Source organism: Prionailurus bengalensis, chromosome C1 (genome assembly GCF_016509475.1).
Source record: "Prionailurus bengalensis isolate Pbe53 chromosome C1, Fcat_Pben_1.1_paternal_pri, whole genome shotgun sequence".
NCBI classification, from domain to species: Eukaryota; Metazoa; Chordata; class Mammalia; order Carnivora; family Felidae; genus Prionailurus; species Prionailurus bengalensis.
The window spans coordinates 193535103-193607191 of NC_057345.1; the positions used below are offsets into that span (position 1 = coordinate 193535103).

The 72089-nt window shown below is 41.4% G+C and overlaps 1 protein-coding gene across 1 annotated transcript; it reads left to right on the forward strand.

The window, feature by feature from the left end:
* Window positions 1-7080: 7080 nt before the first annotated feature.
* On the forward strand, window positions 7081-48295 carry CPO (carboxypeptidase O). Its single transcript, XM_043573371.1, has 10 exons — window positions 7081-7366; window positions 7486-7591; window positions 34080-34179; window positions 36232-36333; window positions 37843-37947; window positions 38990-39100; window positions 40228-40318; window positions 41984-42186; window positions 47044-47128; window positions 47992-48295. The coding sequence occupies exons 1-10, from the start codon at window positions 7081-7083 to the stop codon at window positions 48255-48257; spliced, it is 1455 nt and encodes a 484-aa protein (XP_043429306.1). The 3' UTR covers window positions 48258-48295.
* Window positions 48296-72089: the final 23794 nt, after the last annotated feature.

Below are 72089 nucleotides of genomic sequence, written 5' to 3' on the forward strand. Positions count from 1 at the left end.
ATTTCAAAGAGTGTTGTAAATTCAATTCATGCCTGCAAAGAGTGACAGTTTTACTTTTTCCTCTGTAATCTTTATGCTTTTTTATTTCTTTTGTTTTCTTATTGCCCTGGACTAGACTTCAATACAATGTTTAATAGAAGTGATAACAGTATACATCCTTGCCTTGTTCTGGATCATAGAAAAAAGGTGTTTGTGGCTTCATGATATACAATATTACCTATAGGTTTTCCATATAAAAAGTTATCGCATTGAAAAAATTCACTTCTATCCCTCATTTGTTGAGAATTTCTATTATGAATAGGCAATGAATTTTGTCAAATACTTTTTTGCATTTATTCAAATAATTATGTTTTTGATCTTTTTTTTCTGTTAGTGTCAATCATTGATTTTTCAAATAATGAACTAACTTTATATTCCTGGAATAAAATCCACTTTGGCATGCTTTTTATGCATTGCTGGATTGAATCTGCTAATATTTTCTTAAGTTTATTCAAATCTATGTTCGTGTGGGATATTGGCCTGTAACTTTAAAAGATATTTTTGTCAAATATTGTTGGGGTTACATTAGCATCATAAAAATAATAAGTGTTCACTTCTATTTTCTGAAAGAATTTCCTTCTTAAAATCTTTGATAGAATAAACTGATAAAAACTGGAATTTCTTTGTGGGAATGTTTTGATTATAACTTCTATTTAGTAGATACAGAGTTATTTAATATTGTATGTCTTTTTGCAAGTTTTTGTAAGTTGTATTTTTCAAGGAATTTGTCCAAAGTTGATCTAGTTGGTGTTGGGAGATAATTATCCATGGATTTGCCAAATTTTGCATGTTTTGTGAGCGGAAACACTGACAGCTTTTGTCTCAGACTGTCTTTTGAAGATATTTACATGGCAAATAGCTTGGAAGATAGAAGTCATTTCTCTGTCTGGAGTAGAGGGCAGGTTTTTCTGTTCTCCAGTATAATAAAGATAAGGTCTTCCTCTGGGGCAAATGTCAGACCGGTTTGCTTGCTGTTCCTTTTCAAAGACTGGAGTTTCTCAACCTTGGGATTCTTCAGTTGTGACACAAACCAACTGATGTGCAGCATCCAGCTGAACTACCGTGTCACCTGATGGAACTGAGGGATCAAGGGAGAACCTGCTCAAACATGAAGCTCATAACTTGCTGTGAGGAATATCATTTGTCTCTGACCTAGGAGTCTTGTGTCTTCTGCCAGCATACACAAAATTGGCAGGCTAACTTATTAGCTTACAAATATAGTGATATCTTCATAGTTCTTGAAGTCAGGACCCTTGCATTTCTTGACTATTGGCATAAATTGCTTATAATATCCCTTATTATCATTTGAATGCAGTTTAGTAAAAACAAAAACAAAAACAAAAAAACTTTGCCTCTTTCATTCATTTTATTGTTCTCTCTCTCTCTCTCTCCCCCACCCCCATCCCCGCGCCCACCCCCCTGCTTGTGTGTGTGTGTGTGTGTGTGTGTGTGTGTGTGTGTGTGTGTGGTTTCATTGATCTTGCTAGGGGTTTATCAATGTTATTAATTTTATCAATGTTACTGACTTCATTGATTTTTCTCAATTTTGTCTTTTCGTATCATTAATTTCTGGTCTCATATATATTATTTCCTTAATTGTGCTTATTTTGGGTTTAATTTTCTCTCCTTTTGCTAGTTCCTTAAGAGGAAACTTAGATGATCGATTTTTATACTATTTTATTTTCTAATACAAGTATTTAATATAATAAATTGCCTTCTACGATTACTTTAATGTACCTCACAAATTTTAATGTGTGGTATTTTTGTTACCATTCATTTTAAAATATTTTCTAATTTCCTTTGTGATTTCTTCTTTGACCCATGGGTTATTTAGATGTGCATAGCTAATAAATTTCCAAATATTTGAAGACTTCCTAGATGTCTTATTATTATCAATTTCCAATTTAATATTCTAGTGGTCAGAGAGCATACTCCGTATGTCTACCTTGGTGAACGCTCCATGTGCATTTGGAAAGAATATATCTTTTCAGTATTGCAGCTGTTGGGTATTGTTCTAAAATATCAGTTAGTCTGGGGACTGATAGCAGTTTTCACGCTTTCTATATCATTACTGATTTTGTCTATTTGTTTTATCAATTACGACAGAGGGATATAAAAATTTCCTATTTCCACTTTTTTTTAAAAAAGGTAGTACACATTTTCCCTTTTCATTCTCTCGGATTTTTATCCATGTATCTTGAAATATTTAGAGGATTGTTATGTTTTCTTGATGACTCAACCTTTTTAACTCATCAAGGAATGTCCCTCTTAAACCCTGGTAATACCTTTGATCTTGAAATTGACATTGTCTGATATTATAGTCACACAACCCATCTTATACTTGGTGCTTGCATGTTTTATCTTATAGCACACTTTTACTTTTCACCTACCTGTGTGTTAATATTTAAAGTGGATTTCTTGCGTGGCGGCTGGCTGGTTCAGCTGGCAGAGCATGCAGCTGTTGATCTCTGGGTTGTGAGTTTGAGCCCCATGTTGGGTGTAGAGATTACTTAAGGAAATTTTTTTCAAAGTTATTAAAGTGAGTTTCTTGCAAACAGCATAGAGTTGTATCTTGAATTTTTTAATCTGGTCTGACAATCTTTGTTTTTTAGTGGGAATGTTTAGTTAATTTATAATTAATGTAATTACTGGTATGGTTGGGTCTGAGTCTACCATATTGCTATTTGCTTCTGATAGTTCCATTTCCTCTTTGTTTCTCTGTGCATTTTTTGATGACTTCTATCTGGTGAATTGAACGTGATTTTTTAATTATCTGTATCTCCTCCATCGACTTTTTAGCCGTACTTTTTTTTTTTATGTGTTTGCTCTAGATAGTACAACAAGCATCTTTAACTTAACATAGTCTATCTTCAAACAATACTTTTTTATTAAAATTTATTTATTTTTGAGAGAGAGAAAGAGAGACAGAGTGTGAACAGGGGAGGGACAGAGAGAGAGACACACACATAGAATGCGAAGGAGGCTCCAGGCTCTGAGCTGTCAGCACAAAGCCTGACATGGGGCTGGAACTCACAAACTGCGAGTTCATGACCTGAACCAAAGTCTGACAATGACTGAGCCACCCAGTGGAAGGAACACCCCGAGGCAGAGTCCCAAGTCCTTGAAGGGGAACAATAAAGACCGGTGCTGGAGGCAAGGGTAAATAGGTTACACATTAAAAGCTTGGGGTCACAGGCTTCCAAAACCTTGGGGCTGAGATCAAGAGGCACAGGTGTGGAGGAAGCACTCTCCTCTTCCACCTGTGCCCAAGGACAACTTCGAGACTCATGATAGTACATTTGCATTGCGGGTATTGCCACCACCACCATGGAGAAAGGCTGCCAGGGCCCTTCAGGTACAACTTTGTAGGGTCAAAAACTACCCCCCCCAAACTGTGGGAGGAGTTCTCCAAAGGATTAGAAGCAGAATCTGCTGGTCTCCCACCTTGGAAGTGTACTTTTGCTTTAGTAAACCGCTTTGGCCCTGTTAACTTTCCTTCTGGCTGTCTTTATTCTGAGCACGGACCCTCACATGAATCTTCTCATGGGAATCCAAGGACAGAGACCTCCATTCACACAGCTCAGACTGTCCCACCGGTAACAAGGTCTCTAATCTATAGCCTGTGGGTCAGAAGCACAGGTGGTCACCTGGGCCTGTGACTGGTACCTGCAGTGGCAGGGAAGGCAGTCCTGTAGGACTGAGCCTTTAATCTGTGGAATCTGATTCTATCTCCAGGTGGAGAGTATCGGAACTGAGCTGAATTGTAGGACACCCAGACGGTGTGTCGAAAATCACTGGAGATATGGGGAAGAACACCACCCACGTTGGAAATTGGTCTCAGAACACCCATTGCAGGCCATTAAAAGTTCATTTAGATTTTGCCTGTTTTTTCCTTACCCCTTTCAGTATCCGATTTTCTACTCTGCCAGGGATGACTGTGGCCACGGGTCTCTTTTCCCCTAAGAAGGGCCGGTCACTTTCTGGAATGCAGTTCATTTAGATTTCTTTGTGTCCTTATCTCTCTGACAGATGAAGAAAAAAACGCCCACAGCTATGATTTAGTAACTTCTCTGGAGTGTTCTTGTTGCTAGGATAGAAGCAACAGTTTCTCATGACTTTTTACATCCTCACAGGAAATGGCAGTCACCCGATGTCACTTTAGATTTATTTGTGGAACCCCGTCCCTCAGTGAAAATTGGTATAAGCCTTATGACTTCTGTGATCACTTTCAGTTAATAAAAAGGTCTTATAGTCAGCAAGTCAAATGTTTAGTCCACTATAATAATAAATACTTAGAATTTCATTTAAGTCCCATTTTTCTCGTGTTCAGCTTACTGCAGGCTGGACTCCAGCCATGGGAGAGGGGGCATCATTACCTTTTTTCTTCCCCACCCCATGCTTTTGTGCTTCCTCTTGTCTTTCTAATCTCCCTTCAGACCCCCCAAGAGGTGGAAACAGCAGGGAGAGCTAAGAGTGAGGAAGCAGAAATGCTTCATTTGACCAACACCAATTTCTGGCTGTGCTGGCTTTTTTTTTTTTTTTTTTTTTTTTTAACCCAGCTCTTCCTTGAGATCTTTCACGGATTTTTGGAGTGCTGGGTCTGTCTCCCTTATTTCCAGGGAATCTCTCATCTTGCTTACCTTTCATGAAGATAGATCCACCTTTATTGCAACAGGGTTTTTGTTTGTTTGTTTGTTTACATTTATTTATTTTTGAGAGACAGAGAGAGACGGAGCATGAGTGGGGAGGGGCAGAGAGAGAATGAGACAGAATCCGAAGCAGGCTCCAAGCTCCGAGCTGTCAGTACAGAGCCCAATGCGGGACTCGAACTCAACAAACCATGAGATCATGACCTGAGCCGAAGTCGGCCGCCCAACCGACTGAGCCACCCAGGTGTCCCTGCAACACGTCTTTTATGTTTTCCTCAGCTCTTAACACTCTGGCTTCAGTTCAACTGTGAATTTTTCTTCCAGGTATTCCTGTTTAACAGAACCTAAGACATCCCACACAGCCCTTGCTTGGGGTCCTCATCCGGTCCTGAGGAAACACACATTCCTTGCCCAACTTAAGGAGTGCAGGTTCCCTGTGCCATGTCTTTGTTCATCTTCTAAGCAGCTAGCCTCACAACCCTTACCTTTAGGTTTTCTAGATGTATGGCCATGTATCACACTCTCTGGGCAACCATCTGGAAGCATCTTTCTTTGTCATGAAATGGAGAGCGAGGATCCCCAGTGCTCCCCCCAAGGGGGACTAGGATTCACAACCCAAGACTACGGTCTCCAAAATACTTGCTCATCTCCAAATCTCCGCCTCTTTATATCCTTTCTGTGGGTCAGAAGCTTAAGAGTCACAAAACTGGTTTTTCACCTCTTTTAGAAATCATATGATCTTTACCTCGCTTTGGGATTGTTAAACACTAGACAACGGGTCCGAAATTGAGTGGCTTCCGCTAAGCCCCATGTCACCAAAGCAAAACTTTACTTAATTACGGTTTTGGCTCTGCCACAAATGGAATCTTAAACCAGGCAGTCGGGAATTGCGAGGTCAGCAGTCGTCAGGTAATCTGCCCAGTAGACCCTTTCTATCCCCTAAAGGAAAGCAACCTTGTGATAACCAATCTATTTTTGTCTAGTATAACTTCCTTGTTCCTGTTCCCTTCTGCCTCTAAAAGTCATTCATTTTGTACAGCTTTTTGGAGCTTCTCTCTATCTGCTAGATTAGAGGCTGCATGATTCATGAATCATTAACTAAAGCCAATAAGATCTTTAAAATTTATTCCATTGGATTTTGTTTTTTAACAAAATGTGACATCTTGGTGCCTCAGTGGAAACTTGCATTTTTAAAAAAAATTCTGTTCTACAGGAAGGCATGAAAAATTGAAAACGACCCACAATGTGGGACTAATTAAGTAAAATTGGGGTACAGCTATTCAAGATCATATTCTGTAGCACCCCACCCCCCCAAAAATGACGAGGACACTCTTTATTTGTTGATTTGAAATGATCCCTAAAATACAATGTTAAGCAAAGGAAAAAAAAAAAAAAGGAACAGTGTGTAGATACAGGATGCAATTGCTATTTTTAAAAAAGTGGAAATAGATCTGTTTTTGCTTGTGTTTAATAAAATATCTCTGATAGGATACACAGGAAACTGATTGCCTCTAGGGAGGGATGTTTGGTAGCCAGGGGTGGCTTTTTGTACTTTTTGAGATTTAAACCAAGTGAATATATGATTATGTTTAAAAAGAAGGTAGTATTAAATTGAAAGAACGCATGCACAGTGCAAAAGTAGAGATTACAACTGATTCTTTCCAGAGCTTGGCTGTGAAGAAAAGAAGAGAGTAGGAGCCAGGACTGGGTGCAGGGTTGAGGAGTGAGGTTTTCTTTTTTGTAGCAGAGTCATGGCTATTCCATGATTTGTATAAAATGATGATGGGGTTTGGGAAATGCTACTCTAAATCATGGCTCCTTGGCATATTATTTTAAACTAAAGGGGTTTGAGAAAATGGCCGAAGCAGGAAGGTCACTCTGACTCCCCCCCCCCCCCCCCCCCCCCCCAGTCTGCCCTGCAAGAGATCACAAGACCTTCATGAGAGAGGTGCCCTCTCTATACCTGGAGGGAAGAAACATCCTTATCTGCAAAGACAAAGAGATACTGAGAAGAATCCTAACAAACAAGTCTTGCTAATTTTCCCCAGTTCATTACACTTCCTTCAAACCCTCTGACCTATCACATTTCTACCTGACTGCCTGCCCTTCAACTTGAGCATAAAAATACTCAGGACCAAGTGAAGGCCCTCAGGTCACGTAAAACCTGTATTTAAAAAAAAAATGTTTATGCTCTTCTTTTGTTAACTCGTCTTCGTGTCCGTTTAATATTCAGATCCAGCCAGGGACCCTAAGGGGGTCAAGGAAATATTGTTCATTCCCTACAGCTATTATATTGAGTTGTGACCTCCTTCTCCCACCCAAGTATTTTCTGACACCCGCTGAGTGGCAGGAAGCTTGAGATCCTCCTGGGAGATCCCGAGTCACAGCCACAATGGGGATTCGGAAGATATCAACACGCCTCCCAAATGGAGGTGGGGGGAGCAGAGACTGGAATATTCGACAGGACTGCCGCCGAGAGGACTCTAAGGAGTTATGTTCTGAGTTTGCCATTCACATAGCAAATAGTGTGCAAGGAACCCTCTTGGAGCTGCACGGGGCATTAGGTCTGTCAGGGACACGCTTGCCATCAGGCTTCTTTAAAGAAATTAGGGCAGACACGTGCGATCCTTTCTCTTCTCTTCTGTCTGCACCCTGCAGTTGTCCAGGCCCCATGCAAGGTACCGAGGTCAGTGTCCACACTGAGAACACTGGGGGGGCAGAACCATCAGCAGGACTCTGTACCCCGGCATGGAGTCCTAGCTCAGCAGAGTGAGGCCAGCATTTCGGCGCATTGCAGATTCAGCTGGAATCTTCGGAGGCTGCAGACCTTTTGACAACAGTGCAGTAGCTCTCCAGCAGGGGATGACAGAACCCCGACATGGGCTGGGAGCGGGCTGGGAGAGGTAGGTCTCTAGCAAGGCAGCAGCAACAAACACAGTATTTTCATGACTACATGTAAGATCCTCCTTCCTTCTGGGGCTCTCACATAGGCTGGAGGCAGAGGTAGGTGGAGGTTGGGGTTAGAATACTTGGCAAGGTGCAGGAAAGCATTTGTAAACTTTTTTTTTTTTAACCCGGTACAGTTTGGGTTTAATCTGGAAACTGGTGAAACCCGGGAGCATTTGGGTTGCGTTATATTTTTCTTTATTTATGATTTACTTTTTGTGTAGTAGAGACTTGTATTTATTGGCTGTGTTTGAGTAATTAAGAGGAAGAGCTCGAACATGGAAGAGTATATGGAGTCTCTCTGAAGGAGTCCAATCAACCAACTTGCCAAGGCCCTGGTCCCAGAATTGGGGATAATGGTGGAGAGATAGGATTTTTAAAAAAAGGGCACCTTTTCTCCGAAGTCAGGAGGGGAAGAGTTGCAGTGCAAATGGTTTCATAAACATGGACTGGACTTCTTCAGTGTAGTCAGGGGTTATCTCACCTGCTGAGAGATGAGGACGACAAGAGTCGATTGGGGCCCTTTAGGAGAGCCATGAAGGCTTAGCTACTCCTTTTGGGAATTTGTAGTTGACCAGCCAATTATAAAATAATTGCTGAGTGGTGCCAAGGGCCCCCCTGGAGTTGAAGGCCATGAATTTGAAGTGACATAGCCTTCCTCGGCCCCTTAAGTCTCTAGGTTAGGTGTCTTCCTGTGCGTTTCCATGGTACTCTGTTTTCCCATATGATAACACTATGGTGTAGTTGTAGAACTTCCCTGCTCTGAGAAGAAGAACCTCTCTCTCATTCACTGTTGTATTCTTTTCTGAGTCTAGGATAGTTTCTTCTACTGTTTCTAGTGCCTAGCAGCCACTCAACAAAACTGGTTGAATAAGCCTCAGCGATATGGCAGCTGTGAGATTTCTCCATTCCCTCAAAAATGCTGGGGTAGAGACGCAAAAGAGGCAGATGGAGTGAATGGTCCAGAGTGATTAGAAGATTTTCAGGTGGGTGTAGCTGGGGGTGAAGACGTTAAGGGTGCCGGCAAAAGCCTTATGGACACATGATGCTCCGTGAGGATTGGGTTGGACAGGATTTGAGAGGTGGTGCATGCCAAGGTGAAGAAAAGGTCTGGGGAGAGGCCTTGGGAGTGGAGTGTTTATGGGAACCACTGGAGACGGAGCAGGGCTGGGCTATGACCTTGGCAGGTCCAACTGTGCTCCTGGCCTTGACCTTCTACTTCTCAGTGCATTCCTCACAACCTAGTGGGAACCTCCCACCGTCAAGGATAAGGAGGAGGAAAAAGCTTAAACAGCAAATAGATTCTCCTTGAAAAACAGATTTGTGAGTGGGAGAAGAAAGCAGACATTAGAACTAGGTTTTTCAATGACAGTCTTGACATTCAGTTCTTACAGAGAATCTTTCTTTCAAGTAGTTGAAATGAGATTTGCAAAAGCACGTCATGAAACTTTGCCGCTCTCATAGTGGTCAGTATTTTTATGCCGGTTTTGAAAGCACGGACCATACCGAGTCACCCTTGTAGGCCCTGGGCCCAGCATGTGGGGGTATTGCCCGATAGGCTGGCATTGACCTAAAACCTGTCCCCAGGTCTTGCATTCACTTACTGTACCAATAATTAGAATCTATTTCCACGGACACCCCGATCGGTTAAATTTACATGCCTGTTTTTTGAGCTACCCAAGAAGTTTCCCTTTCTAGCTTGCAGATATCCTGTTTACACAATACCAGGCAGGACAACAAGACACGCTTTGTACAGGTTTCAGAACTTCATGAGTGAGGAGCGCTCACAGGCTCAGGAAGACTGCATTAAGAACGAATGTCTGCCGGGGTATGAAATTTCACATCACTCTAGCAAACAAGTACTGGGCATCTTCTCTGTGGAAAACACTGAACAAAGGGAAGAGACGCACTCTTCCTGCTCTCAAGAATTTTACAGTCAGGTGGAGAATGCCGGGAATGGCAGAAATAACTGCAAGAGAAGCAGAATTGTGGAGGAGCCAGAGGGAAGATAAAAGGCCATGGAAATTAGCAGAGAGAAAGAAACTGCTTTCTGCGGTGCATAAAGGGCCTTCATTAATTACACTATTAGAAACAAACAACTTTATGAGTTGCATATTACTAATATGTTTTATATTGATGAATAGTAAATTTGTAATAAAATTATGGTATTAAATTATAAAAAGAAAAGTTACTTGGTAGACCGCCACAGCAATCCCAGAGAATATAACTACTACATTATATGAAATTAATGCTTGAGGATCAAGAAGCAATATAGCGGTTGAGAAAGGAGTTATTAAATGGTAAGGGATGTCACAATTGAATATTAATGTGGAGGAAAAAAATTTAAATCCATGCCTCATCCCTAAAATTTCATTAAGTTCCAAATGAATTAGTGGGTTAAATTGTATTACAATCAGAAGAAAATAAAAAAGCCTATTTCTCCCACCGATGAAGAAGAGATATATGCCTATTATGTTATACATTTTATATCATTTAATAGAATAAATCTAGGAAATATGAGCCATTTCTCCTGGAATGGGAAAATTATAAGATCAACGTATAACACAAACTTACTGTTAAAAACAAAATTTTCTATATACACAGTCAGAACCCATAATGTAGTGGCTTAAAATGATAACCATTTATTTAGCGCCCGAGTCCATGGGTTGGTAGTTTGGACTGACTGCTCCTTTGCTGGTCTACACTGGCTTACTCAGGCATCTGGGGTCAGTTAGGTGGTCTGGCCCCTAAGGCCAGCTGTTGGCTGATGCAATGGGGCACCTGATCCCATCTTGTCTTGTCGAGGTTTGCTCATGTGCAGCAGATGGGTTCCAAGTGCAGCCAGGGGGCAAACCCCAGTGCACAAGTGCTCTACATGTCGCCGCTTGCATCACGTTGGCTACTGTTCAATGAGCCAAAAGAATCACATGATCAGTCCCAGAGTCCATGTGGGAGGGCATTGCCAAAGTATGTAGAGTCAGGGAAGAGGCAGATCGGTGACCATTTTTGTAACCTACCCCATGTCAGTAATTGGCAAAGGAGACAGGCGGCTCTCACACAGAATAGCAGATCATTGCACGGAAACTTGATTTTAGTACTAGTGAATAAAGAAATGCATATTAACATTGGCTTCCAGCCTTTATTTTGTAGAGGAAGAAACTGAGGCCCAAAGCTTTGCTATGATGGTACAGAAGATAACCTCCCAGCCTGCTGACCAAGCAAGGTCTTTGATGCCAAGTCTAGCAGTAAAGGGCAAATCTGGGTTCAAACTCAGCTCTACCATTTCCTGGTGGTATAACTTGCATAATATCTCTAAGCCTCAGTGTCATCTTTGTAAAACTGGAAAAATAATACATGCCATATAGATTATGAGGATCAAATGAAATCATGTGAAAATATGCCGTGAGGGGCCTGGTACCTGCTTAGTTCATGTCTCCTCCTCCCCCCCCCCTTTTTAAAAATAATTTTCTTTAATGTTTATTTTTGAGAGAGAGAGAGAGAGACAGACAGGGTGTGAGTCAGGGAGGGGCAGAGAGAGAGGGAGACACAGAATTTGAAAAGGCTTCAGGCTCTGAGCTATCAGCACAGAACCCGATGCAGGGCTCGAACTTATGAACCACGAGATCATGAGCTAGGCCAAAGTCAGATGCTTAACCGACTGAGCCACCCAGGCACCCCTCCTCCTTCCCTTTAGAATGATGCAATCTTATAAAACCAGCAACAAAGGAAAGCAAAACAAGAAAAGCTCAGGCAAAACACACCAGCAAATAAATTGATAAAGCTCTGGGGACCAAGAAGAAACTGCTACATTTGTATGTAACTGGTGACTGTTTATACAGTTATTAAGTTCATAATTATTGGATACATTTCTGGGCCTGGCCCCATGCTAGGCAATGGAAATACATCCATGCCCTCATGGATAGTCTAATGGCAAAGACAGACAATAACCAAATCATCACATCAGTAAGTATGAAATTGTGGCCTTAATTAGTGCTATAAAGGACTTTTGATTAGTGCTAATAAAAGAGCGTATAAGAGGAAGAGGTACCCCAATTAGGAGTGGGAGGGGGCCAAGGAAGACCTCCTTGAGAAATGGATAGGTTGAGGTATGATGGGGCAGTGATGGTTGTTACCTAAACTAGGGTAGGGTTATCAGAAAGGGTCAAACCACAGGGTCCTAGGAAATGACAAGTAGATGGTCTTAACCCTCAAAGCAATGTGAAGTCAGGGAAAGATATAAACAAATTTGGGATTTGAAAAGCTTTTTTTTTTTGGAATCAGAGTAGAGAACAGATCGGAGGAGAGAAAGAATGGCTTCAGGCAGATGAATTAGGAAACTGTTGCAGGAGTCCTGTAATTTATAATTTAGTTCAATTTTCCACAGAGTAATTGTAGACCTATTCATTCTACTTTGGTAAGTCCTAAGGAAATACACCCCAGATACTTGTATGTTCATCAGAAGTTATCAGTGACTAACATTAGACTAATAATATACATTTCAGAATGAATAAAGTTGAATAAATGGGCTTTGGCCAGCCAAGTCAGTGTGAAAATCCATATGTATTTTTAACAGTCATAATTGTTTTGTCATTATCAATTTTATTTATTTATTTACTTTTACTTTTTTTTAAACATTTATTTATTATTGAGAGACAGAGAGACACAGAGCATGAGCAGGGGAGGGGCTGAGAGATGGAGAGACACAGAATCTGAAGCAGGCTCCAGGCTCTGAGCTGTCAGCACAGAGCCCGACATGGGGCTCGGGCCCACAAACCGCGAGATCATGACCTGAGCCAAAGTCGGGTGCTTAACCGACTGAGCCACCCAGGCGCCCCTGTCATTATCAATTTTAAAAGTTGCCTTTCTTTCCCAGCTGGACCAGCTTGATAATAACAACGTTCCAAGCAACCTTGGAAGTTTGATCTCCTTATTAGTAAAATTTGCACAGACATCTCAAAAGTCTGGGTTACTCCAGATAAAGTTTGGATTTGGGCTTTACCTTGGTTGCAGTTATTTGAAGATACCAATAGCTGAATTAATCTCACACAAATTCCTACCTAAGTGAAGCTTTTCACCTGATTTTCAACTACCCTTTCTAATTGCCCCCGAAATGAATAGACCATAATAATGCAGAGTGTTGTCAGGAAAAATTGTGAAAAGCTACGTAATGGACCACGAGGATTATGGGGCATCTACAATGGTAAAGGTAGAACACTATCTACAGCACTGTTTGTGGCTACCTGGTTTTCATTGTTTTTGATATATTTTACAATTCTGTACATTGTGAAAAATTAATAATAATCCAAATGATTCTTGTCCATAGAAATACCATTGAGGGGCGTCTGGGTGACTCAGTCAGTTAAGCGTCTGACTTCCGCTCAGGTGATGATCTCACGGTTTGTGGGTTCGAGCCCCACGTTGGGCTCTGTGCTCACAGCTCAGAGCCTGGAGCCTGCTTCAGATTCTGTGTCTCCCTGTCTCTCTGCCCCTCCCCCACTCACGCTCTGTCTCCAGCTTTCAAAAATGAATAAGCATTAAAAAAATTAAAAAAAAACCAAATACCATTGAAAAGTGTTCAGTGGAAGGAAATGACTAATTTTGCATATTTTTGTAAATTCAATATAGCATTCTTTGTTGCCTATATATCTGTGTTTCTTTGACTTCTCCCTTGAACCGGTTCTAACTTCCTATTTGCTCTCTTGTTAATTAATGCAGTAAATAGAATCAATTGTTTTAAGGTTTATTTATTTATTTGGGGGGCGGGGGAGGGGCAGAGTGAGGGAGATGGAGAATCCTAAGCAGGCCCGGTGCTGCCGGCACAGGTTTTCCCTATGTGGGCCTGGAACTCACGAAGCCTGGGAAACAGGTAATTTGACACATGGGAAACAGTTACAAACTACACCTAAGAGAGGTGGGCAAATGAGTAGAGTTTACAGTAGGGACTTCAGGTTGCCATTGGATTTGAGGAAAGAAGGAGATTAGGGCGGAATAACCAGAAAAGACTTCAGAGAAAAGGTATGATTTCAGAGTCAGGACTTCAGAAAGCCCAGGAGAGATGGGAAGGTAGAGCCTGCTGTAATAAGACGCAAAGGAAATCAGCATGGCCTGTTCACAGAGCTTTGCTCTTTGACAAGGACTGGATAGAAGAAATAATAATCAAGGCTAAATTTTATTCAGCATCTACGATGTACATGGCAAAGGGTGCCAGAGATTCTCAAACCTGCCTCCCCATTCAAATCACCTTTGGGAATGTAAAAATGCTGCGGCCAGGGAGCCCTTACCAGAAATTCTGAGGTAATTGCCCCGAAAAGGGAGGTGCCCCCCACAACTCTCCAGATGGTTCTGAAAGGAAACAACGTTAGCAAACTACAGTGCTAGGCAATTTACAAGTGGTCTTTGATCTTCCATTTCATTTTAACCCTCCTGGTAACCCCCTAAGGGGGGTATTTTCATCCTTGTTTATATTATAAAGGAGGAAACAAAGGCTCCGAGAGACTTGGTGACTTGCCTCAGCGGGGGAGAGGGGGGAGGAGGATGGAGGTGAGGGAAGGGTGGGGTGCTGCTAAGGGAATGAGGGAAATCTTGGTTAGCGTTGGGTGGAGAGAAAAGCGAGCGCAGTGGTGCGTGACATAACATTCCTCTAGAGTCTTAAGGAAATGCTGATAGAAGAAAATAGGGCCCACAATAAACAAACGAATACAAAAGTAACAAAGTAGGACTCATTTGGGGGCATCTTATTAGTGTTTTTTCTTAAATGTTTATTTATTTTTGAGAGAGAGAGAGAGAGAGAGAGAGAGACAGAGTGGGAGCGGGGGAAGGGCAGAGAGAGAGGTAGACACAGAATCCAAAGCAGGCTCCAGGGTCTGAGCTGTCAGCACAGAGCCTGTTATGGGGCTCGAACTCATGAACCGTGACATTATGACCTGAACCCAAGTGTGAAGCCTAGACTGAGTCACCCAGGCGCCCCCCGGGGGAGTCTTATTAAAATGGAGAGTCTGGGATGGAGACTTGGCCTTTCTGACCTTGCTTCAGTAATGCTTATGATGCTGGTTCCCAGTCCATATTCTGACTTGTAATTTTTGGTTTTAGATAGCATGATCAATGCAGACCTCTGGGTCTCAGTTTCCTTTTCTGTAATTGGGGTCAAAAACTGATCCTACTGCGTGAAGGTTGTTTGTGCATTAAAGCATAGCGTCTGGGAATATAGTAATCTCTTAAAAATTTTCCTTATAATTTTATAATTTGCTTTAGCTTTTAAAAGACTTCCCATCAGAGTAAAATGGCATCCTCCTGGGGGGTTAAGGAAATGCTAATAGAAGTGATGAGGACATAGGACAGTTAGGGTAAGGGATGTGAATGCTTTGCTGACGTTATTTCCATACAAGAGAATAACAGGTATGAATCTTGTGAAATGTGGTAGTCTCAGAGTACAAGTGTGGAACTGGAACTGAAATTTTTTAGTATACCTGGGTTTATTAAACCCCATAATAATTTTAGTAACTACTTTTCTGTATAAAATGAATCTCCATATGTGAAATAGAGTAGGAGTCTTACGCCTACGTTTTTATTTTCGATATATAGGAAACTCACGAGAATAGGAATATACATTAAATTGGGGATATTCTCATATTAATACGTTCTTAGGTCATAAACAGAAAGCTAGGATTATATAGATTCTATCCAGCTGATTTTAGTAGCTAATATACAGCTCATTTTCAGCGGATGCTCATTTTCAAAAATCCGGTTTGCTAATGGATATAAAGCTGAGAAACCCCTCCACCCTCTGCCTCACCTCTAGAAAATTGCTGTAGAGGGGTGCCTGGGTGGCTCAGTTGGTTGAGCGTCTGACTTCGGCTCAGGGTTGGTGAGTTCCAGCCCCGTGTCAGGCTCTGTGCTGACAGCTCAGAGCCTGGAGCCTGCTTTGGATTCTGTGTCTCCTTCTCTCTCTGCCCCTCTCCCGCTTATGCTCTGTCTCTCTCTGTCTCTCAAAAATAAATAAATGTAAAAGAAAAAAATATTTTTTTAAAAAAAATCAAAATTTCTCTAGAGAACTTTATATTATTAGGAAATTTGATGATAAAAGAGAAAACAGTTCTACATTTTGCTATTTGGAAGTTTGATTTTTCTTTTCTATAGAATGTGGTTATCATACGGGAATAATCTTGTGCAGAAATATAAACTGGTTACAGATCCTTGTTATTAGTGTCAATGGTAATTACACCATACATTTTTGATAGTTTTTACAATCTTCACAGGGCTCTTACGTAGATTATTTCATTTAATATGCTCCACAAGTCTGAGTGGGAGGGCAGACTGTTACAATTGTTTATGAAGGAAGACAGGTGAGGTTTGCCCCAAGTCATATGGCTAATAAATGGGGGAACAAAAATTAGAGCCCAAGGCTTCTGACTTTTAACCCAGTGCTCTGTACATGGTCTATCTAGTAATGCACTGAGATTCTGACAATGAATGTAATAATCTCTAGTAATCTGTAATGATTTTGCTAAATATAGTCAACAGGAATGAAAGGTTAGGGCAATGAAGCTGGGGGAAAATCCAGAGAAGAGAAGAAAGCCTGTTCTAATTGTGTTGCCTTTCTTTTATACATACATGTACACACATACATATATATGTGTACATATGTGTATATATATATCTTTTTTTTTTTAATTTTTTTTTTCAACGTTTATTTATTTTTGGGACAGAGAGAGACAGAGCATGAACGGGGGAGGGGCAGAGAGAGAGGGAGACACAGAATCGGAAACAGGCTCCAGGCTCTGAGCCATCAGCCCAGAGCCCGACGCGGGGCTCGAACTCACGGACCGCGAGATCGTGACCTGGCTGAAGTCGGACGCTTAACCGACTGCGCCACCCAGGCGCCCCTGTATATATATATCTTTGCATATATATATTTATAGCTTTACTGAGATATAATTGACATATAACATTGTGTAAATTTAAGATGTATGACATATTGACTTGATACGCTTATATATTGTAAACTGATTACCACCATAGAATTAGCTAACACCTTTATCATGCCGCATAATTACCTTTTCTTTTTTTATGGCGAGAACATTTAAGATTTATTCTCTTAACAACTTTCAATGATATAATATAGTATTCTTAACTGTAATGACCATGCTGTGTATGAGAATCCCAGAATTTAGTCATCTTCTGACCGGAAGTTTGTACCCTTTGCCCTATATCTCCCCATTCCTCCCACCTCCCGTCCTTTGGTAACTGCCCTACTATCTGTTCTGTGAGTTTGGCTTTTTCAAGATTTCATATGTAAGTGATATCATACAGTATTTCTCTTTCTCTGACTTATTTCCCTTAGCTCTCATGGTCCATCCATGCTATCACGAGTAGCAGGATTTCCTTCTTTCTCATAGATGAATGATATTGTATCGTATTAGTGTGTGTATATATATATATATATATAGTGTGTATATATACGTATTGTATGACCCAGGGTGATGAATCAAAAGTGTCTTGTTGTTTTGAAAATTAGTTGGTGGTTAATGCTGAGTGAAATACCATCCAACTGGGAAAGAGACGGAAAAGTATCCAAAGGGCTAATTCCCAAGATAATTGCCCTTACCACACCTTGGTTCTATGCCCACCCCTCATCCAGACAGGTGGCAAAGATTTCTGGAGGAAATCCAAACTCCTCCCATCTCCTTGCCCTCCCGCCTCTCCTGTTGACACTTGAGAGCATGTATTTCTTCCCTCTGCTCCTCTTCCTTTCCATGATGATCTACATGAAAGATACTTTAGCACGAGGGAAGGAGCAAAGTTTATCATCTCCCTCCTTGAGGACCCTGTCACACAGTACTGTGAACACATTTGGCAAGGCAAGCGAACAATGAGACAGACGACGCTTGTTTTCTAAGCCAACTAGTATGGCGTGCAATCTAGCCAGCATGTGATTTTCTGTAGTTCACTGGCTGTTCTGGAAGCCTGGTAAGGACTGGCCGTGTGGGATGGTCCCTGCTCTTCTGAACTTCCGTTTTGTCTGTTTCTGTATCTAACTATCCGCAAAGTCCAGAAAGACCCCTGTGACTCAAGAACAGTTGTATTCATTTATTTTCATTTGTCCTGGGGTCTGGTTGATGTGTTGGCTGGGCCATCTGAGAAGCAGGTGTCACGATGAACTTAGAAGTGGAAGAGATTTACAGGGGGTAATCCTTGGGAAAGACAGAAGGGAGAGGAGACAGGAAAAGGCAAGGAGAGCCTTCAGAGCATGACCCAGATCTGACAACTGTGAAAAGTGAAGGGCAGGACAGAGGGACTGAGTAACAAAGGCCTCAGACTGTAGTGCAACTCCAAAAAGATTGCTAATAGAGGAATCCTGCACAGGTACAGTGGTAAGCCCTTGTGCCACTTCTGTGTTCAGTCATTGGTTAGGGAATGCCTCTTAGGTAGCACTGAGTCTCAGCTTGAATGCTGAGTCAGACTCTGAAAGTACTCACAGCCAGAGACTGGCAGCAGCTTTTCTCTTGAAAGCAGATCTCAATCTGCTGGCATAGTCACAGCTACCGCATCCGGCAGAAGGGAAGGGGATGGTCACAGAAAATTAAGTGCCGAGCCATAAAGGTGAGAGGCTGGATCTAGCCAATGGATTTATGCCGTCTGTCGATAACAGGCATATAGATTCATGCATCCCTCCATCTACTCCTGCATGCATGCATCCACACGTCCACCTACCCACCCATCCACTCATCTATTGTCTTAGATGACAGCAGCATTCTCCGAAGCTTCTGTCAGGACACGAATGTATGCTAGGTGCTGCCGCACAAACCAAATCTAGAGTTTGCCTCTTCTGCCACTAAGGCCATCATCTCTGAGTGACAACTAGCTTGTGTCTCCCTGCAATCTGCCTGCGTCCCTACTTGTGACCATAAGTCAACCTATTATCCATCTGAGACCAAGCCCTTAAACACAGCCCACTTTTTGCCTGTCTGACACACCTCCTTCTTGCTTCCTGCTGGTATTTTATTCCACTGGGTGGATGATGGTTCACGTTCCAGCCCTTTGACCCAGTTGTGAAAGTCACATCACCAGCCATAAAACGTGCATGGCGAGCGATGAGTTTTACTGCAATGTCCATGGGTTCAAGGTCAGTGGAAAAAACTAAGGAGCAGCAGAGGTGGTGAACTGGCTTGGCTGTATAACTTTCAATTGTTAAGCCACTCAAGTTGTTTACCTTCAAAATGACCCTGGTCTTTGTTATTAATATTTCATAGAGCTTCTTTGCAACAAATATGGCAATCAGCCATGGGAAATCATGGACCTCCTTCTGAGGCCACGTTATTTTGGAGGACGAAGACGGTGGAAATGTCTAGGGTTTGGCATGTAATAAAAAGAGGTTGATCTTTTAAACAAATATTTCTGCCAAATACAATGTAATCATCCTCCAAATCAGTAGTCGCTAAGATTCTTTCATTTCTTTAATCCTATTACTTATTCTCTCAAAGAACATGGGTCTCACCATAATAGCAACAAATTCCCATTTTTTTTTTCCCCATAAAACAGTGTTTATGGTTTGGCAGGTCTTCTCTCATGTGGGTTTAAAGAACCACAGGTGTTTGTGAGCATGCTATCGCGTAGTTTAAAGAACATAAAACTTGCGGTAACAGTTTTGGGAGTAAATTTTATTGTTATGGCTTTAAAACACAATCAAATAGAAACAAAAATTCCATTAGTAGTTGAATATCATAATAATAGAGTTGAGGATAAATTTTACTGTTATAGGAACTATAAAACAGCAATAATAAAAAACACTACTATTGTGAATAAATTGTTTGAGATGACTAACTAGAAAGCCATAAAACACAACAGTGAGGAATAATCTAATCACCGGGAAAGATGTGATAATAATTCACCCTTGTTAGTGAGGAGTCCAGTGGTCCCAGTTCATTGGCTCTGGGTGCTCTAGGTTACTGGTTTCATTCCATAAGGTTGCAGAAAGATAATCTTTGGCCAGTGAATTGGCAGGAAACCACATACTGCAGTGCATTTGGACACGAGGATTGAGGAAAATCCAATTACCAGTGACTGTTAGGAAAACCCTGTGTAGCAATGCCAAATGTGCTTACAACATATTTCTAAAATTTAGTTTATTTATTTATTTTGAGAGAGAGAGAGAGAGCAAGTGCATAAGAGAGAGAGTTAGGGAGGGGCAGAGAGAGGGAGAGAGAATCCCCAGCAGGCTCCACACTGTCAGCTCAGAGCCCGACATGGGGGTCTATCTCATGAACCATAAGATCATGACCTGAGCTGAAATACGAGAATTGGACACTTCACTGACTGAGCCACCCGAGCACCCAAGTCTCATAACATAGTTTTAAAAATTATTTGTAGGGGCGCCTGGGTGGCGCAGTCGGTTAAGCGTCCGACTTCAGCCAGGTCACGATCTCGCGGTCTGTGAGTTCGAGCCCTGCGCCGGGCTCTGGGCTGATGGCTCAGAGCCTGGAGCTTGTTTCCGATTCTGTGTCTCCCTCTCTCTCTGCCCCTCCCCTGTTCATGCTCTGTCTCTCTCTGTCCCAAAAATAAATAAACGTTGAAAAAAAAAAATAAAAAAAAATTATTTGTAGGCTTCTAATAGCGATTTGTATATATTGTTTGTGCATTTTCATGTATTTCTTATTTTTATTTGTGTTCTTTAGCTTCGGAATAACTGCATAGAGTCACATATCTGATGGAGGGGGAAGCCTATTCTAATCTCACCTTTTATTTGGACTACCCCCATACTCCTCTGCCGTGAGGCAGAGAGGAGACTGGAAAGAAAACACCCTCAACTCCTCTCTTCCACTCTCCCTCTGTGGAACTCACAGCTCCATTAAAACCTTTGCTTCAGAATGAAGACTCTGAGGTGGCTGCTCTGTCCCCGCACTTGGGTGAGGGGAAAAGTGTCGGGTGTTGCATCTTACCTCTCATTCTGGACATCATCAAAATTTGAATTCAATGGTTTGCCTCCCTCTCCGTTTTTATCTGATTTTACCAGAAGAGACTCTGACATATAGAGAACAAACTGAGGGTTGATGGAGGGGAGTTGGGGGGGGGATGGGCTAAATGGGTGTCGGGCATCAAAGAGGGCACTTTTCAGGATGAGCACTGGGTGTCATGTGCAAGATGGTTCTACTCCTGAAGCCAGGATTACACTGTATGTTAACAAACTCAAATTTAAATTAAAAAAAAAAAATGAATTCAAGATATCTGACTTGACAATATCCCAAAGGGATGGCGGAAGATCATAACAATGAAGTTTCCATTAGGCAAGCTATGCTGGTGCAGTTTTCTATACTCGCTGCCTCCACTTTCTCACTTTGCTTTCCTTCTTTAACCAACTCCAGTCAGGCTTTTGTCCCTACCACATGTTGACTGAAATTGCTCTTTTCTAGGTCTCCAGGAGCCTCTATCCTGCTGGATGAGACTGCTAGTTCTCAGTCCTCATCTGACTCCACTTCTGAACAACATTTGGCCCAGCTGGTAACTCCCACTTTCTTAAAATGCTTTTCTCACTTGGCTTCTGGGATACAACAGTCTCTCAGTTTTCCACCTACTTCACTGGCTGTTCTTTCTCAATTTCCATTGCTGAATTCCCCTCTTCTACCCAGACCTCTAAATGTTAGACCAGCCCAAGGCTCCGTCTTCGTTCTTGCCTTCCTGATCTATGTTCACACCCTAGATGAGCTCCTCATGTGGCTTCAGGCATCATCTTTTGCAAGCTGAAGAGTCACAAATTTATGCACCCCACTCCAACTTTCCTCAGCTCCAGCCTGCCATTGTTGCTGCCCACATGACAATCCCCTGGATGCATAATAATAAGCACCTTCAACTTATCAGAGCCAAACATAATTCTTGAGTTTCCCCTTCTTCAAATCTCATCTCCCTCAGTTTCCGCCATCTCATGAGAAGTCACCACTAGTCATTCCATTTTGTAGTCCCAAAGTCTACGAGTTGTTCTTGAGTTTCCTAATTCCCTCACACTTCATTAGTATTCCATAAGCAAGTTTGTTGAGTCTGCTTTTAAAATAAATTCCCAGTGTGGCCATGTCACGTGATATCACTGTGACTGACTAACCCGAGGCCCCATCATCTCTCCCTTGGACTGCTATGGTGTCCTCCCAGCTGGCCTCTGTGTTTCCATTCTTGCCTACTCTCTACACTGCAGCCAGGCAAATTATTTAAAATATAAAAGCAAAACCTTTGCAGTGATTTCTTGGAATAATATTCAAAGTCCGTACTATGGCTCATGGTCTCTACAAGACCAGCGCCCTTGCCTATCTCCTTGACCCCATCTTCCATCACTCTCTAAGTCCCACTTCACTCAAATACTGGCTTTTTTTCCGGTTCCTCACTGGCACCAAACTTACTTCTTCCCGGGGACCCCTACACATGCTGCCCCATCACCTACCATACTTTTTCTACAACCCTTTGCATGAACCATATCGTTTAGAACTTAACTCAAAAATCATCTTAAATAAGGGGCTCAGTAGGTTAAGTATCCAACTCTAGATTTCAGCTCAGGTCATGGCTTTGTGGTTCATGGGTTCAAACCCCACATTGGGCTCTGCTGACAGATCAGAGATTGCTTGGAATTCTCTCTCTCTCCTTCTCTCTCTGCTCCTCCCCTGTTCACGCTTACTCTCTTTCTGTCTGTCTCTCAAAATACATAAATAAACATTTAAAAAATATTGTCTTAAATCAGGACAGACCTCTCCATCCCAGTATAGTCTTGGCCCATGATCACTCTCTAGCTCCTTAATTTGATTCCCTTTACTTGAAATTGTACTTGAAATTGTTTGCACACGTGTTTATTGTTCTCTCCACTCTATTGTGAATTCCATAAAGCAGAGTCATGGTCTGCCCCATTCATCTTTGTATGTTTTCATCTTTGTACTAATGCCCGGTGTGTAGTTGGTATTTGTTACATTGTTGTAGAATGAATGAACGAATAAATGAATGAATACGGAGCACAGGATTTAGACTAAGTCCCCAAATGCCAAAGACTCTGTTTAAATCCTCCACTTCTCTGCACGAAAGCTTACCTCGCTCAATTAGACTTTTAACAACAATCTTAACTTGAACTTTTACTTGTTAGTGATCACTGAGATTCAGGCATATCCTGGGTTTGTCTGGAAACATGGTGGGGTGTGTGACAGAGTCCTTTATGTGAGAGGGGTGTGTGGGAAAATCCACTTGGAAGGGATTTAAAATGTGTTCACTGCTCAGATTTAGAGAGACCTGGATTTGTTTAAGAAACTGGTGGGGTGATTTCTCAGAACAAGAGAAGGAATTTGACCCAACTTAAAGCTTTAAGAGGGAATTGGAAATCCTGATAATAACCACACCCACCATACCCAGAGCAGAAGACACACAACCCATTATGCTCAGAGACCTGTGTGGAGAGAACAGCAGGAATAATCAGCTTCTAAGTAAATACAGGTGATGGGGATGCCTGGCAATGAGGACTTCACGTAGGGAAGAACTTCTTTCCGGATCTAGTGGAGCCAAGAGCTTGTGTGAATTTGGTTTTCAAGGAGAAATGAAAAATAAAATGGTAGTGTTTTCCACTACTTAAGAAAAAAAAAAGCTATTTGAGGACACGATAGAGTTAATAAAGCAACTGCTCACATAAAATTCTGCTGAGACATCCATTAACTGACTTATCTTGATTGTGAGAGCCTCTGCCTTTATGCATTCTCAGAGGTGCTTGGTCCATTAACCTGCAAGAGAAGCCCAGGATTATCTAGTTCTTTCTGCAGGAGAATGAAGCTGCTGCTTGGGACCCTTTACCTCTTGGGGATCCTGGTTCCTGAGGAGCTGGGATATGATGGGTGAGAGTGACGTGGGAAGAGGGGCTGATTTATCTTGATTTAGACCATCTAAATGGAAAGCTTTTTTCAAGATCAGTATAGCTGGATTCTCCCCTCTTCCAACCCATATGCACCTACCATGAAATAAGAATAATAAAGATTGTGGAAGTTTTGTCATTCAATGTTACTCTAATAATCTTTGAATAAATAGATAAATATCTGACAAATATTTTCCAACATGACATATGATAAATACCAAAGATATGTCATGTGTGATTGAAAAAAGGAAATATTAATGAAAATTCTGTATCCTTTATTTACAGGTTCATAATTGGTAAATAAGATTATGCTAATTATTTGAGAAAATGTTTAAAAATGTTTAAAATTTCACCAAGATATAGTTATTATTGTTTTTGGATAGATGGATAGATTCAGTACTATTGTCAGAATTTTTCCATTAAATTGTATTATTGAAAATTTCCTTTGACATTCATAATTCATTTAAAACATATTGCAATCATTAATAATATCCCATCATTTGTACCCTACGGGGCATATGCTTGATTTCTACTTTGTCATTTTTACAAATAATGCCATGGTGAGCATCCAGCCACATAAAAATTTTTTGCAAGTCTGATTATTTTCTTAATATAAGTTAGAAGGAGAATTCCTCATTCAGAAGCTGAGGAAAATGTAAGAATCATATTGCTTATTGCCAAATTGCCCTCTAGAAAACTTGTATCGGTTTGTGTGTGAAAATATCCACTTGCCTTACTTTGCATTTTGTTGATTTCTAATAAAATTTTGTGGGTTTTGTCTTGATTATTACTCATTTTATTAGTTTATAAATTGCCTGTTCGTATCATTTGCTTATGTTTGTGTTCTTTCTCTCTTCATAATGAATCATAACTTTTTAAAACATATAATGTATATCAAATCTGTGTGTGTCGCGGGGTATAGTTTTCACATAAAGTGTGTATTTTCCTTTGTTCATGCATGGTTTATCCTGCTCATTTGGCATATCTCATCAAGCATGCATGGTTGTAGATAGTATTTTTTCCTTTTGCTTCATGGTTAAAAGAATCTTGCAATAAACCCACTCTCACAGAACAGGGAAGTTCACTCTGATTTTTGCCCCAGATGAACAGTGCAATCTCAGCTTATCTCTTAGCTTGATAGGAAGTCTTATTTCAGAGATATAGAGAGAGTCTAGGATCTTTCCAATGCCAAAACCTCTTTGAACAGTCCATCTCATGTTTTCCATCAGTTTACTTGGTTTCATATATATATATATATATATATATATACTGCATTTATCAGTATATATATAATATATATTATATATATATTATCATATATATAAAATATATATTATATATTATCATATATATTATATATATATATATATACTGCATTTATCTTTCCACCTGAGGTTCTTCCTTCACAAATTAGAGACAAAGACTTGCATATGTCATGGGGCTTTGATTGGGAAAAAAATCAACTTGCTTAAAAATATCAAAAGCCTTAAAACTTACACGTTGTTTCAAGTAGTAGCTCTGTCTCTGAAAACTTATATTGAGAAAATAAGCTAAGCACAGAAAGAGTTTTATGCACGGAGATGTAGCTTTATTAATAATATAAATATTGCATAAAATATTATAATATTTGGAAACAACCTAAATGTCCCATATTAGGTTATATACATGTTGATATACGATCTATGATAATGGAGTATTATTTATCCATTAGAATAATGATTATGAAAAAATTTTAATAGAATTAGAAAAAGCACGTTTTATGCAAAAGCAAGGTGCGGAATGGAAAAATGTAATAAAATAGCTAGAAAAAGAAAAGAAAAAGTATGTGCCAAAATGGTCATTGTTATCTTTGGATGGTGATTTTCCCCCCTTTACTTTCAACTATTCATTTTGTGAATATCAATTATTCATTTTGTGAATTTTCTTCAATAAAGATGCATAAAACTTTTATTGAAAAAAATATTTTTCAAGCCCAGGTTAAATTAGGGGAATGATTTGGCTCAGGCAATGGGACTCTGACGAGATGACTTCCATCGGATAACTCAAGTGCAGCTATGACTGCTCTTAAGGAGAACATTTTAAATCTGCTAGTCTTGGTCCTTGGTGACTGTTTGCATCTTCATTATTATTTACTAATATAAAATAATGTCCACTTTTTTTATGGCTCTTACCAACTCAAAACATCGGTTACCTGCCATTTTTGATACTCTATTCATTACATGTGATGCAATACAGGTCCAGAAAACCTATGATTAACAAAGATTACAAGCTTTGCAATCTTTCTTTTGAGCATTTAGGGAAGTGAGCTCCTATATACTGCATACTCCCAAGACAGTGTCAGTCTGTAAAATCACTTGGGATTTAGCAATGTGACCTAAATGCTTGAAAATATTCATCCTCTTTGACCTATTAATTTTTCTCCCTGGGATGTAGCCCAAGGAAATAGTCAGAAATGAGCACGAAGATTTATGCAAAAAGTCATTAACTCCAGAATTATTTACAATAGCAAAAAAACAAAAGGAGAAATAGATTTAATATGTAGCATAGATGACAATGTTTAAATAAGTGATGCTTAGTAATATATACCTACTGTGAAATATTATGCAGTCATTAAAACCAATGTTTATAAAAAGTTTTCATTGGTTTGAGGAAATGCTTCTGGTAGATAGGCAATACAAAGGAGTAAAGACAAAATTTGATGTAGATATAATCTGCATTGTGTTTAAGAAAAAAATGTGCACGGATAAAATACAGATAAGAAATATGCCAAAATATCAACAGTGGACTCAGGGAGATGGGATTATTAAGGATTATTCCTTCTTTCTATTTTCTATTTTTCTCCTCTCCATACTTTCTAAATTTTCCATGGTTAAGTGTATGCTAATCTTATAAGAAGGGAAAAAAAGTTTGAAAATACATTACTGTCATGAAATATTCATGTAACTGTATCCTTACTAAGTATTGAAAATACAAAATTTGCCTCAGTGTTCATTAGATTTTTGCCTCTTTATGCATTCCAGTCAAAATTCCACTAGACAATCTTTGATCCACAGTATTTATTAATAATGTACCCCAAAGGATCATTTGCTCTGTTAAACATTTCATGAATTCCTATTCAAAAAGAATACACAAAGTACAATAATCTTTTCATTTGATCGGTGAGATGAGACTGGTGATAATTTGGGGGATTAGCCAGCTTTTCTTCCCTCTCTGCATGCATTATGCATCATCCAAGAAATCGCCTAGAAACAAGGAATTGCCTTTTCTAAGTATATGGTTTAAACATTGCTTGAACTAAGTATTTGGGTTTCTAAGATTTAGGTATTGTGTTTAATCTCATGTAAAAATGATAAACACTCTTAATATCAGATGTTTTCACTCAGATCCCATACGGTTCTTTTTTTTCTTCCTCTTTTCTTTTTTTCTTTTTTCTTTTTTTTTTTTGCATATTAAGTGAACTCAGTCATTCAATGTTGGGCTTAATAGGCAAGGTACTCATATATTTAGCAGACATTAGCTAGGGGAGAGCCAAATGTTGGTTCTTGATGGTGTCCAGTTACCTTTAATTTCTTCCCTTCTCTATTGTGGAATTGCCAGGGAATATCAACCCAACTGAAACAGGAACTCACCAGGGACCAGCCCTGTTTTTTGTGTACTCACTTTCCTACCCTGCTGAGTAGATAACTATGATAAATACTCAACCATAAATGCTGAACTATATGAAGGATGGAACAGGGTCGCTCTTGAAAAGTGACCATCTCTGTCCCAACAGTGTTGTGAAAGCCTCTCTGATGATCTCATTTCTGGGCCAGACTGGACAGGCAGGACAGCCAATGTGAGGAAAGATGAAGGGAAGGCTGAAAAGATATCCTTCTAATTTGCTTCATTTCCTCTCTCCCTCTTTCCAGGAAAAGCACTAAAATTGTTTTCTAGTGACTTTATAATGCTCGTACTTATTTTGCTCTCTTCATAGTCCAAATTAGAGCTAGATAAAGTTTTAAATGGGCTAATAAATATTGTATGCTGATTCCCTAGGGTACAATAAATGCATAATTTACCTATGTAACAACATCTTCAGAATAAAACAACAACCTGGGATAATAGTATTTACCTTAAGGATTTTTGTCAGGATTAAATAAGTGTATATATATATGTATCAAGTTCTTTGAACAGTGCTGGCACGTATAATTGCTCGCACAAAGTTGGTTGTTATTACTGGCTATTCTCAGGTTAAGAATTCTCCCTCCTTTGTCTCCAATACACTTAGTGTACCATTTAACTGGTAGTCAATCGGGCACTTTCCTTTTCACACTTTATGGCTTATTATTTAATGGCTGAGTATTTATGTTTATTCCCTTAAGTAGATTTTAAGGTCTGTAAAAACAAAATCGACTTTTCTTTTATTATTATCTATTACTAATTTTGCATACAGTACCAAGAGCACCCACCTCTTGGGTTGTTGAATGAATTAAGTAAATGCTTTTATCAGTGCCTAGCATATAGTGCTCAATAAAGATTAGCTGGTATCATAATATATATATATGTATATATATATATATCTTCTGATTATTTGATAAAGACATGAAATGTGCCCTTGAACATTTATGTGTAGATTGAATTTTTATTAATTTAAACACACCAGGGGTTGTACATATTTTCTTTACAAGATGATAATATGTTTTGTTGATCAGCCTCAACATATTGCTTGCATCAGTATATATGGTTTATATTAGAATTGCTCACCCTGAATGAAGCACTCTTGCTTACTAAAAAAAAAAAAATCAAATGAATGATAAATATTAGAAACCAATCCCTGAATAACATGTTGTTTCTTAACCATTACAATTTTAATAAGTTATTTCTTTTAATCCCCTAAAATTCATTTTCATTATTTTAACTGATTATTTAGACAATCCTATCTCATGAGATTTTCATTTGCACAGAGTGAATAAGGTAAAATTCATACTGTTATTAAATTTAGAATAACAATTCTTATTAATATTAGCTATTCTTGTAAATATTAGTAACAATTAAAAATAATAAGTGTGGTTCCAAGTTGAAAGCCATGGAATTATGTTAGAGAGATTGATTTCTATTACAGTGGGTAATTGTGGTACATGGTGCTAAATGAACCAGATTGAAAAATAAAATTTAGTCAATTCAGTTACTGGAATTCTGTAGCTATGAATGGAACTTGAGTTTTAATTAATTCTTTCAAAATATTTTGTTGCTCAGTATTGTGTGAAGACAATACCAGTTAGGTGGCTCAAGTATTCTCCACACAATTGTTATTTTTAAAACGATTGCAGCTAAATAGCGTTCTGCTTTGCTTTGTTTTGAACTACTAGTGTGCCTTAACGCCGATCAAGCATTAACTAGTTGTCAGAATTATGCTCACTGTAACATGGATAAGTGTATTAATTCATTTAGTTTTTGTAAGAATCCTTTGGGAAGGTATGGTTATTCCCATTCTGCAGATAAGGAAATGAAGGTTTAGGGAAAGGGCAGATATGATACCACGAATGTTCAGAGGGGGAAAAAAAAAGAGAAAATAGATAAAAGTCATTGAAACATTAACTAATTCAATCTCTGACACATCCTTGCAGTGCAAGGTCACAATCCAAAAGTTCACACCCCAGCTTCTCCAAAGGCTCCCATCCTAGTGCTCTTAATATGATAATCACTCCATACATATTTGTTGGGTGAATGAAGTATCAGTTGGTATGTGCTCATAATGAAAATATTATATACTTCTTGCTTAAATAAAGTCTTTTAGCTAGGGAACTAAAATATTTATCAAACAGTTGCATGACTTAGAGATAGGGTACTAGCTGTTCGACTTACTAGTTCTGCAACCGTTTGCAAGTTACTGAATTTCTCTTGGCCTCAGTTGTTTTATTCATAAAACATGGGTGATAACATTTCACAGGGTTGTAATGAGAATAAATTATATAACGCGCATGAATATATTCTCTTACGTGCTGGCACAATATCTGACATAGCGGAGCGGAACTGAATAGTTTTATTAAACTGTTTATCAAAAGATGAAGAATATATAGACAATCTGAGTAGGCCTATGTCTATTAAAGAAATATAATTAATAATTAATACCTGTCCAAAACAGAAAGCTCAGGCCCCAATGGGGCCTTTGATGAGTTCTACCAAACACTGAAAGAAAATTTTACCAATTCTGTACAGTCTGTATCAGAAGATGGAAACAGAAGAAATACTTCCTGACTTATTCAATGAGATCAGCATTACCCGAATACTAAAATCAGAAAAACAGCATTATGAAAAAAACACAAAACAAAACTACAGATCAATATCTCACATAAACATAGATATAAAAATCTACAACAAAATACTGGCAGGTTGAATCCAACAATATATAAAAATAACTATACATCACAGCCACCAACTGAAATCTATCTCAAGCGTGTAGAGCTGGTTTAATGTTTGATAATCAACTAATGCAAATCCATCACACCAATAGGCAAAGAAATAAAAACTCATATGATGCAGAATCAATAGATACAGAAAAGGCATTTGACAAACACTGGCACCCATTCCTGATAAAAACTCAGTAAATTAGGAATAGAGGGGAACTTCCTTTACGTCGTAAAGAGTAGCAACAAAAAAATCTACAGCTAACGTCATACTTCACGGTGAAAAACTAGAAACATTCCGCTTAGATTAGAAACAAGGCAAGGATGTCCACTCTCACAACTACTTTTGAACGTTGCACTGGAAGTTTTAGCTAATACCATCAGACAGGTAATGGAGATAAAAGGTATACAGACTGGGAAGGAAGAAAGAAAACTATGTGCACAGATCACATGATCACCCATGTAGACAATCTGAAAGAACTGACAAAAAATCCATCCTGGAATTAAGAAACAATTAAGCAAGGTTGTAAGGCACAAGGTTGATGTACAAAAGTCAATTGCTTTTGTATATAACAGCAATGAATAAGAGAGATTTGAAAATAAAAGCATATTATCATTTATATTATCACCTCCCAAAATAAGATACTTAGGTATAAGCCTAAAAAAATATGCACAAGATCTATATCAGAAAAGCGATAAAACTCTAGTGGAAGGTATCAAAGAAGAACCAAATAAATGGGGAGATGTTCCATATTAATAGATAGGAAGGCTCACTATTGTCAATTCTTCCCAAGTTGATCTATAGATTCAATGAAATCTCAATAAGAATCCCGGAAGGTCATTTTGTGGATATTGACCAACTGATTCTAGAGTTTATATGGAGGGACAAATGACTCAGAATAGCCAACACAATATTGAAGAAAAACAAAGTTGCAGGACTGAAACTACCTGACTTCAAGACTTATGATAAAGTTACAGTAATGAAGACAATGTGGTATCGATGAAAAGAAGAGACAAATAGATCACTGGAACAGAATAGAAAGCCCGGAAATAGACCCACGTAAATAATATTAATTGATCTTTGACAAAAGAACAAAGATAACACAATAGAGCAAAATAGTCTTTTCAACAGATGGTACTGGAACAAGTGGGTATCTACATGCCAAACAACAAAAAGTGAATCTAGACATAGACCTTACACCCTTCATAAAAATGAACTCAAATTGGATTAACAGACCTAAATGTAGAATGCAAAACTATAAAACTTCTAGAAGATAATGCAAGACTTTAAATACAACACCAAAAGCACAATTAATGAAAGAAATGATTGATAGCTTGGATTTCATCAAAATTAAAAAACTCTACTCTGCAAAAGACAATGTCAGGAGAATGAGAAGACAAGCCATAAACTGGGGGAAGATACTTGCAAAACATGCGTCCGATAAAGGACTGTTATTTAAAAATATACTAAGAACTCTTAAAACTTAACAATAAGAAAATTAAAAACCTAAGTTAAACATGCGCCAAAGACCAGAACATATACCTCACCAAAGAAGATCTACTGATGGCAAGTGAGGGTACAAAAAGATGCTCGACATCATGTTATTGGGGAACCACAAGTGGAAACAGTGAGATACCACTACATACTTAGAATGGGCGAAATCCTGAACAGTGACAACACCGAATGCTGGTGAAGAAGGTAGAGCAACAGGAACTCTCAGAGATTGCTGGTGGAAACACAGGCTGGTATAGCCACTTTGGAAGACAATTTGGTAATTTCTTACAGAACTAAACATACTCTTAACCATATGACCCAGTAACCATGTGTCTTGGGATTTACCCACATGAATTGGCAATTATGTCCACACAAAGCCCTGCACACAGATGTTTGTGATATTTTTGTTCATGATTGCCAGTTAAGCAATTAAGATGTCCTTTGGTAGGTGAATGGAGAAATGAACCGTGGTAATTCCAGACAATGAAATGTGAGACAACTCTAAAAAAGAAATGAGCCATCAAGCCATGAACAGACATGGTGGTAAGTTAAATGCATGTTACTAAGTGAAAGAAGTCGGTCTGAAAGGCTACACCCTGTGTAATTCCAGTTCTGTGACATTCTGGAAAGGGCAAAACAATGAAGACAGTAAAGGTATCAGTGTTTGCCAGTGGTTGGGGGATGGGGGACAGGGATTAACAGAGCACAGAGGATTTTTAGGACACTGAGACTCTATGATACTACAATGGTGGATACAGTTCATCATACATTTGTTTAAATCCATAGAATGTATAACACCAAGGGTAAACCCTAATGTAAACTATGGACTTTGAAAAATAAAGATGTGTCTGTTGATGTTGGTTCATTGAATATAACAAATGTTCCATTGTGATGTGGGTTATTGATATGTGTGTGTGGGGGGGGGGGGTGGATATATATATGTGTGTATGTGTGTGTGTGTGTATATATATATGCATGCATTATATATGTATCTATATAATGGAGTATTATAAATATACAATACTGTTGGAGGATTTTTTTTACCACAATACCTGGGATTTGTTGTCTTGTCACTTCAAAGAATGAAGAGGTGGACACAAAATGAGCAGCAGGCAAAAGTTTATCAGAGTATAAGATTAGAAAGGAAGAATAGCAGGAAAGCTCTCTTTACAGAGAAGGGACATTCAGAAGTGAATGCCCCGGGACTATAGGGAAGGGTCCCTGTTTTATAAGGTTCTGGTCAGCCCTCCCCCTCCCCTTCACCTTCTCCCTTGTCCCTTCTCAGGTTCTACCCTTGTTAGCTAGGTGCTGAGTTCTCCGTCCCTGATTGGCTAGTTTCCATTGTATGAAGGGTGGTTTCTGGCCGAACCTAGGTCTTTTGTCAAATTCCTGAGGGAAATCAGAAGGGGGGGGGGGGGTGTCTGTTACATTCTTAAGAGGAACCTTAAGCCTTGAGGGGGTTTGCTGTGGTCAGACACTCCCAGCATTGTTGCAAAATATGTGTCCCCCCCCTCACCCACCGTGAACTCAGATCCTAATCCTTTCCTCTCTGCCTATTTTAGCCTATCTTCTCCTATTATAATACATGTGTTGAATAGTCCTCAGCCGTAAAGAAGAATGAGATCTTACTGTGTGCAACAGCCTGGATGAACCTAGAGGGCGTAATGCTAAATGAAATAAGTCAGACAGAGCAAGACAAATACCACATGATTTCACTCATATGTAGAATTTAAGAAACAAATCAAACGAACAAAGAAAAAAAGAGACGAACAGAAAAACCAAACTATTAAATTCAAAGAACAAACTGATGGCTGCCAGAGGGGAGGTGAATGGGGATATGGGTGAAATGGGTAAAGGGGTTACGAGTGCACTTATCATGATAGGTGCTGAGAAATGTATAGAATTGTTGAATCACCATATTGTATAACAGAAACTAATGTAACACTGTATGTTAATCATACTTCAAAAACATTTTAAAAATAATTTAAAGAATACTGCAGGCTCTTCAATCAGGCTGTCAGTTATCGTCAATCCCAACACTTTCCCTGTGACTCAATTTCTTCATCTCTGAAATGGGGATACTATGAGTACCTACCCCAGAGTGGTCAAGAGAAGTGAAGGAGATTCAAATTGCTTGAGTGTCTCCCTGGGTGACTCAGTCTGTTAAGCGCCCGACTTTGGCTCAGGTCATGATCTCACGGTTCGTGTTCGAACCCCGTGTCGGGCTCTGAGCTGACAGCTCAGAACCTGGAGCCTGCTTCAGATTCTGTGTCTCCCCTCTCTCTCTGCCCCTCCCCTGCTGCCGTCTCTCTCTCTCTCAGAAATAAAATAAACATTAAAAAAAATAAAAAAATTGCTTGAGTGTCTCATGATAAGTTTCAGTTCAATAAATCATAGCTGTTACTTCTTTTACAAATTTACAAGTATGTTCGTCTACAACATCTTACTGAATTATCTCAGCTTCCTTGCAAGATTGGGGGGGCTGTCCTCCCCTCACTCAACTGATGAAGAAACTACAGTTTGGAGAGACTCAATTGTTGCCCAAGGTCCCACAGTCAGTAAGTCACAGCGAGAAGACGCTAACATTGACTTTTTCTCCTCCAAACCCTGCTCTCATCGCTTCTGACCACCTTTTTATCAGCTTTTCACTGTTCGGGACATCCGAGTTTCTTCCCTGCTTTCAGTCTGGCTTTCTTCTGCAGATCCCTAGCACAACACAGACGAGAGGTTGTGGAAGAGACAGTGAGCCAGAGAAGAGGCCTGGACGCCTATTCCTATACCAGATATCACCCCATGGAGGAGGTGAGCAAGGACACAGGGAAAATTTTTTTAAAGAAATATTTGTATTGCTACTAAGATGTTGTTGTTTTTGAAACTGGATACAGGGAAGAATTAGCTACTCTATAGACATATTTGTGACTTTATGCCAAGCTTTTTTCGAAGTATAAATTTTCTAGAAATAGAATCTCTGGGTTAAAGGATAAGCACATCTAAATTTTTATATAAATGCCCAAGCGGCTTTCCAAATAGGCTTTATCATTAATTCTCTCCGCATTTGGGGGGGTCTGTTAATAATTTGCAGAATTTTTTTTCAAAGAATGCAGGAACAAATTTACACATTCTTCTGTAACAATCACCCTCGAGCAGTAAAGATTCTAAAAATTTGAAGAAGGCACAGTAAGGCCCCTGGAAAGATTATGCTCTGGTATCAGGAAAGGTCACACCTGCCTTGGCCACTTGCTCTGTGACCTTGACCGAAACATTTAACCTCCTTGATCCTCAGTTTCCTCGTCTGCGAAACAGGAAATCAGTACCTATCTTGCAGCTTTTCTGTGAGAGTGAATGGAATACACTGCACTACATCTGATTAAACGATGAAGGGGGGCGCCTGGGTGGCTCAGTCGGTTAAGCGTCTGACTTCAGCTCAAGTCATGATCTCAGAGTTCATGGGTTCGAGCCCACATCGGGCTGTGTGAGGACAGCTCAGAGTCTGGAGTCTGCTTCGGATCCTGTGTCTCTCTCTCTGTCCCTCCCCCACTCACACTCTGTCTCTCTCTTTCTCAAAAATAAATAAACATTAAAAAAATCAAACAATAAAGACATAATTGCTGCTGCTGTGCTGTTATTTGTAGCCCTCCCACGGCTTAAGACACCTTCATCTGACTCAATGCCATCAAGAAGCATGCACAATACCCACGTGATAAGCTGTTGCTCTCTTCAGTTAACAGAACTGAGTTGAAAAAACCCCACTGACCTATTACTAGTGTTATAATAACGAATTTTATCTACAGATATTCCATGTATCTCAATCGAGATACAAATTCTTTGAATAGAATATTTGTTATCCCAAAGTAATTATTGCTATTTACCATAACTCTTATGGAAGAGATGTTTCAACTATACAGATATTGAGTGTGGGACTGTCCCACACTCAATAGGATAATGGCTATCCTAATATATTTTATGTTTACGAATTCCCTTATTCCATTCACCATTATAGAATCCCATAGTACTGACATACAGGTGAAGGTATAAGACCCTGCTTTTCCAAGCATGATATAAGACTTTTAATTAAATCAACATCCATTCAGGTCTCCTCACATGAATCAAAATGATTGATTTGGGATTGATTGAGGAACTTCTATTGGCATGTTCTGTAAAGGGCATATCCAGCTCCTCTCTAATCTCGGATCCATGGGCATTAGCAAAGGATATTGCTGGGATCCAAAAAGATCCCCCAAAAGCCTGACTGAAACTTCTGGCATGATTGGGTACCACATGGAAGCCTAGAGGTGTGTGACCATTTGAAGGACGTGCTATTGTACGATGTCTCTTTAAAATTTTTTTTAATGTTTATTCGTCTTTGAGAGAGAGAGAAAGAGTGTGAATGGGTGAGGGGCGGAGAGAGGGAGACACAGAATCTGAAGCAGGCTCCAGGTTCTGAGCTGACAGCACAGAGCCCAACACAGAGCTCAAACCCATGAACTGTGAGATCACGACCTGAGCCGAAGTCAGTTGCTTAACTGGCTGAGCCACCCCACCCAGTTGCCCCAGTATGATGTTCTGATATTCCCTGTTATCAGTGGATTATTGAAACTATGAATTCTCAATAATTTATTTGTAAAGTTCAATAGGTGTTCTAAGATTGGGTGGCAGAGTAGATCTTTAAAGAAAATGGGAGGCAGTCAGTGGTAGTTTATTGGTTGAGTCTTGTAGTTTGTTTAGCACACAGTCGTTGTAATGTAGAACAAATAGTCCAGAGTTCAGTTTCTTAATGAGAGAAGCAGTTATCTTAATTAGAGGCAAGCAAACGATTTTCTTATTGATATCTGCAGTCCTTCCTGACTGTTTCAGATCTATCAGTGGATGATCCAGATAAGTGAGAAGTACGCAGAAGTCGTGACACAGCATTTCTTGGGAATGACCTATGAGACCCGGCCCATGTATTATTTGAAGGTGAGTGAGAAGGCTGAGAATTACCTTAATTCCTTGGTTCACTGCCCTATTACCACTTATTGTAGACATATTAATTTACAAAGCACATTCCCAAATTTGAGAGTTATCTATAACTACAAAAAAATAAGTTGTATTGGCTCTGAAATAGAATTTACTCAGGAATCGAGTGAATGTTTGGTTCATTCACTACCTACCTGATTTTCAACAGGCCATCAATCTCTGAGCTAAGTCAGCCAAAAAAGATGTGTAAATATCCTCTGCCTGGGGCATATTTTAAAGAATAAGGAAGCAATAAAAAGAAACTAATCACCAAATACACGCACTCATAAAAGGGGTAATTATAAAAGAGAGTTAAGATAAAAGGTGGATTAGGAAATATGCTGGCAGTTTTGAAAATGGGTGAGGTTAGAGGGAAAAGGTTCCTTGAATATGATGAATCCAGTCTTGTATTTATCTCAATTTGTAAATTTCTCATTGATAAAGAGGGAGAGTCTTGATCAACCTCTTCCAAAGGCTTTCAATGACTAGAGTCTAGGCCATTTACATTCAAAACAGATATGGCTGTTACAAACTTGGGAGTGTTCACAACCTCTTTTCCATCAAAGGGAATCCACACTTGCCAGGTTAATCCCCACTCACCCCACCCCTCTGAAAGAGGAGGGGATCTTTCTTACTGGAGTAAGGCTGAACTGATGTTCAAGAATGGCACAGGGAGAAAGGAAAGAAGATTTGGTTGACTGGGATTGGAAGAGTCTCTAAGGAATAGGGGAAGTTAATGAATTTAGTAGATATTGCAGGAGGTTATGTATTTGGATCCATTCACAGTTTCAAGAAGTTAAAAAAAATTTTTAAAGTATTTATTTTTGAGACAGAGAGAGACAGAGCATGAATGGGGGAGGGGCAGATAGAGAGGGAGACACAGAATCCGAAGCAGGCTCTGGGCTCCAAGCTGTCAGCACAGAGTCCGACACGGGGCTCGAACTCACTGACCATGAGATCATGACCTGAGCCGAAGTCGGGTGCTTAACCGACTGAGCCACCCAGGCACCCCAACAGTTCCAAGAAGTTTAAATGAAGACCCGGATTCATTTTTAACTACTTGAACCTTACCTCTTGTAGGTACTTTACCACTCTGAGTGAATCCTATGTGGTGAGCCTTTATAAGGTTTATAAAGACTTGGTCTCCTGGTTTATAACTTGGGGGTTTCTGCCTTTATTTATAATTAGGAAATAGGGGTGAAGGGAAGGCCAGGCTTTGGGTGGGGGACATGGGGAGTCAGAATATGGTCCTAAGAATAGCAGCCAAGGTACCTAGCAGGAGAGCAAGGGCAGCCATGGAAAGGGTCATATTGGTAAATGTCTCTGCCATCATCCCTGCCTCGTGCTTGGAACCACAGAGTTGAGGAAGAAAGGGACCTGTGGGGGAATAAACAAACCCTGATAACTTTGCACAGTGGCTTTTATGATTATAAGCAATTGTTTGGTAACAGAGCATGAATGTCCCTCCAGATCAGCCAACCATCCAATAATCCCAAGAAGATCATTTGGATGGACTGTGGAATTCATGCCAGGGAATGGATTGCCCCAGCTTTTTGCCAATGGTTTGTGAAAGAAGTAAGTGTCTTTAGCTTCCTTTTCGTTCCTTTTCTATTTTTATGCTTATTTATTTTTGAGAGGGGGGAGGGGCAGAGAGAGAGGGAGACACAGAATCCAAAGCAGGCTCCAGGCTCTGAGTTGTCATCACAGAGCCAGACACAGGTCTTAAACTCACAAACTATGAGATCATGACCTGAGCTGAAGTTGGCCGCTCAAATGACTGAACTACTCAGGCGTCCCTGTTTAGTTTTCTTATAATGGTTAACCACCCAACAAAATACCTGTCACAACAGCTATTTAGAAAGCATGCTTCTTTCACATGTAGGCATGAATTACTCCTTCACCCCGAGGAACATGGAATGTATAAGTAGCTTTACTGAAAACTGGGTTAGGTATTCTGATCTCTTTTTAGTGGATCCCAAATAATTTTTACTGGGAGGTTAACATACCTAAATGTATATGACAATACACCTTGGAAGTCAGAGATGAGTAAAGCCTGGTGCTGTCTTTTTCAAATAATTTCGGGCAATTTTTCTAACACTAGGATCCCTACTTTTTCACCAGCAGAAGGAGCATGGAGTGGCTTCTTCAGGGGGTCTGTTGTATGGATGGAGAGATTTAGCATGTGGAAAATACCTTGCTCAGTGATTTGTTACCTATTAGCTGGACCCTATAAGTCTTGAGAAACCAACAGAGAGATACCTACAAAGAGTAGTTCTCAAAGTGTGGTTCCTAGATCAACAGCGTCAACATAACTGGGAACTTGTTAGAAATGCAAATTCTTACCACATCAGCCCTAGGGAATTAGGGGTAGGGGATGGAAATGAGGGAAGAGAGCCAGGATGTGTATATTTTAACAAGCCCTCCAGGTGATTCTGATGCACAATGAAGCTTGAGAACCACTACCATAACAAACAGGACAACCGAGGCAGGCTGGAGGGTAGAAGGGTAGAAGTTCCATGTGCAATCACCTCTTGTAATTAAGTTGAAATTGTTAGAAAATTGAAAGAAAATATCTCTTCCCAGGAGCATTCCAAATGTTTCTCTCTTAAATTTTCAGATTCTACAAAACTATAAAGACGACTCAAGGATAAAAAAGTTGCTTAGAAACCTGGACTTTTATGTGCTTCCCGTTCTGAACATCGATGGTTATATCTACACTTGGACAACTGTGAGTATGTCGAGTCTGGTTCTGGAATGAGTTCACGAACTAGATCTTGACTCAGGTTCGTTTTTCTGACCTTAGTCGTTGGAGCGACCACCATGTTTTGTGGCCATGGAAAGAAAGAAACCCCATTTGGGATAAAAATCAACTCAGTAATGTTAAGCCAACAATCTACATCAGGTTTAGGATTGAGAGAGCTGAGGTCTTTTTACAGTTGAAATCCAACACATATTTTTATGTTTGTTTGTTTTTAACGTATCCCCAGTTTTCCAGCCGGAGTTAACGTTTCTCCAACTCCAACTCCACCTCCTTAAAGTTTGGGGATTGCTTGCCAGATTGGTGTAAGATTCATATGCTGCCTAGTACCCACCTCATTTTGAAGCATGAGGGGCACAAATGATATATAAACTCTAACCCAACTTCCATTTTTCATTGTGATCATTCACACAGGGAACCAATATCTCATAAAGTTTTTAGTTAGTAGAAAGCTTCCTCTTTAAAATCTCACTAAAGCATATCACTCCACAAACAAGAAGCCCTGTTTCTAAAGAGTATCCATTCCTCCCTCTCTCCCTTTGCTCCTCCAAAAGCTGTTCCTGGGACCCCTTTCTCTGCAATAGCCTTTCGGCGTGGGTGTGAATCAAATTCTTTCCTCTGAGCTTGTCTGGAGAAACTTGTCTTTATCTTCATCTCTGCTCATCAGTCTTTTGCTTCCAGAAATGTGCAGAGACCATCACTGATACACCTGGAACAGCCCTTTTCCATCTGCCAAGTTATTTACCTTTCATCCTGTATCACTCGGACATAAAAAATGACTCTCTGAAGCTATCCCTGATTAAGCAGATCACGTCCACCAGGCACTGCTCATCTGCTCATGAGGAAAAGGCCATACTCCCTCCAATTTGATGGTTTACATGTAGGTACGCTTGGATTGTACAGATGTTTCTGTTATTGGGGGTTGCTGGCCCCTCTGTGAGACTAAAAATTACATGCACAAGCTTCATTATGTTAAAGGCAAGTTTTTCCAGACAATCCTAGAGAATATTTTTATGTTTGAGAGCCACCCAATCATTACCAACACTGTGATTTATGAGACCTTAGAACAGCAGCATCTCTATGTTCCTCTGTTACAGGATCGGCTTTGGAGGAAATCCCGTTCATCACACAATAATGGCACATGTTTTGGGACAGATCTCAATCGAAATTTCAATGTATCGTGGTGCAGTAAGTACATGTTTAGTAGATGACCCGCTGAACAAAAAACAGAGAGGAGAAGCTAGGACCGAGGTGAACTACTAGAGATATAATTTACAAAAGTAGACAGCTAATTTTGCACAACTCTCTGGACTTCTTGACCAGTGTTTTTGTTCTAAGGAATGACATCTATATAGTAAGAACCAGCAACACTCAAATGCAGGACTCTCATCAAGTGGGATGGGGTAAACAAGGGCAAAGAAAACCTAGATCAAAGTGAATATGTTTGAAATCTATCACCTTATTTTTACTTATTTTTTAAAACTTCAATTCTTTTTTTTTAAGTTTATTTATTTTGAGAGAGGAAAAGAGAGAGAGAGAGAGAAAGGGAGAGAGAGAGAGAGAGAGAGAGAGAGAGAGAGAGAGAATCCCAAATAGGCTACACACTATTAACATGGAGCCCAATGCTGGGTTTTTCTCATGAACCATGGGATCATGACCTGAGCTGAAATCAAGAGTCGGACACTTAGCCAACTGAGCCACCCAGGTGCCCCACACCTTATTTTTAAATATATGAATTGTCGTAAAGAAAAGTCAGAGAATTATCCATGCAGATTATTTTTATAGCAGGGAGGCAGAAGTAAATAAGGCAAACATTTCTTTCTTAAAGCATTTTCATGTTTCTGAATCTCAACATGCCCAAGGAATCAGAAGCAAATAAAGAGGTAAAAAAAATAGTTCAGAACAGTCTGGTTAAAAACCAGACGATAAGGGTTAAAATTCAGACTTGACAGCTGTATGGTCTTGGAAAAATTGCTTCATCTTTCTCTGCTTTAGTTTTCTCTTATTTAACATGTGGCCTGGGGGGGCTCCCGGGGTGGCTCCGTTGGTTAACCATCCAACTCTTGATTTCGGCTCAGGTCATGGTCTCATGGCTCCTGAGATGCAAAACCCCCAAGTCGAGCTCTGCACTGACAGCGTGGAGCCTGCTCAAGATTCTCTCCTTCTCTCTCTCTGCCCCTCCCCTCCCCTCTCTCTCTCAAAATAAATTCATTAATTAATTAAACTAAACTAAGCTAAATTAAGCTAAACTAAGCTAAAATAAAATAAAATAAAATAAAATAAAATAAAATAATAAAATGTGGCCCGTAGTCATACCATCCAATCGGTAGATTGTTGTGGAGATTTGATCAGTTTCCACAGAGGAGGAGCCAACCACAGTGCCCAGTGCGGACAAGGTGTGCGGTTGATGGTCCTTATACTATCAGTGAGAACAGGCTACTGCGTCCTTGCAAAATAACTCTCATGATATGGAAGCCAGAAAGTCAGTGAAAGAGACTTAGGCCAATAAGGCTATGGCAGAGCCTGACCTAGGAACCCACGAACTGGTTCCCAAACGTCTGTTTCAGGGCCCCGCACAGATTTAAGTAAAAGGAATGCCATTTCATTTTGCATCACCCTCCGCAGCCCATGGAAGCGTGGAGTTTGTCTCTAAGTCTGAACGCCAGCCCGCCTGCCTTTCTGAGTTCCTCCTTGAGTGACCATCCGCGTTCGTGAATTTAACCGGAACTAACTTCGACAAGCCAGGAAAAACCCTGACTCCACCCACGGGTTGCCCTGAGCAAGGGTGACTCCTTGTCCTCAGTTCTCAACTGGCATCATGTTGACCTTCCCGTGGTGTCCCGTATATTCCAGGCATCGGCGCATCTAGAAACTGCCAAGATATAACGTTCTGCGGGACAGGACCGGTATCGGAACCGGAGACAAAAGCTGTCTCCAGCTTAATAGAGAGCAAGAAGGACAACATCGTGTGCTTCCTGACCATGCACTCTTTTGGGCAGCTCATTCTCACTCCTTATGGCTACACTAAAAATAAGTCCAGTAACCACGAGGAGCTGGTAAGCCCACAGCAGCAGAGTCTTAACAAAAGCCTCCATGGGACCCCTGCCTTCCTTTCCTCGGTTTCCATTTTCGAGATTTTGGCTCCAGCCCCGCTTTTGTTCTCCCCGATCTTCCTTATTTTCTTTCGTCTGCTTTTTACACCTTGCCAGACGCCTGCTGGGAAGGCTTCAGGTTAAATGCTGCTTTACCTACATTAATTAACTACCTGTTTCACAAAGTGTCAAGTTGGGAGACATCTTAGGTATTCGTCTATAATATAAATGAGACGATTATGTTAATAATCTGCAGGAATGTGCTTTCATTTCTGTAAATTCTCTTGAAGCTCCGTTCAGCAATTATAGCTTTTGAACCGTGCTTTAAAGAACTTGCCAGCTGTTAGTGGAATATGGCATATCTAAAATAACATGGCTAAATAATATCTGCTCTCTTCTCTGCTAAACACAATGCTTTATTTTCTTCTAAGCTCTGCTTCTAGTATTTGCCTAGGAATGTCTGTAAGGGGGAGCGCCCGCGAGGCCCAAGCCGGGCAGGGAAACTGCACTTTGTCTCACCTGGCTCTTCTGAAGCTGTGTTTACCCGAGCACCGGGCAAAAGTGCTGAAAAGGACAGGTGTCTTTGCCCTTTCAGGAACCCGAGGACAAAAGACACAAAGTAAAGGGAGAGGACATTTAGAATTGTTGGAACGCTTGGTATCTTTTGTAAAGCAGTATTTTTTTTTTTCGATTTTTAATTATGACAAAATTGGAATGACCTAAAATTCGCCATTTTTAAGCGGGCAGTTCGGGAGTGTTAAGTGTATTCGCATTATTGTGCAACTAATCTCGAGAAAACTCTTTTGTCGTGCATAATTGGCACTCGCTACCCATTAAAAACAGCTCCCAGTCGACCACCATTCTGCCTTCACTTTCTAGGAGCTTGACCGCTCTAGGTAACGTCCTACAAGTAGGATCGTGTGATATCTGTCTTTTTGTGACAGGCTCATTTCCTGTAGCATAATGCCCTCAAGGGTCATCCATGTTGTGTCATATGTCAGAATCCCCTTCCTTTTTAAGGCTTAGTGTTCCATCATGTGTACGTATCACCTTTTCTTTATACATCAGTGCATATTTGAATTGCTTCCACCTTTGGGCTATTGCAGACGATGCCTCTATGAACATAGGTATACAAAGATATTCTTTTGAGATCCCACTTTCAATTTTGGGGGTATACCACCAGACATGGAATCGACGAATCATCAGATGAATCGATGAATCATTTTTAATTTTATGAGGAACATACTGTTTTCCCTAGGGACCGCACCATTTTCTATTCCGGCCAACAGTGTGCAAGGGTTCCGATTGCCCCACATGCTCATCAACACTTGTTATTGCGATCACAGAGGCCTGGGGACCCAGGCAGTGGTTGGTAGAGTCCGGACTGGAACTCATGTCTTCAGACTCCAGAGGCTACATTCATTTAGTCACTTCATACTGCCTCTCTGCTCTCAAACGGCTTGCAACTTCTAGGAACTCCTATCAACTTAGATGACCAGACCACTGTGTCCTAGTTCTTCCTCTCCCTTAGCTCTAGAAATCTCATTTCTTCTGCAAAGGAAACTGTACAAACAGAGCTTTCATCTGAGACGCCCAGGACCCTTTTTATATCCCAGTTTCTGTGGCATTTGTTGTAGATGTCTACTTTCTGCCCAAAGGGATCTGTGGCAAACACAAATGAACCACCAAAGACAGGCCGTTATAGATCTTTGATGGGACACGCCTTCCACCAGCAAAATAAAAAAGCAGCCTGTAACCCCGGTATAATTTTAGGGAACTTTGTTCCTTTTGTGGCTCAGGAAAACAGATACTAGGTGACCATTTTGCAGAGTTTGTATGCAAAGGTGAGAGGTTCTTGTGCTGTTGGCTCTCTGGTTAGAGCCCTCTGGCCACAGGCTAGAAGAGGCAAGAGGGCAGGAGAGACCTGTCACACAGATATCATCACTACTGGACGGTAACTCCAAGGTGGGAATTACCGGGAACACTTTAGGACGACGGGCAGAAACTGGGACATTGAATTGAGAAAGGTTGCTTCAATTCTGTATCTCTTATAGTCTCAGGAGCTGAAGAGTTAGCATAAACAATCATCTCTAAAAAAGACAGTGTGAAATTTTTGCCACCTTGTGTCAACCTTGTTGAAGCTAGCTAGCAGTGGTTTTGGGTTAAGAACCTAAGGGTAAGCTTTGATAGAGTGCACAGAGGCACGGAATCAAGCCAACTGTTTAAGGAGATTTCCAGTTTGGGTACTATTTACAACTACCAGAGACTAGCAATTAATCTCCATATATTTACAAAACCAGAAATTTGTAGAAATCATGATAAATATTACACTGCATGATAGACAACTTGGCAATCACTAAGTAGGGGAAACATAACTATATATAGCCCTGTTCTAAATGGCTCTGGAAATTAGAATAGCTGTAAAAATTCTAATGTTTTAAATGCGGACATTCTTTCATTTGAACCCTTTCCTTCTCAACTTCTAGATTCCATCCCAAGCTCCATCCCCCCACACACATGCCAGGGCCGTCATCAACCTTTTTTGTGTGTGTCTGCCTGGGCATATACGACTATAGGAAATTCTCTGGGCCCAGTGAAGGAGTTATGAAGGAGGCTTGAGGTCTTTAGAAATGTAAACTATGTGCTACTGGCAAAGGGATTTTTATTATTTTGACTGAAGTTCCTGTAGGCTGAGAAGAAGGCAGCAGAGAAATTGGCTCTGTATGGCCTCGGGGTATAGTGTCAAAAGGAGAGGGAAGAATAATCAGGAGGTCCACCCCTAAAGATAGAAGTCAGAATCTTCGCATTTTATTTTATCTTCTTGGAAAGGACCAAGTCTATAAGCTAGGGCCACCATTGTATACTTCTCCTATATGTTATTCTATGTTATTCTTCCTACTCCTATCGACTTCCCCATTAGAATTGCTAATGGAATCATTGAAAAAAAAAATCAGAAGTTCACAGCCAGGATTTGAGGGAAAGGAATTACATAGGATAAAATAAGTAATGGCTGGCAATCAGAAGAGGGAAATCATCATCTGGGGTGAACTGCAGAAGAAAAAAAAAAAATCCAAGTGCCATTTGGAAGGAAAATGTAGCCTGGAACTGGTCCATATAATCCAAATACAAGTTAAGGCCCACACGGACCAGTTAGCATGTAGTCACTCAAAGAAATGCGGAGACATGTAGGAATGACAAATAATTAAAAGCAATTTGCGTCTCTACCGGACGTTGAAAGAACTTCGAAAGGAACTGTAGTTGGTAAATCACAGAAATTGTTTCCCCTGGCTGTTCATTTCACTTACGGATAGCAACTACCCTGATCCTTTCTCTTCACCTTTCATTTTTATTTCCTTAGCAGAATTTCTCTCCCCAGAAATCCCCTCTCTGACTTTCTTCTCCTTCTTATCATTTTCTCTTCTTCTACAGACAACTCTTATACCCCTTTGCGGTGTTAATGATGAAAACCAGCTTTATTTCTTGTGCGTCTTTAGCCCTTACTACCCATCATGTCAATGCTGGACAACGTGAGACCAGGAACGAAGCCAGATGTAGAATCTCTTTTCAGGAAGAGAGAGAGAAGGTGAATGGCCCAAGACGGAATTCTCAGTATTGAGTAAAGAGGCGAAAATCTTAAATACATATGTTCAGTTGAATGTTTTTTCTTCTATTTTCACCACACGCAGAAAGTCCCAAATGCCCTAAGGATGCTGCTCTCAACTGCTGTATGTGACCCACCACAACTTACTACCTTTTTTACTCTTCCTTTTGAATTTCATTGTGCCTATCCCGACTCTACCCAAGCGCCACTCTGTCATACCTTAGGATTCAGCTGGAACAACACAGGACCAGGAAGGAAAAGACAAGATTTAAAGTTAGACTCATCCCTAGTCAGAAGTCGGGGGAACTGATGCATCTGCAAGAGCAGTCAGGCTGCCCTAAGAGGTAAAGAAAGCCAAGGTAGATTCCAGTCTAGGCAGGGAGTGGGGAGGAGGATTTGGGTGGTGTTTGTGTAGAATCTAAGGGGAAACATTAGGGAGTCAGGGGTGGAGAATACTTAGAGAAGACTGTTGAAAGGGTATGTGAGGAGATTTATCAGAAGGCTACTAAACATAGCCAATGCACTTGATCTCTCAGTATTGGTGGCTCTGATCTCAGAAAAGGGTCTGCAGAGAGCAAGGTTGAAACATTAGAAATCATCCGGTTCTGACGGATTTCCCATGTAGTCAGGTAACATGGTGGTAGGTGTGAGGAAGGGTGTTGCTTCCAGCTCTGAAATTCTATAAGCCATTCTCAAATATGAAACTGAGAAGCTCGGGCTTAATTCAATGGGCAGCTAAGCGTAGGGCTTTTGAGCAAGATCATGATCATAGTTCTACTCTATAGAAGTTCACCTGGAAGCCAGAGGAGATCGGTTAGGATAAGGATTGGTGAAAGGAAGGGAAACTTACTAGAAGATGACAATAGTCCATTTCAGAGGTAATGAGACTGAAATAGGGTGATGGCACTGGAGATGCAACTTGGTAACCATTTGAAAGAAGGAGAGTCCAAGGTGAGGGCAAGATTTTACATGTGTTTGCAGGAGCATGGGCATCAGAAATATGGAAACCAGAATAGCTTTATTAGTGGGGGAATGATGAAATTGGGTGTGAATGTTTTGAGTCGGAGGTACCAGCAGGCTACCTAGGTATAGAGGTCCAATAGGAAGTTAGGAAGATGGTCTGTAACTCTGGAAAAGGATTTGGACAAAATATGAAACCCTCTGGATTGTTGGATTTATTTTTAACACCAGATATCTGTCTCTGCATTTCCCACCTACAGATCCAAGTTGGACAGAAGGCAGCAAATGCATTGAAAGAAAAGCATGGAACCAATTATAGAGTTGGATCGAGTGCAGATATTTTATGTAAGTAGCTTTTTTTTTTCTCCTCTTCAATAGTATCCAAGGAACAAAAGAAACCAGTGGACTTTGGGGAGTGGGATGGGCAGGAGAAGGACAGAAGAGCTCCAGAGGTCAACAGGAAGTTGTACAAATCAAAATGACTGAGGATAAAAGGGAATCTGTACCAATCTAGAATTATGCTCTCTAGGGATAAGGTGTGAGCTAAAAGAAAAAAAAAAATTAATACACTGGCGCATACCAGAACTCCCTCTGGCTTCAGTTAAAAAGAGCTGGCAAGTGAGAAGGTACAGGAGTTAACAGGAAGGACATTTTCCAGTGACCCTTGGTCAGTTGATTCAGTTCTCAGAGGACCTATCAGGCTGAGAAAGCAAAGCAGGTGGGGCTCGGAGAAAGGATCTAAGACAATAAAAAATTTCGTTCAAAGGACAAGGCGCTGCTTTTCCCCATCCTCAGCCACCACATCTCCCACCCACCTGAGGACCACCTGGATGATATTTGCATAATATTTTCCCTGTTGCTCATTTTGCTTCAGTTCCTTTATATGTCAGTTCACTTGCCATGTAATGCTGGGTTTTCCTAGTTTTTGATTCCGCTGAGAAGCTTAACTAGTCCTCTGCTATGTGCCGGGCATGACGCGAGGTACTCTGGGAGACGGGCGAGAGGGAACAGAGAGGTTAGACACGACGTAATTCCTGCCCTACGGGGGCTTCGTTTCAACGAGAGGGAGAAGACAACTACCCATGAATCCTTACTATGAAAAAGTCTACTCGTTTTCCTGCACCGAGCCTTTCCTCCCTGAAATGGCCATGGAGACGTGTCCTTTCCCAGTATAACTTCTACCTCGGCCTTCACGCTTTTGTTTGTAGATGCCACATCCGGGTCTTCAAGAGACTGGGCTCGGGACATGGGGATCCCCTTCTCATACACGTTTGAGCTGCGGGACAATGGTACATACGGATTTGTTCTGCCAGAAGCTCAGATTCAGGCCACCTGCGAGGAGAGCATGGCAGCTATACTCTCGGTCCTGGATGACGTCTATGAGAAATACTGGGGCGTGGACAGTGCTGGAAAGGCAGCATCTTCCGCCGCCGTGGTGCTGGGCCTGCTATTCTCCTTCATGTCTCTTCTCTGAGCGCATGCTCCCCACGCCGGCTCAGCCCCAGTGACGGGAACGTGGTTGCAGCGAAGGTGCTTGGCTATCGTTAAGGAGGAATCAAAGAATTTAACCAAAGATACTTCCCATTTCAATAAAGACGAATCACGTTTGCATTTTCATGTGTGTTTTGCTGGTGATCAATTTTTATTACTTTAAAAGAGTATTAGTTGTTGCTATAATCCTGCTACGATCAGACCAAAGTTCAGTGGCTCATGAATCTATCGGTTAGCTAGGAAGGTCTGCTGATCCTGGCCACGCTCCCTTACGCATCTGCGGTCAGTTTCAGGGCCTGGAGATTTTTTTTTTTTCTCATCGAAATATTTTGAGAAATTTGCTTGTGTTTTTGACCCAGGTTCACACTTAATTTTGCATCATCGAATGACTAGCGGCACTCAGAAGATGTTACGTAATCCCTCTATGTAGCTGTTGCTGCCTTAATTTATTCAATATTTTATTTGTTTGTTTACTTGAAAAAATTTTTTGAGAATCTGCTAGGTACATTTTGCTAAGCTCTGGGCTTACAGTGGTTAATAAGATAGACATGGTCCCCGTCCTCTGGGAATTTCTATTTCAGTGGGTGAGATTGGGGATGGTAGCCGTAAATAATTGGAATGGACACCCTGTTGCATACAAGGCAAATCTCAGCTCAGGGGAGCCGTAATGATTAAGCACACAAATAAATAAACTGAATATTGTAGCTTGTGACAGATACTCTGAGAGAAATAAAGAGTAAGTAGAGAGGTAAGCAAGGGCCGGATCGTACATATATGGGAATACAGGCATTTAATTGTACTATCTTGTCTACTAAACTGTAAGTGCTCTTAAGGTAGTGTCTATGACTGTCATTTCCCATGTATCTCTATGCGACACCTTGAAATGGTGCTAAGCACTTGTCAGGCTTTGAACAAATGTTGTGGCTGTAACCAGCCGACAGAGCATCTTTGGGTGTTCAGTCACCCATCTCCAAATTTCCTTGTTGGTCACAGTCGCAATATACTTCTTGGTCGTAACCTTTTTATTGCCTTTCTTTGCCCTCTTTCTTTCTTCCTGTGTTGCTAGGGTGCGGCTAATGAGGGTCAGAAAGAAAAAAAAAAATGTCAGGGGCAATAGGGCTTAAAGAATCAGAGAGCAGCTATTTACATGAAAATGCCAACTCCACAATTGTGGCATTGTCAGGAGAAAACGGTAGGGTCTCCTCAGTAGTCAACCCAGGAGGGAAGAAACCTACTGTGACCACCAGTGCCATATTCAAGAAGAAAACGAAGGAGCTGTGTCTTGGGACACAGGTTATCAGCCTTAATCTAGCCTGTGTTTTACTTTCTATGGTTGTCTTTTAACAATTTGAGCCTCCAAGTCTATAGAAACTCTGACCTACAAAACTTAATTCATGTCTAAAGACTGAGCCTATGGACAAATATAATTAGAAGGGAGCAGATGGAAATGCAAGCTATTAGCTTGCCTGAAACCTCCTACATGGATTCTCCCAAGAGTCTAGGACACAATCACAGCTTTCTTGGGGGGCTTCCCGTGGCTTTGAGAGCATGAGGAGATCTGAGGGCCAGGACATGTATGTTACTTTTTCTGGAAGTTTTTTTACTTCTTGTGAAAGGATCCTAAGAGCAAAGATCTAAAGGTGATAAACAACCACACAGATCTTTCTTTAAAAAAAAGAAAACGTGTATTTATTTGAGAGAGAGAGAGCAGGCACGCATGCAAGCAGGGGAGGGGCAGAGAGAGGGGGACAGAGGATCCCAAGAGGGCTCTGAGTTGACAGCTTCAGCACTGAAAGCATCGAGCACGAGCACGCACGATGCGGGGCTTGAACTCACTAACCTCGAGATCATGACCTGAGCCGAAGTCGGATGCTCAACCTACTGAGCCACCCAGGCACTCCCCACACAGATCTTTCTTAAGGAAGCTTTCAACTTCCTGGTCTTAAATGGCAGTAGGTTGGGGAAACTTCACCACTGCTGTAATTAATGCAAACTTGAGAGTGTCTCAAGTTTGTACTGTGATGTTGCTGGGTCTGGGATTCGATATTACCCCAATTTAAAGCTAAGAACTTAGCTTGTCACTGTTTCATGGATGTTGAAAGACATGCGCCTCCTGAGTCAGAGACACAGGACAACATTACTCACGGCGCAATAAGCAGCTTGAGCATCAACATATTTGCACTGGTTCCTCTTGCTCTCAAGTTCCAAAAGAGCCCAGATGACACCTGCTCTTGCAGTGAGTGGTGTCATAGGAAAGAAACACTGAGCTTGAGCACTTCACTGCTTTTACAGCAAGCAGTCGGCAAGACTGCTCTTTATCCCAGAAGGAGACACTTCCTTGTTACTCACAGTTGCTTGCTTGCTGCAAACACAACTCAGAGAAATGGGCCAGGTGAAGAGTGGTCAGAACCTTGCATCCTTGGCATAGGCAGCAAGATGCATAGGAGCAAGAGACTGTCTCCCAACAGGTATTAGGTTGAGTCATATGAAATCGCTCCCTTCATAGGTCAAAAAGTCCAAGTGTTGGTGATTTTATGTGGTTCAACATAATTTCTCGGTGCTAATAAAGGTGCCTCCATGGTGCCTTTTCTTTAATTTTTAAGAAAGTTTGAATATCTTGCATTTTCCGTTACTATTTCTTTCCTTCCACCAAACTCTCTTAGTGGTTTTTTTTTCCATAACTGTTCCTACAAAGGATCTAAATCTTCTTGACTTATAGGTAAATTTAGAGTTTAAAATGATGCAAAATGATAAATTCAGACGGTAGGCAAACCTCTAACTCCTATTTTTTTCCTACGTCAGTGGCAAGATGAGTTATATTTTTGTTTTTGCTATGTATGACCGAGCTCCTGTTTCCCTTCCTTTTCTTGCGCAGTTTAGCCATCTTTTGATATGTTCCTAAAAATGTATCCCTTCATATCACCCCAGTATGATTCGCATCTCATGCATACATTGTAATCTGGCATGAATGTATCATGACCCTAAGAGAAGTCCACTGCCTACATATGTACAATCACAATGCTAACTGTAAAGAAGTTAAAAAATTAAAATGAATAATCACTCACTTCCGCTTCACTGTGAAGTGATTGAAATACTTGACTGCATATTACTTCGTGCAATACTCATACGATTCCTGTTGGGTACGTTTATTTATTTGAAGACGAGATCGAGGCAAAGAAAAGTTAGCATGACCGCGGTCACGCTGCTCTTAATAATTGTTGGTTGATCAAATAATTACTGAGAATTTCGTATTTGTAGGAGTTTTCTGGCTCCAGGATATCGGAAGCACTGTCTGATGGCCACCACCAATGCTTCATCCGTATCCCTTCAGGCCCCTTCTCCTGTATCTGTCTCTGCCCCAGAGGCATTTTTTGCCTCCAACCGTTCACACATGTGTGACTCATCTTCTGATGACTACTTTTGGCTACTGCACGTACTTCTCCCGTAGTCACAGAGAGTGAGACGTGTATGGGATTTGTACCTACCACCAGAAACCCCTAGCCACTGCCTGGATGGGAACCGTTAAATTCATGAGTGTAAAGTTCTGTCCCCTTGCAGTGGGTTGGGGGAAAACTCCCAAGTGTAACTCATGTTGGAGAGGTTTTGTGGGATGAGGTTGAAGTTACCCTCCGAAGAACTTTCTCTGAAGTTACAACTGTGCGTGGCTTCCCTTTTCCTGTCCTTCTCCCCCATCCCTTACCAGCTTCTCTTGGGAGCACTTCCTGAGTAAACCATTTGTGCGTGAACCCACGCTTGGAGGTCTACATCTAGGGAACCCAACATAAGACTCCCTCCTTGGGAAGTACTATCCAAACAAAATACAGTCTTACTTTCCTAAAAAGACCTTTAATAAAAGTAGCGCTAGGATTTAATAATCAGAATATGCCTGGGGATTATCCATGTTGCATGAACGGAAATATTTGTATTTTGAAGATGTTATCATTCTAGAATGTGAGGAATCTGGTTTCAGATAAGGCTTTTATTTCAGGAAAACATATGCATTTCCAGTTTTGTCTTTATTGAAAGCAAAGTAAAAAAAGATTAGCCTTTATGGACTTGTAAATTTTGAAGTATTTGGCATTACGATAAAACTTTATGAGAAAATAATGGCCACTTACAACAGTTTTCCACTCTGCTGTAATCAAGACTGCATAGTCTTTTCTTAGCTACCCTGAAAAAGGAATTTTATTTCTTTCTCAGGAGTCATTCATTTAAAATAATAATAGTAAAAAGTAAAGCTCCAAAGAGCTTAAATGGTGAGTGTATTAACTCCTTCCCAAGCTGGGTGTGCCTTTCCCATAGAGGTCTTATCAGGTTTTTTTTCCCCCCTAAGAACTTGTTCTTTAAAAAAAAAAAAAAATTGAGCAAGTCAGCTCCAAAATAATGGTGCAAATAAAGGCGAACTGTCTTTTCTGATGCAAAAGCAACCACAGAAACACAGAGGAGGCAAAAAGTAGCATGTATTCATAGGTTTGAACTCCCTGAAAACCCAGTTAACTAGATAGAGAATCTTAGAGAAATTGAGGTAGAGAGTCAAGGTGGAATCAGGTGGTTATAGATCCTGAATGTCAAAAGGTTCGAATAGTGTCCCGATAGGCTGCTGGGAATACCGATGCTTTTGCACAGGGAGGATAAATAAACACATGTTATGTAAAGTTAAGTCTGGGAGGATGAATTAGGAGACAGTTGGAGTGGAGAAGTCTGAGGCAAACAGTTCAGAAAATATACTGTGCACATATAAACTAAATAAGACTCAAGTGAGTTGGTGGCTGTAAAAATGGAACCAAGGGACAGAAATCAGAGGTGCTATTCAGAAAGATTCAATGTGGGGTCTATGTGAACACGGAAATGTGAAAAAAGCACATTGAAATCATTGGGAGTGGATGGCTAGAATAATTGTGGAACTACAAGATCATGAGCACTTGTCTGAAGTCAAATTTGTTTCCTCCCTCCCTAGCTAGAAAGGTGCAATAGACCAATGCTGAAAATGGACTTGTGGGTTTATGGAAGCCAAAAGGGAAGCAGTATGGAAAAATGAGGAAACCGCTGGGTTTCAGACGGGAAGTAGGAAATATGAAATTGTCACGGTGAAGCGTCAGCTGAAACTTAGGTTTATTTTCCAACTTTAAATCAGGTCTCTAGACACGGGCAACCTTCATTTCAATCTTATGTTTCAAAATTTCCTTCAATATGGAAACTTGGTAGAAGCTTTTAAAAAAAGTTAAAAAAAAACCCATAATATCCACCAGCTTCTTCCTGCACATACGCTAATGTACCCTATGACATTTATTTTATAATTAGGTTCGCAAGTCTATCGCTTTAAAGGTTGACTATTTTCTCTAACGCAGTTGCTTCAAAGATTTGTTTTACAGCAGAATTCCTATTTCGACTAAAAATGTACCTTACGGCATGATGTATCCGTCAGACAAAAACAGGGAGGAGGGTAGTAGTGGGTCTAGAGACACCCCAGCCCCCTCCCACAATTTCCCCAAAGCCCTGAAACACTTCCTGTTTTCACTCTAGGCCCTTGCTACTCATAGTGTGGTCCCCGATCCAGGAGCTTCAGTCTCACCTGGAAGCTTATTAGAAATTCAGAATCTCAGGTATCAGAATTTGGGTTTAACAAGATCCCTAGATAATTTAATAACCTTGAAAATTTCGAAAGTGCTGCCTGAGAGTACACAAGTCCCCTGGAAATCACGTCAAAACACCGATTCTTGGGCCACGCCAAAAGATCCGTGGCAGAGCGTAAAATTTTCACGTGTAACAGGCTCTCTAGCGATGCTGATGCTATGGGTACCCCCCGACACATTGAGTGCCAAGAGGCTAGAGCAGCAGTTCTCCAACATTTGCCCGTATCAGAATCATCCGGAAGCCTTGTTAAACGTGGACTGATGGGCCCCATCTCAGTTTCTGATTCAGCAAGTGGGGCCTGAGAATTTGTAGTTTTGAAAGATTCCCTGGGGATGTTAATACTGCTGCTCCAGGGAACACACTTGGGGGATAATCATGGATAAAATAAATCAAGGTAAAACCACCACTAGATGAGCAGAGAGTGCCTTGATTTATTTTTTTGAGTGAAAGGAGGTCAAATGTGAAAGATAGGTCTCTTCCCTCAAAGAGACTTTGAGTCTAGTTCAAAACACAGAAAAGTAAACCTCACTTAAGGATAAGGACTAAAACAGAGGCCATATACATGGAACTAAGAATAAAAGAGCCATTAACTTAGCCTCTGTGTGAGGTGGGTGAGGGCCAGGGAAAATGTCACCTGGTTGTCTTTGTTTTTTTTAAGTTTATTTATTTTGAGAGAGAGAGAGAGGGAGACAGAGAATCCCAAGCAGGCTCCACCTTATCAGTGTGGAACCAGACACAGGGCTAGATCCCACAAACCTGTGAGATCCGACGGGAGCCGAAATGAAGAGTCAGATACTTAACTGACTGAGTCACCAAGGTGCCCCTCACCGAGTTGTCTTAAATCTTGAGTAGAACTTAGAAATGGGCAGATTGTGTAAATGACCTGTAGCCCATGCAAGACACATTCTTGAATTTGAGATCCTGATAATGGCTATGGGTTTCCCATTCAATTATGTTTTTGTAAGTAAGAATGCTCTCAAAGTCTTTTATGAGGCAGAATGGGGTTGGGTGGGATGGACTGGAGGAGTAGAATCGGGAGCCAGGGGGCTTGCAGGGGAGCAGTGGCTGTGGGGATAAGCCTGAACAAACCCTCTCTCAAGCAGGGAAGAAAAGGCTGGAATTAACTCTCAGTCCAGAAACATCTGGTTGTTTCTGGATCTTTGCCTTAAGCATCTGATGTCAGCTGCTGCCCCTGATAACAGGAGGAAATTCCCAGGACCCTGCTTCTGAAGGAATAGAGTTCTTAAGTCCTAGGTCTAAGGGGTGTGCCTTCCTCCAAGGGTCCACAGGTGTCCCAGCCAGATTTCTCTCTCTTTTTTTTTTTTTTTTGATACAAGGGACTGGAACCTCAAACAATCTGACTTTAAACTTTAAAAAGGGAATCTATCGGTTTGTGTAACAGAAATGTCTAGACTAGGGAGTTCAGGAACAGAAGGATCTGGGAATTCCAAATATGTTCTCAGGCTTGGTAATTTTTCATATTTTAATTTTGCATCAGCTTTTTTTCTGTTGGTTTCACTGAAGCGGACCCTTCCCATTTGGGGACAAGCAACCCCTAACAGCTCCAGGACTGTTTCCTAGCGTCTCTGCTACCAGGAAAAGTGCTTCTCTTTTCCAGTAGTTCCAGTAAGACCCAAGAATGGGCCTCCTTGGGTCAAGAAGTGGGAATATGCTGATATCCAGGCCTGGGCCACATGTCTACTCATAGATCAGCTCTCCGAAACCACATAGACTGAGACAAGGAGTGAAGTCAGGCACTTATAGAGGAAGAAGGATGGGTGGGCACCGGTCAGTCAGAAAGCAAAGCTGACCACTCTACCAGGGAAAGGGAAGGGCTTGTCTCAGAATTTGTTCCAACAGATTCCGAGGATCATATTCCCAAGAAGCAAGTCAAACATTTCTTGAAACTGTGTGCTGGGCATACATTCAAAACTAGATTCAAGGTTCCCCAAACCAAAGCCAAAGCCCATTCTAATCATGAGGTCAACTTGATTGTAGCAACTATGTCTCTGGGCCTCCACACGAGTTCTACAGGTAACTGTTTTCATGGACTATTCCCAGGTTTTTTCTATGGGAGAAAATACAGGGCAGTGTTAGTGGCAAAAATTTTGAAGCCTTGTTGAGAAGGCTTCAAAAGGTCAAAAGCTCAGCCCCGTTACTTCATGACTATATCTGGGGGAAGTTACTGAACCTATGTTTTAACAGCCTTATTGATAAAATGGGAATACTAAGACAATCTACCTTATACAGTTGTTGAGAACATTCAGTAAGATAATGTTTGTAAAACACTTGGAAGGGGGCTGGTTTTCCACGACAAAGTCACTTGTCCACCCTAGACCACCTCACTAGTCACAGAGTAAGTGCTCACTATACGTAAGGAGTTGAGACTAACTATTATTTCTACTACCCCTTTCCCCAGCCCTCATGGGAAATTCCAAGGTACAGGAAGGGCACTCTCACCATAGAGTAACAATAAAAAGGAAAGCATGCCTGGGTATATTGAACTGTTAACTGTCCTCCACCATGGTGACCTGCCTTGCCTAGGATATGTCTGATGTGCTTATCAATGACTAAATCTTCCCAATATTCTCTCTTCTGTCTCCTGGTTTGTCAGCATTCTGTTATTCTGGAATCAGTAAGATGTCTCACAGTGGCACCACTGAAGAGGGTTTTGCCCTTCAAGGACACCTGGCATGGAGGGATGGGGTAGAGGAGGGAGGCAAAGTATAAGTGAATGACTCCAGAATGCACCACAGGGTTCCCCCACATCTTGGCGACCTGCTGGGCCTCAGCACCGAGGCTGAGACTCACTCTGAGACTCACACCTCACTGATGTCACCAGGAAGGGGGATCTTGTCTCCCTTCTCTCTTTTTTTTTTCAATTTTTTTTCTAATGTTTGTTGATTTTTGAGAGAGACAGGGACAGAATGCAAGTGGGTTAGGGGCAGAGAGAGAGGGAGACACAGAATCCGAAGCAGGCTCCAGGCTCTGAGCTGTCAGCACAGAGCCCGATGCGGGGCTTGAACTCACAAACTGCGAGATCATGACCTGAGCTGAAGTCAGACGCTCAACCGACTGAGCCACCCAGGTGCCCCATTGTCTCCCTTCTCTTGTAAGTACCTCTCCCTCTCATTGCCTTTTTCCTTGGCTGACCCCAGAGCTGTTTGGTCCTCTCTGGGCTCTCTGGGCTCTCTTCCCTGTTCCTTCCAGAGGACAAGTTTCTGCATCACAGCAATGAGGCATACACATGTACAGCAAAGAGCAGATTATCAGTAGTCCTTTAAATATGATTTCAGGTTAGGGGAAGAGGAGATGGAAAGTAGAATCATTGTGTAAGGTAGTCCCAACAGATCACTTCCAAAAAAAAAAAAAAAAAAAAAAAAGGAGGAAACCCAGTGAGAAGGTCCTAGATGTCTGAGGGGGGTCAGTGAATTCTTTTTTAATGACCTCTTCTCCAGCCTTCATTGGCTTCTTGCTGGAGGGTGACATTTGGATAACTGGCCCTGACAAGGGTTGACCTTCCATGAGATTATCTGTGGTTGACACTAGCCATCTACCTCCAAATTGAGGTTACAAAGTTACAGAAACTAGGTCATCCTACTTTCCTGGGAGGCAAAGGTTTCTTATGTGTCATTCATCTACTCTTTATCCGTGTCTGTATTTTATCCCAATCTCATTAGTCTTCGTGGGTCATTTTAAGCCACTGGCCCATTCCTTTCTATTTGTCTTCGTCTGGTTCATCGATGTTGGCTTGCTTTCCTGCTGTTCCTCTTGAGGTCAGAGCCTGATGTTTCTGGCCCCTGCACCCTTTCCAGGAGAGTACAGCGTACCTGACTTATCTAAAGTTAAGCATGCCACTAAAATGGGGCGCATGTCCCAAATCACGACTTAAAAGTGACTTTGAATCTCAAAACATTTGACCCACGCCAGTATAGACAGAAGACAAAAATGAGACATTCTCCTCATTTGCTATGAAATGGTGATATAAAATAAGAGCAAAGTATTCTGTAAATAGTGAGCGCTGGGTAATTGATTTGTCGTTACCAATTCCTTCTCTGTCCCATTTCTTATTCTTCCACCATGGCTTCTTATTAAGAGCTTTTGTCTCCTACTCTCATTTGTTTGTTTACAGTAATCCATTTAATCCATAAAGGGACAAATTGCATTTTCAAGATAACAACGGTGGCCTTTTGTTAAGTCCCTGTGATGTAAGATGGTAGTTAAGAACTTGGGTTTAAAGTCTTGTTCAAATTCTAACCCTGCCTCTTAGCTAGCTTGGGTTCCAGTTCTTCATGTTTCCCTACGTCTACTCTTGCCATGGTTTCATCTTGGGCAGGGTGTACTTCCCCATTCTCTGAGTTTGGGCTCACCCATGTGACTCGCTTTGGTTAGTTTTATGTTAAGAAGAATCAGCCCCACATGAGTCCTGAGTCCATGACTTCAGTGGCCTCGTGCGTTTCCACTTTGTTGCTTTCATCTCTACCAGCACCGCGGGGAGAATATGGCCCACCTAGTCCACTGATCCAGGAGGATGAGAGACAGAGGGAGAAGAACCACCCCAGCTGAACCCAGCTGAGTGCAGCCAACATCCAGAAAACCCAGAAATGCATGACATCAGTAGCTAGTTACTGTTGCATGCGACTGGTAACATGTAGTTGTTTGTTACACAGCATTATTGCGGCAAGAGCTAACTGAATCTCCTCCCAGTTTCCTAACTTGAAAAGAAGGGATCATAATCGTACCTTTTTATAGGGCTGTTGGGGACAGTAAACGAGACAAGACATGTGATGTGCGAAACAAACTGCCTAATACACAAGAACCGATTCGTGCTTCCTTGTCATCATCATTACTGTGTTCCAGAAGCTTGTGCTCCTTCTCTTCACTTATGTGCGCTTCAGTTTCCCCATTTGCTAAGTGGAAAGAAATGAGGCTGAAGTAGGAGAAATCTCCAAAAAAGTTACAAGTAATGTATAGATATGAAACACTGCCATTTGCATCACCTTCAGACGGAGAAACAAGGGTGCGTTCCCAGTAACCTGCTGGAGTGATCCACGCAAAGCCAAAATGGAGAATAGAAACTTCTTTGAAGGCTCGAATCAGAACGTGCTCATGTGACCATACAGCCTCTGGCAACAGATGAGAAAGGGAAGACAAAAGGCTTCCTGCTATTAACTGATGACAAAGATGAAAACACAGAGCCAAAGATACAAGTCTTTGGTGTGAAGCCCAAACCTTGGGCTAAATTCTGGATGTCAGTGTTTTATCGCTATTTTAATGTAGGTTTTACAATCCATCTCACCCTTCATGTCATGAGATGTGCTCCTTTCTTCATATACAAGAGTCCCCTGAAAGGGTTGTGGGGCTACCACCATGACCTTGTCAGAAGAGGCGGTGTCTGATCCTCCTGTCACGTGGAAGGCTGTGTTCTCAAATTACTTGCATTAGGGTTGCTCTCTGGGGGTTAAAACAAAGGATGAGTCCAACCGGGTGCCAGAGCAGAACACGTGCTTCCACTCTGTTTTCCTGGAGCCAGGCTGAAGCAAGGTGTTCTCAGGTATGTGTGTCTGCAAATCCAGGATTCTCAAACATTTAAACCTATTTTCAATATAAGGCCAGGGAATGGAAGGGAAGGGGAATATTCCTGGCCGTTCCTTGCAGGTGCCAACCCAAAGGTCAGCTCATTTGCCAATATTCCTGTGGCCCTTCTTTTCCCCCAGGAGACCCAAAACTTAAAGGCAGGCTTGCAAAAGGATTCTAGCTGCATTTTAATTGGCTTTGATGATGATGGTGATGAACTTTATTAAATCATATGCGGAACATGTACGCATTTTCCCGGGGAAAGGATACGTACGTTTTCAGATTGCTCAAAGGGTCTTCCAAGAGATAAGAACTACTCATTGAGAGGGTGGCTAGTGAAAATTAAGCAATTCAGTTAGTTAACTGAAATCAATTAATTCAGCTAATGAGAATATTTTGTATTTGTCTTTATGCGGATAATCACTTATTTCAAAAGAAAGCTGTTAGTAGAGAAATCCGTTACCCTATTCTCATTCATGATGAAAAGTCTGATATCTTCCCAAATGCATTTTGTTCCAGCCAAAATCTGACGACCAACCAGCTCTAATCACTAAAGCTGTGTCTTAGGAAATCCACCGGCCCCCTACGACACTGCTGGGTGGCCTTCATAGGCTGTGAGTGTAAACGGAAACTCAGAGGTGCTTTTCTGTGTCTTTGGTGCTTTCTGAAAATATCTCATTAGTTATCCCAGTCTGTCTGTAAAGTGGGATCTCGATAAACAATTGCCACAGAGCAAATGGCTGAAGGACTCAGGGCTCTCTTCTCTCTGACGCTCTCCCTGGGCCGGTGACTTCTTCCCAGAGTCCTCAGTGCTGTCCTTAATAGTGTGAATAAGGTTGCTGCTTTTCCTCAAGATCCCGAGGGCAGGATTGTACCGGTGCCAGGCACTCATTTACAGGAAGCAGCGTCTGTTACCAGCATCGGGAACAGAAGGCAGGAGTAGTAATCACAGTCTCGGCACCAGTGGCCTCCCCAACCTAGTTACTTGCTTTTAATTAAGATGCCAATACAACACCTTTGCATTTCCTTCAGGAACTGGTGTGTTCCCATTTGAAGGGACACCCAGATCGGTGCACCCAGATCTTTGGTGCTAACGACAGCGGGCCATGACCAAGGCCTGTTTTCCGATCCCTGGCACGAGAGGAGCAATGACAGCAGGCCTCGTGTATAGAGGGTTTTCCAGGAGATGGCAGTGTGCTCTAAGGCTGGACCCTGGCTCATGCCTTCTGCATCAACCAAAGAACATTGTAATTGAGACATAGCACTATAATGCATTCCAGACCATACAGCGGCTGGAGTGTCACCTCAAAATGCTTCTTACGAGTCTCAAAGTCACTGTAAACAGGGTAGGGAGACGGAAGTGAGATGGCGGGGGGTGGGGGGAGGAGATGGGAGGGGGCTCTTGGAGTCACCAGACAGCAACAATTGGCCTGGCTGTCAGCAGTGTTTCAGTACCTCCAGGCCAGCAGCGACCCTGATACGTATTTACAGCTCTTCCTGGGCTCACCTCTGAAGACCAATAAAAGGGAACTGAAGGACATGTATTGTCTGCATGTTAATTTCCAGGTTTACAAGGAATATTTCATTATTCTCATCCGGGAGGAAATAAAACATCTTTCTTTTCAAGCAAAAGGGCTCTTCGTTCGGGGTGAAGAGCATAGCCGATCAGCCTCTCCCCTGAGAGGCAGAGCTGTTCTCAAGGCTGGCCCCGGATCCCACACGGCTAGGGAAATGCCGACGTGGGGGTGACGGGGAGGAGTGGGGACAAAGGAGAATAGTGGCCACGGACAGAGTGACCGTGTGTGATGCACACGTTAAGAAAGGTATTCACGCTGACGGCATCACTGGTGTGGCAGACTGATGCTGTAATTCCCAAGACGTGACAGCAACATCTCAGGACACACCTAAAGATGGAGGATGGAAGAGAGGACAGGCAAATATCTTTCCGTTGAAGGAAGCTGTTGGCTGAGGCTGGTTTCCACAGGCGCATTTATAAGAACGAATGAGCCCTATAAGGTCAGGGTCAGGAGGACTGCGACGACTCTTTAGTAACTTCACATAATTTACTAGCGGTGTTCATAGCTTGGGACCTGAGTCTCTATTTCCAGGGTTCTTATTTGTATTTTTTGTTGTTGTTCATAGCTCCTTGGACTTTGCCAGAGACCTCCATATGGATGATAGAGCAGTAAGGCCAGCCAGGTGGGTTGCTTGGGAAATTTGTACGAAGGAAAATGATACTTAAAGGAGCGGCAGCCAGTCTTTACGTGTCTTTGAACTCTTCCAGGGTCTGTATGTGATTTCCCTTTAATTTTTATAGAAAGCTAGCTGTTTTCTGTCTTCCTTGACCCTCTTCCGCTGGAACTCTGTTCTATAGTCTCCACAAATCCTTTCTCCCGTTAAAACGTTTTCTTCATTCAACCCTCTTCCCTAATTCTAAGAGTAATCCTCACTCAAGGCCTTTAAAGTGTAGACAATAAATGCAGGGGAGGAGCGTCTCCATGCTTTGCCGACAGCACTTGATATACGCCTGCCTTTGCCACAGCCGAGTGATACTTTAAAAGTTAGAAAACAAAGCAAACAAACAAATGGAAATTTACAGATAAAACTCAGTGTTGAGTGCTGGGATGGTGTTCTTTCAAGAGGCCAGCCTTTCCGCAGCAGCCCAGCTGCTTTCTGGGCAAGTAGGAAGATGTATCCATTTGGCACAGAGTGAGAAAAAATTCAGAGCGCAGAACTGGGCTGTTCGGCACGGGTGCTGGGAGTTCAAAGGACACCGTCAATAAGCAAGTGAGAGAGGTAGAGACACGGAGGCCGGGGGGCACTACAGAATGGGCAGACATTCAGGGTAGAGACTCGGCAGAGAACAAGAGTATGAAGCACCCCCTAGACAGAGCACGACAGGATGGATATTCAGACTATCATACGAGACACTTTACAAGAGAAATGCAGCGGAGACCATGAAGGTGATGAAAACGATCAGGAAAATCTACGCACAGTTACAACGAGGCAGCCAGGTCCTCCAAACAAAATAAGTAAATATTGGGAAGATCACAGAGGAGACACGTTAACTGTCTGCAGCCCCTTTGATAACTGGTAGTCCAGACAGAACCCACGAGCAGAGAGTCCTAAGACATGGGCTGGCCCTGAAGACACAACGGCTGACAAGAACGTATGGTCCACGCTAAGACCATTCTTTCTTGTTTCATTTACCTGAGCTGGTTACTTCTGTTTACTTCTTACAGTGCTTATGACGCCTCACAATTAAATTATTTTCCAGAAGTGGCTTTATGTTTGAGTCTCAGTCAAAAGAATCAAGCTTTTTGCCTGATGCTCAGATATCTAAATCCATGTAGTTCCTATTGACCATCTGGCAGGATTGTTATATCATTAGCCATATTTAAACTCGTAAATATCAGCCAGGAAGATTGAGGAGGTAGTGCCAGGATCATACAAATTATTCACCAAAAATGGTGTCTCCGTTGTACAGAAATGGCGCAAACCTAAAGAGCACTTCGTTCAAAGTCAGCAAGTGCATGGGACAATGATCTTTCTCCTCCATTACAGAGAGAAGTATAGGGTGAGGTTCACAAAGGAAACCCAAATCACACAGCCCCAGAATGTGCAAGCCTGCAGCTTTTGAATGTTTGGACATTAGAAAGAGCTGCATTTCACAAGCCAGTGCAGGAAGATCGGTGGGAAAGATATTGAGACATTTTTTATGCAAGCATATTACTGACCTAGGTTTCTTTGTGGTTCCCCGTTGGTGGTAATGTTTGTATTGAGTCAGCTGCCTGATCTGCAATAAGCATTTTCTTCTGTTATTGTTCTTTAAACTTAAACACATAGGACTAGGAACGACATCTGAAACCATCTGGTACAAATTCTAATATTTTAGCAGTGGAACTCTATGTAAAAAACAAACAAGCAAAAAAGAAAAACCAATCTTAATGAAACTTTATCCACTTAGGGTTATTCGGTTGTAAGCATGAGGGAATTTACTGGAAACATATTAGTATTTTCATATGACTGAAGGAAGGATGGGAGCATAAGACTGAGAATACACAAGGTAGCAGGAACCAAAGTGGTCTTGAATGAATTCTGACCATTGCTTTTGCCGTTGTAGTCACAGGTCTATGGGTCAAAATCTAAGGAGAATCTGATTCAGCTTTGATCACATGCTTGGCTGTACCTGGATGATGAGAGCCGCAAGTCAAAGGAGCCGGTGGTCTCTGACTGGTGGATAGGACATCTTAAGGTTGCATACAATACAGAAAAAGTAATTCTTCAAGTGACTATTGGGGTGTTGGTTGAAAGAAGGAATGGATGCTGAGAAGCAAAACGCATCCAGTCCATCAAACACGTAAACACACACACACACACACACACACACACACACACATACGCCAAGTGAAACAGGTGAAAATAGTTGAGGAGAGAAAAGGAGGGGAATCCAGAACCCCACCCTTAACTTTTTACAGAGGTATCTGAGGCATTCCATGGCACAGAATGAAAATGACCGGCTTGGTTCATCCTTTGGCAGCCTGGTACGGTGAGCCAATTTATGGTCCCCCCAAGTTTCAGAGAATGAATTTCACACTATATTTTCACAATTTCCTCTCGGAATTCTTAATTAGCATGATTACTTAATGTGAACTCTTACTATTTGTTGTTGTCAAACTCCTGTTGTGGAACTCATTAATACAATCCCAAATCTATGTCTTTCCATCACTGGTCCTGTGATATTATACTTCCTCACCTCTTTTGAAGTTGGCTGTGACCAGGAGTTGGCCAAAGATATGTCACTGGAAGGGATGTGTGTCGCTTCTAGGCAGAAGCTTCCAGAGCCCGTGCACAATTCGTTGTGCTTTTTGCCTGCTGCAGCTGTGGTAATGCAAGCATGGGCCATCAGCCCGGGTCCCTGACTGTCATGGGAAGAGCTCCCTGGCTCACCTCTGCTGGAGGTATTGGGATAAGCCATTGAGGTTTTGGAATGGTTCATCATTGCAGCCTATACTTACTGACAGATCGATTTTCTTTTATTCTGACCTCACTGAGGTAGAACATCTAGTCTCTTCTCCCAAAAGAAGGTCCTACTTAGAATCATGGTATGCTTTCTTTGGTAAAGACTTCAGAAGTCATGAACGTTACTGGGCAGAAACTGAGGTCCAGTACATTGACAAAATTACTCTGATAATCCTTAATAGTTGTCTAATCTAACTGCCTTCTGAGGCAGGAATCTACTCGGCAACATCTCTACTTTGGAATTAAACAGACATGGGTTCAAATCCAGGCTCTGCCCCTTATAAGTAACACAATCTTCAACAAGTCACTTAATCCTCTAGACCTCAGGCTCTTCATTTCTAAAATGGAATAATAGGGTTTCTGTCTTGCAGGATTATTGTGAGAATTTGAGATAGTGTATACAAAACACTTACCATGGAACCTGGCAGGTAGCGGGTATTCAACAATGACAGCTAGTATTACTCCTGTTAACCTTCAGTCTTTTCCTGGACACTTGCGGGGACTGTGTAGACTTGGAAATAAAGCCCATTCCCTCACATAGAACATCCTTAATTGTTAGCGAGCTCCTTTTTATTCTGCACAAATCTGCCTCTGCCTCTCTCTATTTGACACTTCATGTACTTTTTTTATGTTCTTAAGCAGCAGAGACCAGCCTTATTTCTTTTTCTGCATGACAACTTATTGAGTATCTGAATGCAGTTGTCTTGGTATTACTTCAGGCCTTCTCCCCTCTGGTCAAATCATTCTTGGTTCCATTTTTCTTAAGCTTATATTTCCAGATAACCCATCTAACCTGGGAACTGGGTTTTAAAGTCTCTCTGGGTTGCCCAGATGGCTCAGTTGGGTAAGTGTCTCACTCTTGGTTTGGTTCAGGTCATGATCTCAGTTTGTGAGTTCAAGCCCCGAGGCAGGCTCTGCGCTGACAGTGCTGAGCTTGCTTGGGATTTTTCTCTTTTCTCTTCTCTTCTCTCTCCTCTCTTCTCCTCTCCTCTCCTCTCCTCTCCTCTCCTCCCTCCCCTCTCCTCCCTCCCCTCTCCTCCCCTCCCCTCCCTTCCCCTCTTCTCTCTCTCTCTCTCTCTAAAAATAAATAAATAACCTTAAAAAAAAGTCTCTCTGTTTGTGGTGTCAATGGCTAGTAAGCAGTCGTCGTTGCTAAATAACTTTGCTCCCTGGCTCCGATTCATTGGTCCGGGGCGTCCTTGATATAAGTCAGCCAAAGTTCCCTCTCTTGGAACCAAACTGGACAATGGAGTCCAGTCCAATCTCCTGGGTATAAGAGAGAAATATTCATAGCTCTGGGGTGACTCTGTCCCCTCTTCCACCTCCATGTCCTGGGGAGTAGAGAAGAAAACAATGAAGCCAGCACAGAGTGAGAGAGAGCAGGAAAGAAGCAGCAGCTGATGCTGCCCATTCTGTGAACAGCCTTCTACAGAGGATTGCCTGCAGCCCTTAGGTCCTCTGTGACACCCAGTCCTTTCTAATACCTCATCCCTTTTACATTTAAGTCGCTTTGGGAGTGGGGGCTCCTGTTCCTGGGAAAACAATAAAGTCCTAACTCATTCTAATACCTTCTGATTCTTATAATGCATTAGCTCTGGGAACTCATCTTGAACAAAGGCTCCTGGTTCCCATTTGTTAGTTTGTATTTTGATTTTCCCTCTTCTATACCATGTGGCCTCTATTTTAAGTCAGGTTCTCTAGAACCAGAGTCTGAGGTAGAGATTCAGGTGGTGTATTTATGCAGGGGCTGCTCTTCAAGGAGAAGTTGTAAGGGAATCAAAAGGAAGGGGAAAGAGCTGAGCAAGGATGCTAGAGTCTAGCCTCATCCTGAAGCACAGGCATTCAGGAGATAAAACACACCAGAGGTGGGTCCCAGCTTGCGGAAAGGGAGTGGGGCTTTTGTATCTCATCAGTTGGTGATTGGCTGGGGGTAAGGGAGGAAGGCAGGGCTTAACGACCATCAGCCAATCACAGTTCATCCCCAAGGGAACTTCAAGCTGTTAGCTCTTAGCAGCTGGGGAAAGGTGCCTGTAACCTGATAAAAGGGATATAGGTGAGGAACCAGTTGTGTCTAGGGCAGGCTTCTTTCATTCTAATGGTTAAACCCACCTTCCTGTTGGGCTTGCTGTTTCAAGGACAGGTCCTGTTAGACCTCTCAGGACACAAAGTCTCTCCCCTGATGAATAACAGCTGTCCTTTTCTGCCTTTTGTTAGTATACAGATTCTTTAATTATTCTGCAAAATATACTGAAATTAGCATTAAGAGTAGTAACTGTAAGTGAAAGGGGCCCAGCTAGGGAAAGGTTTGGACAGTGGTACTTTCATGGCTCTGAACATTGTAGTAGGTATCTGGGATTTTGCTGCCTGTATCCATTTCCCCCCTTTCATGATGATAGCATCACAGATTCCCCTTGGTAAAAGGCCCCACTTTCAACGGGAATGACCTTGTTCTGTTCCAGAGATGAGCTCTGATAAACTTAAGCCAATCTGCAGAGCCAACGCACCCCTTCCCAAGCACAAGGATTGCCTTAGCAGTGAGCACATGACCTGGTTTGGGCCAATAAAATACAAGGAAACTTTTTCTTGGAGTCCTGGGTGAAAATGCTTCTTTTGTCTTATTAAAGACTAGTAAAGATGTAGACTTGTCTTCTGACTGACATGGGAAAAGGATGTGATTCCATTTCTGGAATTTGAGCCTGGGACCAACCTGAAGAAAAGATCTGACACGAAAAGTGGACAAAAGGCTTTCAAATCAACAGAGCCCTGAGAATATGGTGAATCTCTGCTTCCAGCCGTCCGGGAAGCCATATACCCCTAAATCCATCAGTATGTGAACCAACATATTCCATTAGTTGCTGATGCAGTTTCAAATGGATTTTTGTTGCTTGAAACATAAACTATCCTAAGCGATAGACTGCAGGGGGTGGGAGGAGAGATGGATCATCGTCGGGAATGTCACCACCTACTCGTTTTTGGCAAACTTTCACGTGTAAACCCTCCCCTCAAGTCCCCTCATTTGTTCAGATTTAAGCGCAGGAACAGTTGATTCAGCATCTCTGACAACCTCTCATAAACCATCCTAACCTGGAAACCGAGCGCCTAGCTGTCCACTGCAGGCATCCGATTTTAGGATTTGGTTTTTGACATGCTAAACCATTGACAGAACATCAGCTTCATTTGGAAGACCTCCAGGTGCTAGCAGAAACATCCCCCGAAATGAGAAGAAAATGACCTCTCGCATGGAGGTCTCTTCTAAAGTTTATTCATAAAACATGTGACTGGGAACTGTGCATTAATGAACTGCTGAAACTACTTTGGAAATAGTAGAAATGCTCAAGATAGCTCAGGGGTTATATGTATCATTTCTCACTGGGGCCCACACTGTCCTAGAACTAGTTCCAGGTGTGGGGTGAGTGCAAGAGTCCACTCTGGGCCATTCAAGGGACACTAGGAGTCCTGGTCTGGTCCATTTCCCTTCATTGTTCTTCCTCTCCAGAATCCTTCTAGAGCTCTTTAATGTGAGGGCTATTGTTTCGTGTCTCATGCCTGCGGGTTATAGTACCCTTGGATGATTTTTTAAAAAATAATAATCCCAGTTATTATCATGGTTAGATATCTCTTTGTTTCTTTTCTCCATCTATGGTGCCTAATGCTATCTTTGACCAGATGGAGAATGCAATTAAAATAAATATAATGTAATATAAAAATAAAACAGAACATATTGCTTTTGCAGGGCAATCTGGGCCCGAGATTTTCTGCAGTGGAAATTACTGGCTAAATAAACCTATCTCCTCATTGACACAAAGCTGAGGAGAGAGATTGGTTACAACAACAAAAAAAGGAAAGAAATGTGATTATTTCCTAAATCGAGGCAAAAGAAGTTTTGCCCAAATGCAAAATTATTGAAGTGGAAAGTTTCTTTATTATTTTTTTCTTTTTCTTTTTACATAAACACTGTCAGAAAATTTAATAGCATTACGGTCCAGGTGCTACAGAGGATGAAAAGTTGAGTAAGGAGAGTCATCTCCCTAAAGAAGCTTTCAGTTTAGTTGGGGGAGAACACAGGTACATAAAAGGGGGAAATAGAACTACATGGCAGATAACCTTGAACAAAGAGATTGTTGTAACTTTCTGGCAGAGGCCCTTCTCCCTTGGATCGCCGCAGGAGAAACTCATCCTTCCCAACAAGACACTTCCAGTACAAGGAGGCTGAATAATAACCTTGACCACTTAATCATCAGAGACACTGCCTCAATAAAGAGATTTTTAGTACAAGTAACAAACAGACTCAATGTGAAGATGAGAATTTGTTAGAAGAATCCATATTTGTCTCATAGAACTCAACAACCGGTGTGATTCAGGAAAGAAGGAAATAGGGACTGGACAATCCTTAGGACCAAGGGGGCTATTGCCAACCTTCTTATGACCGTGGTGTCATTTGCCTCCGCCTCTCTCCCAGTGCCTACTTAATCTTTTTCTCTCTTCCCAACACCTTTTTCACATGGTGAACATCATACTGTTCATCTCTAATCCAATCAGCTATGGCCAGTAAAAGACATGTCAGTCAATATAAATATAGCTACAAAAGCCCACCCATTCGGATGGGTAGACAGTTCTTAGAAAAGTGAGATGGCAGCTGGGAAGACACAGATCTGGTCATAGTTCATTATGTCAATTTCTGGCTATTTACTAAGTACTTTCACTTGTGATCAGTTCTGTGTTTATAAGTCCATAAAAGATATCCTTATCTTAACTAGAGTTTGGTTTATCATTGGTTTATCATTGGTTTATCAATGGTTTATCACTGACATATGTAACTCAACCTCCTAGACTTCTGTTTCCCATTTCCAAAACCTGAGAACAGGACCGTCATATGCATGTATCAGAGTGTATAGCCTTTGAAGAGGGACCCATCCAAGGTCTTTATTCAACTAGTCTCTCTTTTAAACCCATGCACAAATTGCCAACAGACACATGATAGGATGCTTATCCTCACTTACCATCAGGGAAATGCAAATCGAAGCTATAATGCGATATCACCTCACATCTGTCAGAATGGCTAACATAAAAAACACAAGAAACCCAGCGTTGGTGAGGATGTGGACAAAAAGGAACATTTGTGAACTGTCGGTGGGGATGCAAACTGGTGCAGCCACTGTGGAAAACAGTATGGAGAGTCCTCAAAAAGTTAAAAATAGAACTACTCTATGATCTAGCAATTGCACTACTGGGTCTTTACCCAAGGAATACAAAAACACTAATTCAAAGGGACACGTATGTTTATGGCAGCATTATTTACAATAGCCAAGATCCAAGTATCTATCAATTGATTGATGAACGGATAAAGAAGTGGTATATATATACATAAAACAGAGTATTATTGAGCCATAAAAAAGAATGAAATCTCGTCATTTGCAATGACATGGATGGAGCTAGAGAGTATAATGCTAAGAGAAACAAGTCAGAAAAAGACAAATACAGTATGATTTCACTCGTCTGTGAAGTTCAAGAAAGAAAACAAACAAGCAAAGGGAATAAATGAGAGTGAGAGAGAGAAAGAGAGAGAGAGAAACCAAGGAACAGACTCTTAACTATAGAGAACAAACAGATAGCTACCAGAGGGGAGGTGTGTGAGGGGATGAGTGAAATCGGTGATGGGGATTAAGGAACGCCCTTGTCATGATGAGCTACGGGTGATGTGCGGAATTGTTGAATCACTGTGTTGCACACCTGAAACTAATAAAACACTATGTGTTAACTAAAAAGAACTGCAATAAAAACTTTTAAAAACTCCATACATGTGTACTCCATACATGGGGAACAAACGGCTCTGCCGTGGAGAAGTCTGATCAGAAGCTTTACTGAAGTCATGGGTATGTATTGCTGTTAATATCTTGATTATACCTAACCAGTTATAGATTTTTTTGTTCTTGCCCCTCTTGAATATCTTGACCACTGACAGAGGATATTGGAAAGAACAAGCTCTAACATTTCTTGAATGTCTACTACATGAAAGCCATTTTATGTAATGTAAAGATAGCCATGAAATCTTTATATGAATCATACAAGGCAGCTTTATTGTTGTTATTTTGTAGATGAGAAAAATTAAAGCTTAGGGAAATTGAGTGCCTGGCCGTGGTCATGGGCTAGAGAGCTGTATTGGTCTATGGGTAGACTATCCCCACTCTGTACTCAAAATTTGCCTCCCCATACTGATGTCTCCCTTAAGTTTAGATATATTTGATTTGATGGCTACCCATCTCCAGAAGGAATGGCCAAAAATGCAGAGGTTCTAGGTGCTCTGAACTGAGAAGATATGTAGCCTTAGGAAAATCAGTTCACCTCTGCAAGCCCGTTTTCTTTATTTACGACGCTACCCATGAAAGAACTTAAGCTGCAGGCTCCACGTCCAAGGATGGAAACAAATGAGGAGCTCCATAGACTCGTCAGTGTGTCCTAGGGCCCTCACGATTTTAATTTTTCTGCTTCCTGAGAATTATCAGAGAATTAACCAAGTAAGTAGAAAGAATAGCCTCTGTTTCCCTTTACTTCCAATATCCTGGAAGACAGCTGGAGAATTCCTGCGAAAAAGTTTTGGTGGCAATGGATGGGAGACATTTCTATTTTTTAGTAACTCGATATTTTGGCTTCTGATTGAACCATCGCCGTTATGCCACTGCCAGCTATGCCATCACTCCTGCTCTTCCTCTGCTCCTGTCGCCTGAACTTGGAGGGCAGCCTTACGGCCCGCCCAGAAGAGGTGCCATAGTGGAGTGTGTACAAAAAAAGCACTGTATCAGAGAGCCAGGAGGCCTTGGTTCTGCACTCAACTCTGCCTTCACTGACCTAGTACCCGGGGAGTCAGACCCCACCTCTGGCCTTCAGTTGCCTCGTCTACCAAGCAAGATGGCTGGAGAAAAATACCTTCCTAGGCTTCTTCCAACTTTAATGTTCCATGACCCTGAGTGAGAAAAAAGAACACTCCTCAAGGTTTACCTGGTGGCCTCAGCTAAGTCTTTCCAGAGCTTTTAGCCCTGGGGATACTAACAGGATTTTCTTCAAGCCTCTGTCTTTCATGCTTTCTGAGGTCAATACCCAGGGACAAGCTGCAAACTCTGTGTAGAGCATAGAGAGTGATACTCACTTTCTATGTTATTTTATTGCGACATTTTGTGGTTTGTTTCACATGTTTTGTTGACTTGTACTCTAAAGAGGCAGAAACTTTAATGGGTGGGCTCTTTTTCCTAGTGGATGATTGAGTCTCCAGGGCCACCTCAGAGCATAACTCTAGGTATGAAAGATCCCTCTGGATTGTGCAACCCAGGGACTTGCTAGAGTGGTGGTAAGTGGGGTAACTGCACGTGACTTTGACACTCTTGCTTATGACCGTTACAGGGAGTCAAAGGGCACACACGGGCTAGTACATGGTTCAGATATTTCATCATTTTCAATTCAGAGATTTCAAATTCCAGCTTCACCACTTACTTGCCATTAGGTCTCTGGCAAGGTATGTAGGTTCTCTGTGCCTCATTTGCCATCTATACTAAGAAAACAATTATTCCTACTTCTCAGGATTGTTGTT

Bases quoted from the DNA above. Each gene is read 5' to 3' on its own strand.
- CPO (XM_043573371.1), top strand. From the start codon at position 7,081: ATGGGGATTCGGAAGATATCAACACGCCTCCCAAATGGAGGTGGGGGG. The intron at 7,367-7,485 runs GTACCGAGGTCA...GGCGCATTGCAG, and splicing joins TTGTCCAGGCCCCATGCAAG to ATTCAGCTGGAATCTTCGGA. The intron at 7,592-34,079 runs GTAGGTCTCTAG...TTTCTTCTGCAG, and splicing joins CTGGGAGCGGGCTGGGAGAG to ATCCCTAGCACAACACAGAC.